The sequence below is a fragment of the Sardina pilchardus genome, chromosome 2, assembly GCF_963854185.1.
Source record: "Sardina pilchardus chromosome 2, fSarPil1.1, whole genome shotgun sequence".
In the NCBI taxonomy this organism is placed as follows: Eukaryota; Metazoa; Chordata; class Actinopteri; order Clupeiformes; family Clupeidae; genus Sardina; species Sardina pilchardus.
In genome coordinates, this window is record NC_084995.1 from 34,657,194 (window position 1) to 34,728,794 (window position 71,601).

At 41.5% G+C, this 71,601-nt stretch overlaps 3 protein-coding genes across 9 annotated transcripts; all 3 read left to right on the forward strand.

Moving 5' to 3' along the window:
• The first annotated feature begins 4,989 nt into the window (after positions 1-4,989).
• LOC134071536 (uncharacterized) lies at positions 4,990-23,518 on the forward strand. Of its 2 annotated transcripts, XM_062528297.1 has the most exons (11): positions 4,990-5,088; positions 5,171-5,260; positions 5,347-5,430; positions 5,510-5,593; positions 5,744-5,839; positions 5,931-6,020; positions 20,397-20,553; positions 20,884-20,993; positions 22,595-22,684; positions 22,777-22,863; positions 23,408-23,518. In XM_062528297.1, the coding sequence occupies exons 1-11, from the start codon at positions 5,034-5,036 to the stop codon at positions 23,425-23,427; spliced, it is 963 nt and encodes a 320-aa protein (XP_062384281.1). In that variant the 5' UTR covers positions 4,990-5,033; the 3' UTR covers positions 23,428-23,518. The 2 variants fall into 2 exon arrangements, with proteins under 2 accessions (XP_062384281.1, XP_062384290.1); XM_062528306.1 differs by lacking the exons at positions 20,397-20,553; positions 20,884-20,993.
• Positions 23,519-29,152: 5,634 nt separating this feature from the next.
• On the forward strand, positions 29,153-41,825 carry LOC134071550 (uncharacterized). 4 transcript variants are annotated; one of them, XM_062528317.1, is made up of 10 exons: positions 29,153-29,278; positions 29,360-29,449; positions 29,536-29,619; positions 29,706-29,789; positions 30,299-30,388; positions 30,530-30,625; positions 30,712-30,807; positions 40,924-41,013; positions 41,104-41,190; positions 41,723-41,825. In XM_062528317.1, exons 1-10 carry the CDS (start codon positions 29,224-29,226, stop codon positions 41,740-41,742), a joined length of 792 nt encoding a protein of 263 aa, XP_062384301.1. In that variant the 5' UTR covers positions 29,153-29,223; the 3' UTR covers positions 41,743-41,825. The 4 variants fall into 4 exon arrangements, with proteins under 4 accessions (XP_062384301.1, XP_062384317.1, XP_062384309.1 ...); XM_062528333.1 differs by lacking the exon at positions 30,299-30,388; XM_062528325.1 differs by lacking the exon at positions 29,706-29,789.
• Positions 41,826-47,134: 5,309 nt separating this feature from the next.
• On the forward strand, positions 47,135-51,963 carry LOC134071575 (uncharacterized). 3 transcript variants are annotated; one of them, XM_062528351.1, is made up of 9 exons: positions 47,136-47,291; positions 47,373-47,462; positions 48,930-49,013; positions 49,109-49,192; positions 49,314-49,403; positions 49,525-49,614; positions 51,393-51,485; positions 51,574-51,660; positions 51,853-51,963. In XM_062528351.1, the coding sequence occupies exons 1-9, from the start codon at positions 47,231-47,233 to the stop codon at positions 51,870-51,872; spliced, it is 699 nt and encodes a 232-aa protein (XP_062384335.1). In that variant the 5' UTR covers positions 47,136-47,230; the 3' UTR covers positions 51,873-51,963. The 3 variants fall into 3 exon arrangements, with proteins under 3 accessions (XP_062384352.1, XP_062384335.1, XP_062384344.1); XM_062528368.1 differs by lacking the exon at positions 51,393-51,485 and having other exon boundaries at positions 47,135-47,291; XM_062528360.1 differs by lacking the exon at positions 49,109-49,192.
• Positions 51,964-71,601: the final 19,638 nt, after the last annotated feature.

Genomic DNA, 71,601 nt, shown 5'->3' on the forward strand with positions numbered 1-71,601 from the left:
CAGCAAAAAGCCCAGGTAGAAAGGGGAGAAAAAAAAAACACAAAATGACTGTCATCAACATTACATCTGATATTTACATGTATTCTCACCAGCCTTTCTTAGTGAAAGGCCTAGGTTGATTACATGGGCAATGATAGTGGCACACATTTCAACACTGAATATGTTCTTGCAGCCCTTGGAATGCCACCACCACACATTCTTACACCTCTACCTTGCCCTCTCCTTGGGCCTACTCTTCTCCCTGGCCCTGCTCTTCTCTCTGCTCCTGCACCTCTCACTGCTCCTTTCACTGGCCTGCCCTTCTTCCTGGGCCCCTTGCTCGTACTCTTCCTCGTACAGACATGTTTGTCTTTTTCTGTTTTTGTTTCCAAAAACATCACTCCTCAAAGTCCTCCTTTTACTGTGTCAACGTCATACGAAAAAAAAAACCCTGCCACTGAGTCTAAGCCAAACTGGAAATGGCTGTGGTTGGCCCAATTTACCCAACATCATGTGTGTCATTTATTCAATTGTTTGTTTACAGTATTATCAGCTGAGATACTGCATATTGCTTTTGAACTGATATCATTGCAGAAGCAGAGGTTTTTATACTGTATCTAAGGTTTGGAATATTGTGTTTGCTATTGTGGGATGTTGTGTGTTAACATTCGTAAATAATAGAAAAACTATCCATCATTTTGTTAAGAGGTATAGCTTGTCTGTTAAGAAAATGTAAGCATTGTGGAAATGTATTCACTGACTGCATACTGTGTGAAAACTACATGAAATGTGTGAACGGTATGGCCACAAAAGACCGATGTTGTGCTACTGTAACTGTGTTTAGAGTTTTGAAAATGTGTCAAATGAATGGACAAACGCTTGTTAGCGATTGAAAAAAACTGTAATATTGCAGGGCGTGGAAACCACAGGGGTTTGTTACCTAGCTGGCTTATCCAACTAAGGATCGCCGCAGATTGTAGTTCCAGACACTGATAGAGATGTATAAGTACACACACACACACACACACACACTTTTCCTCCATTCCCACATCTTGTTGGGTATTTTTTTACCTCATTTAATGCTTATTTCAATGTTGACAAACTGTTGGGGACACTGTCAACTCACTCACATACACAAATCACATACAGGATGGCCTATAGGCACAGATCTGATTGCATGTTTTAGAATAAAGTTTACTCTAACCAAAGGTATGTGAAGCCATCTAATGAGATCACATTCAATTACCTCTGCCAGCCAACGCTTTACTGAGTATCTTCAAACACGACATCCCAGTCAGTAGATGACTGTGGTTACCCCACAAATGAATACAGCTTTTCCGTTTCTTACGACTCTGCCAAAGAGCTGCGATGTAAAAACAAACAGGTCCATCGCATTAAGCTGACATCTGTTTGCAGTTTTGCCTGCTTTCCTGAGCGCGACTCAAACACTCGAGGCTGTTGTGTTGAGTTATCACACTGCCCTCACAGTGGGGATCTTAATCATTCAACAAAGACAGGATGCATTCATGTTAATGTGTCTTTCTCAACATAATGAAACCTGTATCTTTTTTACTGTTTGACTGAGAATGTTGAAAAATTGCATCTTTTTTTCATTCTCATTGCTGTTAGTCATTGGGCTGTGTTAACATGCCTTTTTTTTGTCCCGTACTTGAAATGAACAAGAACATCTGCAGCTCTTAGGCTAATGGACAGAAGAGGATGCGTTGAACGGATAACATTCCCCACATGCTCTCTCTCTCTCTCTCCCTCTCTCTGTCTCTGTCTCTCTCTCTCTGTCTCTCTCTCTGTGAATGAATCAGAGGCTTCTCCTGCCATGTTCTCCATAAAGAGCCACAGCGATGGGCCCCCTTTTTTATTTGGTTCGAACAGGAGGTTTGTGTTAACGCCATCGCCAACTGTACACAAGAGAGTCCCCCAGTCCTTTTACAGCGCGCCTGGAGTTCATTAGGGCGTTCGGCGGGAGGAGACCCCTGCAGCAGGTCCGCGCTCTCGAGGGCACACAGCCGGGCACATCCTCCTCGGGCACAGATGGTGGACGATGCCACCTGTATGGCCGCCTCACTGGGGTTTGTTAGTCATTTTGCATACAACACCGTTTTCAAGAGGTGGGATGCTCTTTTGTAAATGAAATAAAAACAAAACAAAATGTGACAGAATCTGCAAATCACGTAAATCTATATTTTTCAGTTAAGATGGATATAGGTTATCTGGAACTATAGAGATATATATAGAGATATTTTTTGTGTGTATATCCAGAGGAAAAGTGCTCATTTTACTAAATTTACACAATTTAGTAAAATGAGCGATCAATGTAGTAAAACGAGCACAGACTTTTCTAAATTGTGTGCACAATCTAAACAAACTAGACCACAGTTTAGTAAAAAAAAAAAGCACACAAATGACTCAAATAAGTGCACATTCTCTCGACGTAAAAAAAAGTAAATTTTGCGATGACACCTCCCGTGCTCCGTAAGGTGAAGTGGAAAACAGAAAACTGTTAGACCAATCAAAATGTGTCATTCTTTTCAAAATCATGCACTCCGCAGCCTCGGGACTGAGAGGACCATTCAGCTTGTTATTAGAGCACAGTGAAAAAGCCAAGGTCTATGATTTAAGGGGGGTGCCTTGGTGTATGAACAGTTTGCACATCTGGAAAGGCATGATGAATATCGAATTATTCAGTGTATTATTCAGTTATTATTCAATTATTCAGTAACAGCGGCTCTACTGCTGTGAACATTCAAGAGGAGCAACCTGTCTGCTGAGCTGCTTAAGATCTTCTACCACTGTTCCATGGAGAGAGTCATAACATACTGCATGACAGCATGGTATGCCAACTGCACAGGGAAGGACAGGAAACCCCAAAAAATCATTGGACTTCCCCTGCCCCCACTGGTTGACATCTTTAAGATGTGCTGCCTCTGCCGAGCGCACAATATTCTGCAGGATGAGACACACCTCTCAAACCATCTCTTCTCCCTGCTATCATCTGTTAGGCGGTATCGGGCCTTTAGAGCACGCACCTGCTAGTGTAGCCGTCACCATACTAAGCTCCATCTTTTAAAGGGACACTTCACCGATGAGCATTAAGCTTTGTAAAAAACAGTCATGTTTTTGAATGGTTGTGCATCATTCCCTCAGTTTGCCTTGAAATGGGAGAAATACGGATTTCAATGAAACCCAATAGGACTTCCTGCTTTCAATGATGTAAAATGATGATTTTTACATCATTGAAAGCAGGAAGTCCAACATTGAAATCCGTATTTCTCCCATCTCAAGGCAAACTGAGGGAATGATGCACGACCATTCAAAAACATGACTGGTTTTCTAAAGATACAAAGCTTAATGTTAATCGGTGAAGTGTCCCTTTAAGCTTGAACATTAGTCTGGGGAGTCTGCTCTTTATTTCTTCTGCACAAGAGTCGTGAGCAATGGCATAGTTCAAATGACAAATGAAGCTATGTATGCTTTTGGATAGTCCTTCATCCAATCAGACCAACGATCCGGGTGCGCATTTTGGATAAGCTTGTGATTGGACCCAGAAGATGTGGACAGGAAGCAGGAGAGATAGATGTGCGGGTTTCCAGCCTGAGCTGCTGGGCAAAATCCAAATCGAACTGTTGCTAATAAGCTAATGAGCAACCTAGTCAAGCTAATATGAACTGTTTTGCTGGTAAACTAGATGTACCGTATAGCGGTACACAATATGACCACCGCTCAGTTCTGCACATTCTCTCCACAAAAATAAATGACGCTTGTTCTTGGTGCAGTTCATAACATTTCATCTGAAGATAGGGGCGATTAAAGCAATGTAATATTGCATTTTCATTTTTTACTATGGGGGTGCAAATCACAAATGACTGGTTATAAGCTAAGTTGATGCTGGCTCTTGAGACCAACATACCATAAACATTTTGTCATCCTCGATGTCACGGTTAATGTAGTTATTTAGGAAAAACTGCAATTTACGTAGAAGTCTACTGGGGCTACATGCCCACCTTCATGTGCCCCAGTCTTACGGTGTCCCAGGAACCGTTGACCAAAAATTCAGGAAGTAGATGACAGGGGAAAAAAAAGAAGGAAAAAAACCCCATTCCCAATCACTATATGACCACTATGCTAGTGGCGGTCATAATTACACTCACTTTCTGAAAATGGTTTCAATGGAGTCGTCTTTGTTTGGAATGTGAAAGACTTTGTGTGGACTCACTCCTGGCAGAGCTGAAGTCATATGGAGCCTAATGTAAAATGGACACACTTTCTTCTGAATTTCTGTCCATAGATTTTGTATAACATAATCATTTGTACATACATATTTTTGTTAAAATATATTTTTTTAGACAAAATGATGGTATAAATTCAGTTATGAAATCAACCAGCGAATTGCTTTTTAGTGTTGTTGCTACAGTGTGCAAGATGTGTACACAGCTTTAAAACTCGTTTAGGAAATGAATGACTTTCACCTAACATTTCAACATAATGTTGATGTCAAGAAATACTGGCCAGCTCGAATTCAGGTAGCTAGATAGACCTCTGAAGTTCGCCTACAAAAAGGATCCAAAGCTGCTTTGACCATATAAAGAGATCCGGGGGTTAATTGAAGCTAACTGCCTATGGCAAGTTGTAACTTAGCTCTGGGGTAGCAAAGATCAATGTGTACCGTCTTCACCTACCGAAGATCACAGTATCCACTCGAAGGCAGAGGAAAAAACTTTGCTGTGCAAAATGTCTGCATTTCCAATTTTTTTGTCCCCATGAGAGTTTAACAGGTGCGATAATTGAAATCCCCATGTTATTGTCCCATTGAAAAAAACTACCGGTACCGGATCTCCTTATTTGGGCAAAGATGGTAGCTTTTTTGTAGGCTAACTTCAGAGGTCTATTATTGTTAGGCCAGACCCCATTAATCACTAAACGATTCACACCTGGAACTCATGTGATTCTTATTATCACTGAATTGAGAATGAGTTTGTCATGCCTTTATAAGCCTCCAATGCCTCCTGGAATTTACCCTTCCTTTTGTTTTTGGTGATATGGCAGTAATGGCAAAGGTTGTTGTTTTGGTTCTCGTTGCTACTTTCAGTAATGGTGAGTGTCTTTTGGCAGTTGAGTTATGCTTTTAAAATCCTGATTTAAATGTTTAATGATTTTCTTCTGTTCTTTTGAGTAGTCATTTGTTTTCCAAAGAGGGAAGCTGCCCATGAGGTTGAGGTTTCAACAACACCGTCTCCCAACAATCAGACCCAAACTGAAGCTGTGGGTGAGTATTTAATGTAATGCTGTAATGTTCTCATGTCCTTGCATATTGGTTGTGTTGAATCTAAAATGTCTAAACTTAATGCCAAGGTGGTGCAAGTGAAGATGTTGAAGCAGGCACTCCAGCACCAATTCCCCACAATCAGACTGCTACTGCACAGCCTGATGTGACGGGTAAGGTTCTTTTTTTGTTGCTTTGAGACTCTGCAAGTCTGATTTATTGGGTTAAAATTGAGACTGGTCTTCCTCAAAGATGGGCCAAGTGAAGATGATGTGGTAACTGCGTCCTCAAGGCCCCAAAACCAGACAACACCTGCTGCCCAAACTGAAAATGCTGGTAAGGACCATTAGGGCATTTGTGGCCTTATTTGTGGTTCCGTACATGACCAAGAGACCCCCCCCCCCCCCCCTCCCCATACACACCTACACACTCTCATTCACTCACTCTCACATACACCTTCACTCACACCTGTGTTATGTGGAACAGAAACTGATGGGCCAAGTGAAGATGGATGGGCAGAAATGACGGTTACCACAAGTCCCCAAAACCAGACAACAGCTGCTGCCCAAACTGAAAATGCTGGTAAGGACCATCAGGGCATTTGTGGTTATCTACATGACCCAATAGACCCCACCACACCTACATATACTAACACATGTATTATGTGGAATAGAAACTGATGGGCCAAGTGAAGATGACGTGGTAACTGCAACCCCATGTCCCCAAAACAAGACCACGTCATGTGCCACAGGTGGAGTAACTGGTAAGGGAGATTTTTTTTTGTTTTTTTGTTAAGACCCACAAACATTGTCCAGTCCAGTATATTAAATTGGGTTTCAATCATGAGAAATGGGTCATTGTTGGGAAGTCCACTTGCATCTCTAGCATTTATGGAAAATGCATCTAGGCATGGCAAATACTCCAACTGAGCTTTATGTGGCTCAACTACACATCTATTTGTTCACAAAGTATTTACTTAACCTTGCACAACTATTACTATTCATGTTAAAATGTTAACTATGGTAACAATGATAGCCAGGTTGATTGGTTAACTTAGCTACTGATTTCATGCAGTAATGGTAAAAATGTTAACTATGCTAACTATGCTCACAGTGCTAACCAGGTTGATTAGTTAACTTAGCTAATGATTTCTAGCAGTTATGTTAAAAATGCTAACTATGCTAGCAATGCTAACTATGGTAACAATGCTAACTTAAACTAACAATGCTAACCAGGTTGATTAGCTAACTTAACTGATGATTTCTAGCAATAATGTTAAAAATGCTAATTATGTTAACAATGTCAAATTTGCTAACAATGCTAACCAGGTTGATTAGCTAACTTAGTTGATGATTTTTTGTAGTTATGTTAAAAATGCTAACCATGCTAACTAGCTAACTTGTTAGTGAGGACTTTTATTTTGAAACATGTGTTGCTTGGGTATCCATGGTGGCCACTATCAGGAAACAAGAAGTTACTGCAGTATAATCATGTTGGTTGCTATGGAAACGGTCATAAACACTTAATTTTAATAGTTGCTATGTTGGTTGCTAGGTACATGGAGGTTTTATGTAGTTGACTGGAGGCATAGTGGATGATAACTGACAGTTGGAATGGTTGAACAGTTCAATAGTTGAGTAGTTTCAGTGGTTAAATGATTTAATAGTGCATTATTGCAGTGAGGACCTTTATTTTGAAACAGTTGTGGACAGAGGAAGTAGTGAAACAGGATCTGTAGTCTTAATGAGATTGTATGCTTAAAGCCTGAGACAGAAGGTGCCTCTCATATAGCGTTTACGCGTCCTCTCTCGCTCCTCACTGATCTACATAAAGAATGATGGAGCGGCAACAATGGGATAGTCTAGCCCTTCTTATAGCTTTCTTTATGTAGATCATTGAGGATCGAGGATCGAGGAGCGAGGGAGGACATATAAACGCTGCTTGAGAGGGACCCACAGTAAATACTTTAAAAGTTGTATGTAGATAGTCTAATGTTGATAGACAGAATGTTTAATGGATGTTGATGGGCAGATTGTTTAATAGATATTAATTGACAGTTTAATGGGTGGATGAGTGAATGGTCTGAAGAAGATGAATGGATAGAAGGTTGGATGGAATGTGCCTTATATTCTTAAGAGATACACTGATACAGCTCTCTTTAAATTGAGAGTAGTTGATACATCAATTTAACTGGCTAGTCTTAAGAGAGCCAGAGTACTCTTAAAGCCTGAGACAGAGTAAATAATTTGAAAGTTGAATGTAGATAGTCTAATTAATGTTGATAGACAGAGTTTAATGGATGTTGATAGACAGATTGTTTAATAGATGTTGATAGACAGTTTAATGGGTAGATGAGTGAATGGTCTGAAGAAGATGAATGGATAGAATGCTGGATGGAATGTGCCTTATATTCTTGTAGAATGGAGAGACACAGCTCTCTACTGAGAGTAGTGGATACAGATACAGGTGTAATCAATTTAACTGGCTAGTCTTAAGAGAGCCAGCCTGAGACAGAGAAGATTGTTTAAAAGTTGAATGTAGAGCGTCTAATTGATGTTGATGGGCAGACTGTTTAGAATGGGTGGATGAGTGAATGGTTTGAAGAAGATGAATGGATATAAAGTTGGATGGAATTAGGAGGACTTATTTTGATACTGTTGTGCGCAGAGGATACAGGGGAACAGAATATGTAGTCTTCAGAGAGATTGTAAAGCCTGAGAGAAACTGACAGTTGATGCCCAGGTGGCTGACCAGCTGGAGTAAGATTCTAATTGCTGCCGTGATGTCATAATGAGCAATGTTAAGTCTATGGGGGAAATTGTAATAGTTTTTAACTAATAGTTTAAAAAGTATAAAAGTTACAAAGTTGAAAAGTCATAGCACATGTGTCCTAAGTAAGACCTACGTAGCATAGTTTGAATGAAGTTTCTACGTTAAACGGTTCAAGCAGAATTGCGAGCGTTAGAAGAAGTAGAATAACTAGAAATGCAATTCCAAGGAATTACCAGTGCATGAAAATGCAAAAATAGATAGATAATGTAGATATGGTTACTAAGGTGTAGCTAGGGTAAACATGGTGGTTGCATAGTTTACAGAGTTGATAGTGTGAAGGTAGACTGTTTAAAGATGAAACATTCCAGTTCTAACTTAACTAATGATTTCTATTCATGTTAAAATGTTGATTAGCTAACTTAACTGATGATTTCTAGCAGTAATGTTAAAAATGCTAACTATGCTAACAATGCTAAATTTGCTAACAATGTTAACCAGGTTGATTAGCTAACTTAGTTGATGATTTTTTGCAGTTATGTTAAAAATGCTAACTAGCTAACTTGCTAGTGAGGACTTTTATTTTGAAACATTTGTTGCTAGGGTATCCATGGTGCCCACTATCAGGAAACAAGAAGTTACTGCAGTATAATCATGTTGGTTGCTATGGAAACGGTCATAAACACTTAATTTTAATAGTTGCTATGTTGGTTGCTAGGTACATGGAGGTTTCATGTAGTTGACTGGAGGCATAGTGGATGATAACTGACCGTTGGAATGGTTGAACAGTTCAATAGTTGAGTCGTTTCAGTGGTTAAATGATTTAATAGTGCATTATTGCAGTGAGGACTTTTATTTTGAAATAGTTGTGGACAGAGGAAACAGTTAACAGGATATGTAGTCTTCTGAGAGACTGTATGCTAAAGCCAGAGAAACTGACAGTTGGTGCCCAGGTGGCCGGCCACCTGGCCTAAGATTCTAATTGCTGCCGTGATGTCATAATGAGCAATGTTAAGTCTATGGGGGAAATTGTAATAGTTTTTAACTAATAGTTTAAAAAGTATAAAAGTTACAAAGTTGATATATACAAAGCCCACATCGCGTAAGTAAGATCTACGTAACACAGTTTGAATGAAGTTTCTACGTTAAACGGTTCAAGCTGAATTGCGTGCGTTAGAAGAATAATAAGAAGATGAAGTTGAAGACTAGAAATGCAATTCCAAGGAATTACCAGTGCATGAAAATGCAAAAATAGATAGATAATGTGGATATGGTTACTAAGGTGTAGCTAGGGTAAACATAGTGGTTGCATAGTTTACAGAGAGTTGATAGTGTGAAGGTAGACAGTTTAAAGCTGAAACATTCCAGTTCTAACTTAACTAATGATTTCTATTCCTGTTAAAATGATAACTATGGTAACAATGATAACCAGGTTGGTTGCTAACTGAGCTACTGATTTCATGCAGTTATGGTAAAAATGTTAACTATGCTAACTATGCTCACAGTGCTAACCAGGTTGTTTAGCTAACTTAACTGATGATTTTTAGCAATAATGTTAATAATGCTAACTATGCTAACAATGTTAAAATTGTTAACAATGCTAACCAGGTTGATTAGCTAACTTAGGTGATGATTTTTTACAGTTTTGCTAAAAATGCTAACAATGCTAACTATGCTAAAAATGCTAACCAGGTTGATTAGCTAACTTAACTAATCATTTCTAGCAGTTATGCTAAAAATGCTAACAATGTTAACTATGCTAACCATGGTAACTAGCTAACTTGCTAGTGAGGACTTTTATTTTGAAACATTTGTTGCTAGGGTATCCATGGTGGCCACTATCAGGAAACAAGAAGTTACTGCAGTATAATCATGTTGTTTGCTATGGAAACGGTCATAAACGCTTAATTTCAATGGTTGCTATGTTGGTTGCTAGGTACATGGAGGTTTCATGTAGTTGACTGGAGTCATAGTTGATGATAAATGACAGTTGGAATGGTTGAACAGTTAAATAGTTGAGTAGTTTCAATGGTTAAATGATTTAATAGTGTATTATTGCAGTGAGGACTTTTATTTTGAAACAGTTGTGGACAGAGGAAACAGGATATGTAGTCTTCAGAGATTGTATGCTTAAAGCCTGAGAGAGAGAGAGCTGCTGCAGCTGGCCTGGCCACCTGGCATAAGATTCTAATTGCCCTATTATGATGTCATAATCGCAATGTTAAGTCTATGGGGAAATTTAATAGTTTTTAATTTCTAGTTTAAAAAGTATAAAAGTTACAAAGTTGAAAAATACATAGCACGGGTGTCCTAAGCAAGACCTACGTGTCAAAGTTTGAATGAAGTTTCTACGTCAAACGGTTGGAGCTGCATTAAAAGCGTTAGAAGAAGAACTAGAAATGCAATTCCAAGGAATTACCAGTGCAAGAAAATGCAAAAATAGATAGATAATGTAGATATGGTTACTAAGGTGTAGCTAGGGTAAACATGGTGGTTGCATAGTTTACAGAGAGTTGATAGTGTGAAGGTAGACAGTTAAAAGATGAAACATTCCAGTTCTAACTTAACTAATGATTTCTATTCATGTTAAAATGTTGATTAGCTAACTTAGCTAATGATTTCTAGCAGTTACGCTAAAAATGCTAGTTATGCTAGCAATGCTAACTTTACTAACAATGCTAACCAGGTTGATTAGCTAACTTAACCGATGATTTCTAGCAGTAATGTTAAAAATGCTAACAATGCTAAATTTGCTAACCATGCTAACCACGTTGATTAGCTAACTTAGTTGATGATTTTTTGCAGTTATGTTAAAAATGCTAACAATGCTAACTATGCTAACCATGCTAACTAGCTAACTTGCTAGTGAGGACTTTTATTTTGAAACATTTGTTGCTAGGGTATCCATGGTGGCCACTATCAGGAAACAAGAAGTTACTGCAGTATAATCATGTTGGTTGCTATGGAAACGGTCATAAACACTTAATTTTAATGGTTGCTATGTTGGTTGCTAGGTACATGGAGGTTTCATGTAGTTGATTGGAGGCATAGTGGATGATAACTGACAGTTGGAATGGTTGAACAGTTAAATAGTTGAGTAGTTTCAATGGTTAAATGATTTAATAGTGTATTATTGCAGTGAGGACTTTTATTTTGAAACAGTTGTGGACAGAGGAAACAGTTTAACAGGATATGTGTAGTCTTCAGAGAGATTGTATGCTTAAAGTCTGAGAGAAACTGACAGTTGGTGCCCAGGTGGCCGGCCACCTGGCCTAAGATTCTAATTGCTGCCGTGATGTCATAATGAGCAATGTTAAGTCTATGGGGGAAATTGTAATAGTTTTTAACTAATAGTTTAAAAAGTATAAAAGTTACAAAGTTGAAAAATACAAAGCACATATGGCATAAGCAAGACCTACGCAACAAAGTTTGAATGAAGTTTCTACGTTAAACGGTTGAAGCTGAATTGCGAGCGTTAGAAGAAGAAGTTTAATAACTAGAAATGCAATTCCAAGGAATTACCAGTGCATGAAAATGCTAAAAAAGATAGATAATGTAGATATGGTTACTAAGGTGTAGCTAGGGTAAACATGGTGGTTGCATAGTTTACAGAGAGTTGATAGTGTGAAGGTAGACAGTTTAAAGATGAAACATTCCAGTTCTAACTTAACTAATGATTTCTATTCATGTTAAAATGTTGATTAGCTAACTTAGCTAATGATTTCTAGCAGTTAAGCTAAAAATGCTAATTATGCTAGCAATGCTAACTTTACTAACAATGCTAACCAGGTTGATTAGCTAACTTATCGATGATTTCTAGCAGTAATGTTAAAAATGCTAACTATGCTAACAATGCTAAATTTGCTGACAATGCTAACCAGGTTGATTAGCTAACTTAGTTGATGATTTTTTGCAGTTATGCTAAAAATGCTAACTATGTTAACAATGTTAACTATGCTAACTAGCTAACTTGCTAGTGAGGACTTTTATTTTGAAACATTTGTTGCTAGGGTATCCATGGTGGCCACTATCAGGAAACAAGAAGTTACTGCAGTATAATCATGTTGGTTGCTATGGAAACGGTTATAAACACTTAATTTTAATGGTTGCTATGTTGGTTGCTAGGTACATGGAGGTTTCATGTAGTTGACTGGAGGCATAGTTGATGATAACTGACAGTTGGAATGGTTGAACATTTCAATAGTTGAGTAGTTTCAATGGTTAAATGATTTAATAGTGTATAATTGCAGTGAGGACCTTTATTTTGAAACAGTTGTAGACAGAGGAAGTAGTGAAACAGGATCTGTAGTCTTAATGAGATTGTATGCTTAAAGCCTGAGACAGAAGGTGCCTCTCATAGCGTTTACGCGTCCTCTCTCGCTCCTCACTGATCTACATAAAGAATGATGGAGCGGCAACAATGGGATAGTCTAGCCCTTCTTCTATCTTTCTTTATGTAGATCATTGAGGATCGAGGAGCGAGGGAGGACATATAAACGCTGCTTGAGAGGGACCCACAGTAAATACTTTAAAAGTTGTATGTAGATAGTCTAATTAATGTTGATAGACAGAATGTTTAATGGATGTTGATAGGCAGATTGTTTAATAGATATTGATTGACAGTTTAATGGGTGGATGAGTGAATGGTCTGAAGAAGATGAGTGGATAGAAGGTTGGATGGAATGTGCCTTATATTCTTGTTAAGAGAGACACTGATACAGCTCTCTGAGAGTAGTTGACACAGGTGTAATCAATTTAACTGGCTAGTCTTAAGAGTGCCAGAGTACTCTTAAAGCCTGAGACAGAGTAAATAATTTAAAAGTTGAATGTAGATAGTCTAATTAATGTTTAATTTAAAGTTTAATGGATGTTGATAGACAGATTGTTTAATAGATGTTGATAGACAGTTTAATGGGTGGATGAGTGAATGGTCTGAAGAAGATGAATGGATAGAATGTTGGATGGAATGTGCCTTATATTCTTGTAGAATGGAGAGACACAGCTCTCTACTGAGAGTAGTGGATACAGATACAGGTGTAATCAATTTAACTGGCTAGTCTTAAGAGAGCCAGCCTGAGACAGAGTAGATTGTTTAAAAGTTCAATGTAGAGCGTCTAATTGATGTTGTTGATAGGCAGACTGTTTAGAATGGGTGGATGAGTGAATGGTTTGAAGAAGATGAATGGATATAAAGTTGGATGGAATTAGGAGGACTTATTTTGATACTGTTGTGCGCAGAGGATACAGGGGAACAGAATATGTAGTCTTCAGAGAGGAGCCTGAGAGAAACTGACAGTTGGTGCCCAGGTGGCTGACCAGCTGGGGTAACATTCTAATTGCTGCCGTGATGTCATAATGAGCAATGTTAAGTCTATGGGGGAAATGGTGATAGTTTTTAACTAATAGTTTAAAAAGTATAAAAGTTACAAAGTTGAAAAATATAAAGCACATATGGCATAAGCAAGACCTACGCAACAAAGTTTGAATGAAGTTTCTACGTTAAACGGTTGAAGCTGAATTGCGAGCGTTAGAAGAAGAAGTTTAATAACTAGAGATGTAATTCCAAGGAAATTACGAGTGCATGAAAATGCAAAAATGGTGAGGACTTTTATTTTGAAACAGTTGTGGGTAGAGGAAACAGTTGAACAGGATATGTACTCTTTAAGAGAGCCAGAAAGCCTGAGACAGAGAGTTGCTGCCAGGTGGCTTTGAACACCTGGCTTAAGATTCTAATTGCTTAACGACTTCATTGTGATGTCATAATCCAATGTTAAGTCTATGGGAGAAAAAATGTTTTTAAAAATTCATATAAAATAAACGATAAAGTTTTCAAAGATGAAATTTACATAGCTGAAGTCACCTAAGTAAGACCTACGCAGCGCAGTTTGAATGAAGTCTCTACGTCGAACGGTTGAAGCTGAATTGAACGCACAAAAAGTGTGGAAGAAGAACTAGAGAATGTAATTCCAAGGAAATTACAAGTGCATGAAAATGCAAAAATGTACAGATAAATCATGTAGATATGGTTACTAAGGTGTTGCTAGGGTAGACATGGTGGTTTCATAGTTTTTGAAAGTTGATAGTGCTAAGATAAACAGTTTAAAATTGAATTTGCTAACCTGATTGCCAGATAAGCTAACTATGCTAACAATGCTAACTATGCTAACGAGGTTGATTAGCTAACTTAGTTGATGATTTCGAGCAGTTAATGCTAAAAATGCTAACTATGCTAACAATGTTAACTATATTAACAATGCTAACCAGGTTGATTAGCTAACTTAACAGATGATTTCTAGCAGTTATGCTAAAAATGCTAACTATGCTAACAATGCTAACTATGTTTACAATGCTAACCAGGTTGATTAGCTAACTTAGTTAATCATTTCTAACAGTTATGCTAAAAATGCTAATTATGCTAACAATGCTAACTATGCTAACCATGCTAACTAGCTAACTTGCTAGTGAGGACTTTTATTTTGAAACATTTGTTGCTAGGGTAACCATGATGGCCACTATCAGAAATAAAGAAGTTACTGTAGTAAAATCATGTTGGTTGCTATGGAAACGGTCATAAACGCTTAATTTGAATGGTTGCTATGTTGGTTGCTAGGTATGTGGAGGTTTCATGTAGTTGACTGGAGGCATAGGTGATGATAACTGACAGTTGGAATGGTTGAACAGTTCAATAGTTGAGTAGTTTCAATGGTTAAATGATTTAATAGTGTATTATTGCAGTGAGGACTTTTATTTTGAAACAGTTGTGGACAGAGGAAACAGTTAACAGGATATGTAGTCTTCTGAGAGACTGTATGCTTAAAGCCAGAGAAACTGACAGTTGGTGCCCAGGTGGCCGGCCACCTGGCCTAAGATTCTAATTGCTGCCGTGATGTCATAATGAGCAATGTTAAGTCTATGGGGGAAATTGTAATAGTTTTTAACTAATAGTTTAAAAAGTATAAAAGTTACAAAGTTGAAAAATACAAAGCAGGCATGGCATAAGCAAGACCTACGCAACAACGTTTGAATGAAGTTTCTACGTTAAACGGTTGAAGCTGAATTGCGTGCGTTAGAAGAAGAATAATAATAACTAGAAATGCAATTCCAAGGAATTACCAGTGCATGAAAATGCAAAAATAGATAGATAATGTAGATATGGTTACTAAGGTGTAGCTAGGGTAAACATGGTGGTTGCATAGTTTACAGAGAGTTGAAAGTGTGAAGGTAGACAGTTAAAAGATGAAATATTCCAGTTCTAACTTAGCTAATGATTTCTAGCAGTTACGTTAAAAATGCTAATTATGCTAGCAATGCTAACTGTATTAACAATGCTAACCAGGTTGATTAGCTAACTTAACCAATGATTTCTAGCAGTAATGCTAAAAATGCTAACTATGCTAACAATGCTAAATTTGCTAACAATGCTAACCAGGTTGATTAGCTAACTTAGTTGATGATTTTTTGCAGTTATGCTAAAAATGCTAACTATGCTAACAATGCTAACCATGCTAACTAGCTAACTTGCTAGTGAGGACTTTTATTTTGAAACATTTGTTGCTAGGGTATCCATGGTGGCCACTATCAGGAAACAAGAAGTTACTGCAGTAAAATTATGTTGGTTGCTATGGAAACAGTCATAAACACTTCATTTTAATGGTTGCTATGTTGGTTGCTAGGTACATGGAGGTTTCATGTAGTTGACTGGAGGCATAGTGGATGATAACTGACAGTTGGAATGGTTGAACAGTTCAATAGTTGAGTAGTTTCAATGGTTAAATGATTTAATAGTGTATTATTGCAGTGAGGACCTTTATTTTGAAACAGTTGTGGACAGAGGAAGTAGTGAAACAGGATCTGTAGTCTTAATGAGATTGTATGCTTAAAGCCTGAGACAGAAGGTGCCTCTCATAGCGTTTACGCGTCCTCTCTCGCTCCTCACTGATCTACATAAAGAATGATGGAGCGGCAACAATGGGATAGTCTAGCCCTTCTTCTATCTTTCTTTATGTAGATCATTGAGGATCGAGGAGCGAGGGAGGACATATAAACGCTGCTTGAGAGGGACCCACAGTAAATACTTTAAAAGTTGTATGTAGATAGTCTAATTAATGTTGATAGACAGAATGTTTAATGGATGTTGATAGGCAGATTGTTTAATAGATATTGATTGACAGTTTAATGGGTGGATGAGTGAATGGTCTGAAGAAGATGAATGGATAGAAGGTTGGATGGAATGTGCCTTATATTCTTGTTAAGAGAGACACTGATACAGCTCTCTGAGAGTAATTGACACAGGTGTAATCAATTTAACTGGCTAGTCTTAAGAGAGCCAGAGTAGGCTACTCTTAAAGCCTGAGACAGAGTAAATAATTTAAAAGTTGAATGTAGATAGTCTAATTAATGTTGATAGACAGAGAGTTTAATGGATGTTGATAGACAGATTGTTTAATAGATGTTGATAGACAGTTTAATGGGTGGATGAGTGAATGGTCTGAAGAAGATGAATGGATAGAATGTTAGATGGAATGTGCCTTATATTCTTGTAGAATGGAGAGACACAGCTCTCTACTGAGAGTAGTGGATACAGATACAGGTGTAATCAATTTAACTGGCTAGTCTTAAGAGAGCCAGCCTGAGACAGAGTAGATTGTTTAAAAGTTCAATGTAGAGCGTCTAATTGATGTTGTTGATAGGCAGACTGTTTAGAATGGGTGGATGAGTGAATGGTTTGAAGAAGATGAATGGATATAAAGTTGGATGGAATTAGGAGGACTTATTTTGATACTGTTGTGCGCAGAGGATACAGGGGAACAGAATATGTAGTCTTCAGAGAGGAGCCTGAGAGAAACTGACAGTTGGTGCCCAGGTGGCTGACCAGCTGGGGTAACATTCTAATTGCTGCCGTGATGTCATAATGAGCAATGTTAAGTCTATGGGGAAAATGGTGATAGTTTTTAACTAATAGTTTAAAAAGTATAAATGTTACAAAGTTGAAAAATAGAAAGCACACATCGCGTAAGTAAGACCTACGTAACACAGTTTGAATGAAGTTTCTACGTTAAACGGTTCAAGCTGAATTGCGTGCGTTAGAAGAAGAATAATAAAAAGTTGAAGTTGAAGTTGAAGCCTAGGAAGAACAGTACAGTGCATTTTCATGCACTGTAATAAGAAGAAGAAGAAGACCGAGGAAGAACAGTACAGTGCATTTTCATGCACTGTAATAATAATAAGAAGAATAGGAAGAACAGTACAGTGCATTTTCATGCACTGTAATAAGAAGATGAAGTTGAAGACTAGAAATGCAATTCCAAGGAATTACCAGTGCATGAAATTCAAAAATAGATAGATAATGTAGATATGGTTGCTAAGGTGTAGCTAGGGTAAACATGGTGGTTGCATAGTTTACAGTGAGTTGATAGTGTGAAGGTAGACAGTTTAAAGCTGAAACATTCCCAGTTCTAACTTAACTAATGATTACTATTCATGTTAAAATGTTAACTATGGTAACAATGATAACCAGGTTGATTGGTTAACTTAGCTATTGATTTCATGCAGTAATGGTAAAAATGTTAACTATGCTAACTATGATCACAGTGCTAACCAGGTTGATTAGCTAACATAGCTAATGATTTCTAACAGTTATGCTAAAAATGCTAACTATGCTAGCAATGCTAACTATGGTAACAATGCTAACTTAAACTAACAATGCTAACCAGGTTGATTAGCCAACTTAACTGATGATTTCTAGCAATAATGCTAACTATGCTAACAATGCTAAAATTGTTAACAATGCTAACCAGGTTGATTAGCTAACTTAGTTGATTTTTTTTGCAGGTATGCTAAAAATGCTAACTATGCTAACAATGCTAACTATGTTAACCATGCTAACTTGCTAGTGAGGACTTTTATTTTGAAACATTTGTTTCTAGGGTATCCATGGTGGCCACTATACTACAGTAACTTCTTGTTTCCTGATAATCATGTTGGTTGCTATGGAAACGGTCATAAACGCTTAATTGTAGTGGTTGCTATGTTGGTTGCTAGGTACATGGAGTTTTCGTGTAGTTGACTGGAGGCATAGTTGATAACTGACAGTTGGAATGGTTGAACAGTGAAATAGTTGAGTAGTTACAATGGTTAAATGGTTTAATAGTGTATTATTGCAGTGAGGACCTTTATTTTGAAACAGTTGTGGACAGAGGAAGTAGTGAAACAGGATCTGTAGTCTTAATGAGATTGTATGCTTAAAGCCTGAGACAGAAGGTGCCTCGCATATAGCGTTTACGCGTCCTCTCTCGCTCCTCGATCCTCACTGATCTACATAAAGAATGATGGAGCGGCAACAATGGGATAGTCTAGCCCTTCTTCTATCTTTCTTTATGTAGATCATTGAGGATCGAGGAGCGAGGGAGGACATAAAAACGCTGCTTGAGAGGCACCCACAGTAAATACTTTAAAAGTTGTATGTAGATAGTCTAATTAATGTTGATAGACAGAATGTTTAATGGATGTTGATAGGCAGATTGTTTAATAGATATTGATTGACAGTTTAATGGGTGGATGAGTGAATGGTCTGAAGAAGATGAATGGATAGAAGGTTGGATGGAATGTGGCTTATATTCTTGTTAAGAGAGACACTGATACAGCTCTCTGAGAGTAGTTGATACAGGTGTAATCAATTTAACTGGCTAGTCTTAAGAGAGCCAGTGTATGATTAAAGCCTGAGACAGAGTAAATTATTTAAAAGTTGAATGTAGATAGTCTAATTAATGTTGATAGACAGAGAGTTTAATGGATGTTGATAGGCAGATTGTTTAATAGATGTTGATAGACAGTTTAATGGGTGGATGAGTGAATGGTCTGAAGAAGATGAATGGATAGAAAGTTGGATGGAATGTGCCTTATATTCTTGTAGTCGAGAGACACAGCTCTCTACTGAGAGTAGTGGATACAGATACAGGTGTAATCAATTTAACTGGCTAGTCTTAAGAGAGCCAGAGACAGAGCTTGCTTACTTTGCTTAAAGCCTGAGACAGAGTAGATTGTTTAAAAGTTGAATGTAGATCGTCTAATTGATGTTGATAGGCAGACTGTTTAGAATGGGTGGATGAGTGAATGGTTTGAAGAAGATGAATGGATAGAAAGTTGGATGGAATTAGGAAGACTTATGTTGATACAGTTGATACAGGGGAACAGAAAATGTAGTCTCAAGAGAGCCAGTGTGAGAGAGAGAGCTGCTGCACCTGGACTGGCCACCTGGCGTAACATTCTAATTGCTGCCGTGATGTCATAATGAGCAATGTTAAGTCTATGGGGAAACGTTTAATAGTTTTTAATTTATAGTTTAAAAAGTATAAAAGTTACAAAGTTAAAAAATACATTGCGCTGATGTCCTAAGCAAGACCTTCGTAACACAGTTTGAATGAAGTTTCTATGTTAAATGGTTCAAGCTGAATTGCGTGCGTTAGAAGAAGAATAATAAGAAGTAGTAGAAGAAGAAGAAGAAGAAGAAGCCTAGGGATAACAGTACAGTGCATTTTCATGCACTGTAACTAGGAAGAACAGTACAGTGCATTTTCATGCACTGTAATAAGATTTTGGAAGAACAGTATAGTGCATTTTCATGCACTATAATTATAGCCGCAAGCGGCGAGGGCAGGCCCTTGCACCTGCGGTCCGCGACCTGTGACATTTTTGAATCTAACTAAGCCACACCCTAGGCCAGAGCTAGCGGTAGCAATAGCACACATGCCCACCAAATTTGGTTCATTGTTGTGAATGTGTGTGTCAACCATAATAGACAACGTGCTAAGTGGCGCTATAGGGTCCCTAAGCCACACCCTAGGCCAGAGCTCTGTCCCTGACTAGCGGTAGCAATAACATACATACCCACCAAATTAGGTTAATTTTCTTGAGTATGTGTCAGCCACAAAAGACAATGCAGTAGGTGGCGCTATAGAGTACTTAAGCTCTGTCTCTGACTAGCGGCAGCAATAACACACAAGCCTACCTAATTTGGTTCAATTTTGTGAATGTATATGTCAACCACAACAGGTAACGCACTAGGTGGCGCTATAGAGTCCCTAAGCCACACCCTAGGCCAGAGGTCTGTCTCTGAGTAGCGATAGCAATAACACACAAGCATACCTAATTTGGTTCAATTTTTTGAACGTATGTCAACCACAACAGACAACGTGCTAGGTGGCGCTATAGAGTCCCTAAGCTACACCTTAGGCCAGAGCTCTGTCTCTGACTAGTGGTGGCAATAACACAAAAGTCCACCAAATGTGGTTATTGTCATATGGTTTTCATAATATTACTGCACGTGTGTGTGTGTGTGTGTGTGTGTGTGTGTGTGTGTGTGTGTGTGTAGAATGTTTTCCGCACTTAAAGGTGGATGTGGACTTCCCTGGCAGCGATGTGAAGCAGATCATATCCACTGATGAGCTCCACTGCCAACGGGCCTGCAGCCAGCATCCCTCCTGCCAGTTCTTTAGCTTTCTCAGGCCTGACTGGACCAGGGACAGCAGGTGCCTTATAAGCCATCACACCACGACCACTGTAGTACACAAACATCCACCACAAATATACAGTAATCTCCTGTGTATTAGCCACATTGTGTATAAGCCGCAGGTCAGCGTCTTATTCAAGATAAAAGAAAACAAAGCATATTAATGCTATATTAACTGCCCCCATGTATTAACCTCATACTGTAGCTGAAGAAATTTTGCAAAATCAGTGTATGAGCCGCGGCTAATAGTCGGGAAATTACGGGTACATGCTAGAGAAATTCATATTGCTTTGTTTTCAAAGTCTGTAAGATTTGTAACGATATCTGATTTTTGTCCCTATCTGCCCAGGCGTTTCTACTGTTACCTCAAGCACACAGATTCTGGGAAACCATCTCGAGTGACCAAGCTGAAGGGGGTGACATCAGGCTACTCCCTTAAAAACTGCAAGGAGACAACTGGTGGGCTCAGTCTGCTTCCTCTTCACTTCAGTAACATTTATAAAAAAATACTTATCAGATGTTTTCTTTTTCTCTTTGCTCAATTACCAATGATGCATCATTTGTTCATATGTTCTCTAATAATAATAATAATAATAGTAATAAAAATAACTAGAAATGCAATTCCAAGGAATTACCAGTGCATGAAAATGCAAAAATAGATATTGTAGATATGGTTACTAAGGTGTAGCTAGGGTAAACATGGTGGTTGCATTGTTTACAGAGAGTTGATAGTGTGAAGGTAGACAGTTTAAAGATGAAACATTCCAGTTCTAACTTAACTAATGATTTCTATGCATGTTAAAATGTTGATTAGCTAACTTGGCTAATGATTTCTAGCAGTTGTGTTAAAAATGCTAATTATGCTACCAATGTTAACTTTACTAACAATGCTAACCAGGTTGATTAGCTAACTTAGTTGATTTTATGCAGTTATGTTAAAAATGTTAGCTATGCTAACTATGCTAACTATGCTAACCATGCTAACTTGCTAGTGAGGACTTTTATTTTGAAACATTTGTTGCTAGGGTATCCATGGTGGCCACTATCAGGAAACAAGAAGTTACTGCAGTATAATCATGTTGGTTGCTATGGAAACGGTCATAAACACTTAATTTTAATAGTTGCTATGTTGGTTGCTAGGTACATGGAGGTTTCATGTAGTTGACTGGAGGCATAGTGGATGATAACTGACAGTTGGAATGGTTGAACAGTTCAATAGTTGAGTCGTTTCAGTGGTTAAATGATTTAATAGTGCATTATTGCAGTGAGGACCTTTATTTTGAAACAGTTGTGGACAGAGGAAGTAGTGAAACAGGATCTGTAGTCTTAATGAGATTGTATGCTTAAAGCCTGAGACAGAAGGTGCCTCTCATATATAGCGTTTACGCGTCCTCTCTCGCTCCTCACTGATCTACATAAAGAATGATGGAGCGGCAACAATGGGATAGTCTAGCCCTTCTATCTTTCTTTATGTAGATCATTGAGGATCGAGGAGCGAGGGAGGACATATAAACGCTGCTTGAGAGGGACCCACAGTAAATACTTTAAAAGTTGTATTTTCATGCACTGTAATAAGAAGCCTAGGAAGAACAGTACAGTGCATTTTCATGCACTGTAAAAAGCCTAGGAAGAACAGTACAGTGCATTTTCATGCACTGTAATTAACTGATTTTTGTATCATCTGTCACGGGTAGTAGGAATGGGCCTTTTCACACCTACCATTGATATGAGGGAGCAGGGGAAGCACAAGTGTTGCTATGTTAATGACGTCTGTTCAGTTTAAGCAGAGACTGTTGATAAAAGTGATTGTTCATTAGAGGGTAACTTCCTGTATTTTTAGGAGTCCAGAAGTAACTAGGCCCTAACTCCAGTTTTTCATTTTTCATCCTGTGTCTGAAAACGTTTCATTGGCATCACACACAATGACCTAGTACACATACTGTAGGTGCCATTTATTCAATTGACCAATCTCCTTTGATCCATCTTGGTAACTAGACATTCTTTGACTTGATGTTGGTACCTACTAGGGTCTGAAACTGATTCTGGCTCTGTTCGTGTAGAGTCGCCAGATGAACCAAGTGACGATGCTGAGGTTGCCGCCACAACCCAAAATGCCCAAAACCAGACCACTTTGGCCCACACTGGAACTGGTAAGGCTTGCTGTGAAGTGTAGCACATGTATTTCCATGTCTTGTTTATAACTGCTGTTGGCTTTTTTTTTTTTTTCTCGTGGAATCTCAAGATGGTCCAAGTGAGGATGCTGTGTTAACCACTGTACTGAATCTGCAAAATGGGACTACCCCTGCCCAAGATGTAACCGCCATTACTGGTAATTATTTTACTTTCATGTCTTCTGTTGTATACAATATTAAATGTAATTTTTATTGAGTCTGAAATTCTCTTGTTTCTACTGATTTTCAACCTTTACAATTGGGTCTACAAGAAATATGCAGAGCTTTCACTGCAAACAATGAAATCTAACCGTGTAATTATCTTAAGATGAAAAATCTATTTGATATTGTGTTAAGTATGAAAATGCTTATGTAGCGTGTTCTCTCAAAGAGAATTTCACTTAAATTAAGATTTTATTTTATTTTAAGGAGTCTTATCAAGATTAATGTACTTGCTGTACTGGCAGATAATATAAAAATCAGACAAACTAACTTTTCTTAAATTAAGCCAAAAGAAAGCACTTGGTAAGTGTCTTTGTACTGAAAACAATACCAACTAGTTTTTTTTAACTTGATGTATATAAGATTAAAAAACTTGGTTAGATTGTATTAGACAAGCATTTTTTTTCAGTGTTAGATTTGCCCTAGCTTGAAGCAATGGCTTATTGTATTGTAAGTAAATGGCTGCTTTTATCCCTGTAGACTCCCACAATGACTCCTGATGTGACTCTCAGAATGCTAATGCTTTATGGAATTCTCTGTCATGACTTTCTCCATCTTGAATTTCAATAAAGATCACATTTTCTTTTCAAACATTGTCTTTCCTTGTTTCATGACTCTGGTCCATTTTGGTGGTCAAGCTGACTAATACTACAGGAGTTAGTAAAGAAGTCTAACTACATTAATCCTATTCTGTAATGTGAACACTTTTGGTTTCTTCAGTATTGGCTTCAGATTCTTTCTAAAATTTTCAATTTGTGGATATTGACTGTTGTGGTACTGTTACTCTGTTCATGAAATTACATCACTTCAAATGATGTAAAGGATGTACTGTAACAAAGTGAACTGGCTCTTCAGTTTAGCTCAATGGCCAATGTTCATGCCGCTTACCCTTGATTATACGAATGATTTTCTTTTGTGAAAATGAATTCCATTACTGAAAAAAAAAAAAAAAACGGGTCATTGGTGCTTATTTCTGAACTAAATCAGAATGGGTGAAGGGGATTGAAATGCTATGTAATAGCTGTGTGGGAGGTGTAGCTACTGTGTGCAGTCATTGAAGACGAGTTATTTTTGTTCACAGAAAATGAGCCCCAGAGACCCGAACACCTTACAAGGCTTAAGTACTTCGATTTGTAATTCAAATTTGAAAGGCAGTTTTTGCTGAGTGTTGGAAAACTAGATGTACCGCATAGCGGTACACAATGACCGCCGCTCAGTTCTGCACATTCGCTCCACAAAAATAAATGACGCTTGTCAACTTTCCTGTATCTCTTTTTGCAATTTATATGCATAAATCTCCTACTCTTGCAGCTCATGTGTAAATGAGTGTGTGCATGTGAGTTTGCTTTTTTGCATAAGAGTGTGTGTGCGTGCATGTCTGTCTGTGTGTGGATACGTGTGTGTGTGTGCACCCCCTATGGATGAAATTCCACAAAACTTGGCATATTGAGCTCCCACAAGATGTTAGGTTAATCATACACATGAAATTTGGTGCCGTTCATAACATTTCATCTGAAGATAAGGGCGATTAAAGCAATACAATATTGCATTTTCATGTTTTACTATAATAATAATACATTTTATTTGTATTGCACTTTATATTATGGACAATCTCAAAGTGCTACAAAATTATAATGCAAATGGATAACAGATAAAAAAATAATGCAATTTAAAATAGATTATATACATACATACACACACACACACACACACACACTCACACATACGTGTATAAAATATACACACACACACACACACACACAACACACACACACACACACACACATCAACAAAATACATTTAACAGAAAGCTTTTTTAAAAAGATATGTTTTCAACGTTTTTTTAAAAGTGTTCAATGTCTGTGGGGCCCTCAGGTTGTCAGGGAGGGCATTCCATAGCCTGGGAGCAGCAGCAGAGAAAGCTCTGTCACCCATCCTGTGGAGCTTGGTTCTGGGGATTTGGAGGGTGTTAATGATTGTTGACCGCAGGGGGCGTGAGGAGGTCTGGGGGGTGAGGAGTTCCTGTAGGTAGAGGGGAGCATGTCCATATATGCACTGGTGGGTGAGGAGTGTGATCTTATACTCTATTCTGAAATTAACCGGGAGCCAGTGGAGACTTTTCAGAATGGGGGTGATATGTTCATGCTTGCGCACCCTCATCAGGATCCTGGCAGCACTGTTCTGGATGTATTGAAGTCTCTGGATGCTCTTGCCAGAGATCCCAATGAGGAGTGCATTGCAATAGTCCAGCCTGGAGGAAACAAAGGCGTGGATGAGCTTCTCTGCATCGCCCAGGGTGAGAGTTGGACGGAGTTTGGCAATGTTCTTGAGGTGGTAAAATGAAGTCTTGCAGAGATGTTTGATGTGGGTGTCAAAAGTGAGTTGTGGGTCCATTTTAACACCCAAGTTGGTGACAGATGTTGACAGGGAGATGTTTTGTCCAGAGAAGGTGATATTTTTGATGGTGGAAGAGCGGAGCTGATGTGATGAGCCAACTAGAATTGCTTCTGTTTTAGAGCTGTTCAATTGAAGGAAGTTGAGCTTCATCCAAGCCTCAATCTCCTCCAGACATGTGGTCAGTGTGGATGTTGGCAGGGGAGCAGATGAAGTGGGGGTTGTCCTGAGGTAGAGCTGTGTGTCATCAGCATAACAGTGGAAAGTTATTCCGTGTCTGCTAATGATATTGCCGAGGGGGAGCATGTAGATGGTGAAGAGGGCGGGGCCCAGCACAGAACCCTGAGGGACACCACAGGTGACGTTGTGGGTATGTGATTTTGCCCTGCCCAGGGCGACGTGCTCGGTTCTGCCGGTCAGGTAAGAGTGGAACCAGTTGTAGGCATTGTCTGAGAGTCCAATGGTGTACTGCAGGCGATGGAGGAGGATGTTGTGGTCTACTGTATCAAAAGCAGCTGTTAGGTCCAGAAGGATGAGCAGAGATGGGGAACCAGTATCTGCTGTCATTAGGAGGTCGTTGGTGACCCTAACCAGGGCTGTTTCTGTGCTATGGCCAGGACGGAAACCAGACTGAAACTTTTCAAACAGGTTGTTGTGTTTGAGGTGATCAAAAAGTTGTGCTGCAACTGTTTTTTCCAGAACCTTTGACAGGAATGGAAGATTGGAGATGGGCCTGTAGTTGGAGAGAACTTCTGGATCCAGTGTGGGTTTTTTCAGCAAAGGTCTGATGACAGCCGTTTTTAATGCAGAAGGGATATGGCCAGCCATGAGAGATTGTTTTATGATGCTGGTGATGAGTGGAGAGACGGCAGAGATGTTAGCTTTCAGCAGGGCTGAAGGGAAAGGGTCCAGAGCACAGGTGGATGGCTTCATTTTTTTGATGATGTGCTCCACCTCCTCCTGTGTGGCATCAGAGAAAGAGCAGAGGGGCTGGACAATCTCAAACGGTGGGTCAGCAGTTGGGAGGGGCAGGACAGCATTGGCAGAGAGGTGGGAGCGGATGTTATTAACTTTTTGTTTGAAAAAAGTAATGTGCATGTTGCACCTCTCCTCAGTGGTCTCAGAGTGGGAGGATGAGGGTGGCTTGAGAAGGTGATTTATTGTTGAAAACAGTTGTTTAGAGTCACCTGGGCTGTTGTTGATAATGTTGGAGTAAAACTTGGACCGTGCATCTCTCAGAGCATGAGCATACTCCCTCCTGTGTTCTCTGTATGCCTGTTTGTGAACAGTCAGTCCAGAGGCCTTGAGCCGCCGCTCAAGAACACGCCCAGCCGTCTTCATCTTTCGCAGCTCACAGTTGTACCAGGGTGCTGAGCGCAAAAATGAGACTGACCTGGATGTAAGGGGGGCGTGGAGGTCCAGGAGACTGCTCAGGGACTGGTTGTAGAAATCCACTGAGTCAGCAACAGAGGGGAAGACAGTAGAGCCAGAAGAGAGAAGTTGGAGGTCCAGGGCCAGGGCATCCGCATTGATGTTTTTCAATTTTCTGAAATGGATCTGTCGCTTTGGTTTGGTGCAGGGGGAGGGGAAAGACAGCTCCATTGACACAACCTTGTGATCAGACACACCAAGATCATAAACCTGTAGGTTGCTGATGGGGGCGGAGTTAGAGATGACCAAATCAAGTGTGTGTCCCCTAGAATGTGTCGGGATGTCAACATGTTGTTGTAGGTGGAGAGTGTCTAGTAGCTGAAGAAAATCAGCTGCATGGTGACATGAGGGGTTATCAACATGAATATTTAAATCTCCCAGGATTATGGTATTTGCAGAGGTAGTACAGAGTGTTGTGAGGAGATCAGATATTTCTGGGATGAAGGCAGAGTTTGGTTTTGGTGGCCGGTAGATAAGGAGAACAGTCATAGGAAAAGGGGGCTTACATTTAAAAGCAAGACACTCACATGAAGATGTTGTAGGTAGTGAGATGGGGGTCAGCTCCAGGCCCTGTTGGTAGATGACAGCAAGGCCACCACCGCGGCCAGTGCTGCGAGCTGCCTCCAAGTAACTGTAGCCGGGGGGACAAGCTTCATTTAGGGCAGAGTAAACACATGAAATCAAGTCCTCTCTCCCTGATGTGTTCTTCAATCAGTGTGGATTTGTTGTTGATGGATTGAGCATTGAAAAGTTCGAATTTCACCAATGACTGTGGGATGAATCTCTGTACAGGTCGGTACTATGGCGGTACAAATCACAAATGACTGGTTATCAGCTAAGTTGATGCTGGCTCTTGAGAACAACATACTATAAACATTTATCATCCTCGGTTATTTAGGAAAAACTGCAATTTTTGGGTTTCGGGGGGCCAGCACGGGGGTGGAGTGCCCCCCGGGGACCAAACAGATTTTTTTCCGTAGAAGTCTACTGGGCCTACATGCCCACCAAGTTTCATGAGCCCCGGTCTTACGGTGTCCCAGGAACCGTTGACCAGAAATTCAGGAAGTAAAAGAAGGGGGGAAAAAACAATCACAATCACGATATGACCACCACGCTAGTGGCGGTAATAATTACACTCGCTTTCTGAAAATGGTTTCAATGGAGTCGTCTTTGTTTGGAATGTGAAAGGCTTTCTGTGGACTCACTCTAGGCCACAGGTGTCAAACTCAAGGCCCGCGGGCCAGATGCGGCCCGCCACGTCATTTCATATGGCCCGCGAGAGCTTTAAGGGTCTGATACAGTATGTGGCCCGCTAGAGCTTAAAAGGTCCGATACAGTTTTTGCGTATAGGCAATACACTGCAATACAATGCAAAACTCAGAAATATATATATATATATATAAAAGAATCCATGGCATGATCTCTTCCTGACTGACCAGTGACCCTCATTGAAAAGTCAAACTGTATGGAACTGACAGTGGTGTTTTGTTTTTACTAAACAATAATAAAAAAGAACATGTCATGCTGATACCTTTTGCTCTTCTCGATTTTAGAAGTTTTACCGATAAGATTTTGTGGCTGGTGCTACAAATCTTAGAAGTTACATCTGGCCCTTTGAGGGCAACCATTGGGCTGATGTGGCCCTCGGTGAAAATGAGTTTGACACCCCTGCTCTAGGCAGAAATGAAGTCATATGGAGCCTAATGTAAAATGGGCACACTTTCTTCTGAATTTCTGTCCATAGGTTTTGTTTAACATATTCATTTGTACATACACATTTTTTTAGACAAAATTATGGTATAAATTCAGTTATGAAACAGCAAATTGCTTTTTAGTGTGGTTGCTGTGCAAGATGTGTACACAGCTTTAAAACTCGTTTAGAAAATGAATGACTTTCACCTAACATTTCAACATAATGTTGATGTCAAGAAATACTGGCCAGCTCGAATTCAGGTAGCCTCTGAAGTTCGCCTACAAATAGAATCCAAAGCTGCCATCTTTGCCCAAATAAGGAGTTCCGGGTGTTAATTGAAGCTAACTGCCTATGGCAAGTTGTAAGTTAGCTCTGGGGTAGCAAAGATCAATGTGTACCGTCTTCACCTACCGAAGATCACAGTATCCACTCAAAAGCAGAGGAAAAAACTTTGTAGTGCAAAACATCTGTATTTCCAATTTTTTCGTCCCCGTGAGAGTTTAACAGGTGCGATAATTGAAAATCCCCATGTTATTTTCCCATAGAAAAAAATCTCAAGATACCTGATCTCCTTATATGGGCAAAGATGGCAGCTTTTTTGTAGAGGAACTTCAGAGGTCTATTATTGTTAGGCCAGACCCCATTTATCACTAAACGATTCACACCTGGAACTCATGTGATTCTTGTTATCACTGAATTGAGAATGAGTTTGTCATGCCTTCATAAGCCTCCAATGCCTCCTGGAATTTACCCTTCCTTTTGTTTTTGGTGATTCAACATGGCAGTAATGGCAAAGGTTGTTGTTTTGGTCCTCGTTGCTAGTTTCAGTAATGGTGAGTGTCTTTTGACAGTTGAATTATGCTTTTAAAATCCTGATTTAAATATTTAATGATTTCTTCTGTTCTTTTGAGTAGTCATTTGTTTTCCAAAGAGGGAAGCTGCCCATGAGGTTGATGTTTCAACAACACCGTCTCCCAACAATCAGACTCAAACTGAAGCTGTGGGTGAGTATTTAATGTAATGCTGTAATGTTCTCATGTCCTTGCATATTGGTTGTGTTGAATCTAAAATGTCTAAACTTAATGCCAAGGTGGTGCAAGTGAAGATGTTGAAGCAGGCACTCCAGCACCAATTCCCCACAATCAGACTGCTACTGCACAGCCTGATGTGACGGGTAAGGTTATTTTTTTGTTGTTGCTTTATGAGACTCTGCAAGTCTGATTTATTGGGTTAAAATTGAGACTGGTCTTCCTCATAAAGATGGGCCAAGTGAAGATGACGTGGTAACTGCGACCTCAAGTCCCCATAACCAGACAACACCTGCTGCCCAAACTGAAAATGCTGGTAAGGACCTTCAGGGCATTTGTGGCCTTATTTGTGGTTCTGTACATAACCAAGAGACACCCCCCCCCCCCTCCCCCCCCTCCCCCCCATGTACACCCACATGCACTAATACACTAGCCTGGCACGCCCTCCCAGTGACGCAACGCCTTCAGGCTTTTGCTGCTGGTCTGGTCAACTGCTCATTGAGAAGGATTTCTGAGTTCCCGAAATCTGCGGAACTGCCCCCTTTGGTCGAGAACCAATCAACTTTGTGCAGCTCCAACGGCTCTGGGTAGAGGCGTGTTCAAGGCAGAGGAAAGAGTGTTATTGGTTTAAACTCGGCAAACCGCTTTCTGACATCTACCAGTAGCAAATCGAGGCACTTAAAGGAGGCGGGTCAACCAGCGCTTGCAAGAAACCATGTTAGCACAGGCTGTTGGTCAGACTAAAGTCTCGCAGAGCCTTTGAAAGTCGATGGTAATCAGGCTACTAATACACACCTTCACTCACACCTATGTTATGTGGAACAGAAACCGATGGGCCAAGTGAAGATGATGTGCTAACTGCAACCTCAAGTCCCCAAAACCAGACAACACCTGCTGCCCAAACTGAAAATGCTGGTAAAGATCATCAGGGTATTTGTGGCCTTATTTGTGGTTACGTACATGACCAAGAGACCCCCCCCCCCCCCCTCCCCATGCACACCTATACTCTCATTCACTCACTCTCACATACACCCACACCTATGTTATGTGGAACAGAAACTGGTGGGCCAAGTGAAGATGGATGGGCAGAAATGACCGCTACCACAAGTCCCCAAAACCAGACAACACCTGCTGCCCAAACTGAAAATGCTGGTAAGGACCATCAGGGCATTTGTGGTTATGATCCAATAGACCCCCACCACACCTACACATACTAACACATGTATTATGTGGAATAGAAACCGATGGGCCAAGTGAAGATGATGTGGTATCCGTAACTGCAACCCCATGTCCCCAAAACCAGACCACGTCATTTGCCACAGGTGGAGTAACTGGTAAGGGATTTAAAAAATAAATAAAATTGTAAGACCCTCAAACATTGCAGTTCACAAACATTGTCCAGTATATTAAATTGGGTTTCAATCATGAGATGGGTCATTATGCATCAGCTCTCAGTTGTTGAGGGAAGTCCACTTGCATCTCTAGCATTTATGGAAAATGCATCTAGGCATGGCAAATACTCCAACTGAGCTTTATGTGGCTCAACTACATCTATTTGTTCACAAAGTATTTACTAAACCAGAGGGGTATTTCACAAAAGCAGAATTAAGACATCCAAGATAATCGATAAAGCCAGGTTTGACATAGCGTTCTCTAGTCATCCTTGCCAAACTCGTTTCACTAACGCCAATCCAGGATGAACAGGAGCGTCTATGTCAAGCCAGGTGTAAGTTATTCGGGATGTGTGCGCGTTCTCGTTTCTCCCCCAAATAACTCACGGTTGGAATAAAAAAGACGCCAAAAATAGCGTCTTGCACACAAAGTTAACAACCGCTTTTGATATAGACAACAACGAGGTAAAGTTTTACTTTTCTGGATGGGGAATCATGATTATTTCTGTTACATAGCGGGAGTAGGTGTGGCAGACCAACTGAATGCAAATGTACGTATGCATCCACGTGTGAGAGCTTCCATGTCTCGGCACGCAACGTCATTAAGAAAGCGCTTGCCTCCGCAAAGATGCACAAAGTATGACTATATATATCTTTATTCTGTCTTTAAACCAAATTAGTTGAAAACACCTTCGAAATATGTCCCTCCACTTCCAATCAACTACTATAGGCTATTCATCCAACGTCAGTCAAAAAAAGATGCAAACAACGATTTTGTAATTAATTACAAGGCCACCATAATTTAAATGGTATTGGGCAGACATTCTGTTGTGTTTTGCGAGTAAATGCAAGTAGCAAATAGTATATAAATGGAATACAGCTCTTTCAAAAATCGCATGCAGGTCTGATTTGAATGACAGCTAGCTGAACCAATCAGATAATGTAATTGGGGGCCAAGCAGCGAAGCTGCGAGGCAACCCCTAGTGATTTTACGTATTCTTATTATTATTATTGGGGGCCAAGCAGCGAAGCTGCGAGGCAACCCATAGTGATTGTACGTATTCTTATTATTATTACACATTGCCCATTTCCCAGCCAACCATACACTCCAGAGTTCTGAAATTTGGCACACTCATTCAACTTCAAATTTGCCCGAATCTATTAAATTTACAGACAACAAACCCCAAAACTCCAGCGCCACCAACAGGTCAGGCTGAATTTTTCTAAAACTTACCCAGGTCTCAAATTTTGTCCATTTCTTACCAAACTTGTCACACATGACCTTCACACAAGGCCACTCAAGACTTATCACTTTGTTAATAAATATTCAAAAGCGTTTGCCTGTCACAGCCAATCAAAGCTGGCGACGCACCAAAAAACAGCATGTGAACCTATACTCTATGTAACCAAAAAACCATACAGTAAAAAGTTGGGAAATTTTGTACACTTATTCTCCCTGAGCCAATGACCACTTACCCCAATTTTCAGACCCCAGAGCCCAAAACTCCAGCGCCACCAACAGGTCAAAATTCATAATTTTTTCAACAACATTAATGCAAATAACTCTAAAATGCTTAGACCTATCAAGCTGAAACTTGCTCAGTACATTAACGCAATAGGTATAGCCCCACCCACCAATTAACAAGACTTTTCCACAAACGCTGTAGCGCCACCAATAGACCCAAGGTCAAAACTTTCAAAAAGTTTCACAGGTCAGAGAATTCATCCGATTCTCACCAAAATTTGCACAGACCATCTTCAGACCATGACTTATAATTGCATTGCTTTATGAAACAATTGACGGAAGTGCTCGCCTGTATCAGCCAATCCAAATTGGCGGCGAAGCCGCCACACAGGAAGTGAACCTATATCTCAGCAAGGCTTTCACGTATCAAGACCAAACTTAGAACATGGGTTCAGAACCCAATTAAGGGAAGCCTCAACAACTTTGGTGCCCTTTGACAACTGTGGGGGCGCTATAGTAACAGGAAGTAGGCTCATATCTCAGCAATGCTTTCACGTATCCAAACCAAACTTGGTATATGGACTTGGGACCCCACCCTGAGGACGCACAATACATTTGGTGTACTCTGACCACTAGGGGCGCTATAATTAGCAAAACTTTCTCGTATCAACACCAAACTTGGTACAAGGGCTTGTGAGCACATCCTGAGGACCTACACTAAATTTGGTGACGTTTGACCACTAGGGGCATTATAATAAACAACACTTTCACCTATCAAAACCAAACTTGGTAAGTGGACTTAGGGACACATCCTAAGGACACACACACACCAAAAAAAAAATAGAAAATAATTTTGGCTATTTTCTTCACATCCACTCTCTCTCTGTCCCAAACTCCTCTATGGTGGTCGTGGGGGGGGGGTTCCATTTGCACACGCCCACTCTCCCATGTCATGTCTTTTGACCACTAGGGGGGCGCTATAATCACAGGAAGTCAGCTCATTTTTCATTAATACTTTCATCTCTCTCGCTCTCTTACCCAGACACAAGCACACACACCCTCCTCTATTGTGGTCGTGGGGGGGGGGGGGGGGGGTTTCCATTTGCACACGCCCACTCTCCCATGTCATGTCTTTTGACCACTAGGGGGCGCTATAATCACAGGAAGTCAGCTCATTTTTCATTAATGCTTTCATCTTTCTCGCTCTCTTACCCAGACACAAGCACACACACCCTCCTCTATTGTGGTCGTGGGGGGGGGGGGGGGTTTCCATTTGCACACGCCCACTCTCCCATGTCATGTCTTTTGACCACTAGGGGGGTGCTATAATCACAGGAAGTCAGCTCATTTTTCATTAATGCTTTCATGTCTCGCTTTCTCAAACCCAGACACAAGCACACACACCCTCCTCTATGGTGGTCGTGTGGGGGGGGGGGGGGTCCATTTGCACACGCCCACTCTCCCATGTCATGTCTTTTGACCACTAGGGGGACGCTATAATCACAGGAAGTCAGCTCATTTTTCAGTAATGCTTTCCTCTCTCTCTCTCTCTCTCTCTCTCTCTCTCTCTCTCTCTCTCTCTCTCTCTCTCTCTCTCTCTCTCTCTCTATAGCTGTAGGGAAGTGGCATTTTTGTAACATTGCTCTTTTTCACTCTCCAACAACTCAAATATGGTTTCTGTGGATACTTTTACACATAAACCTGATGTGGCCATCCTTCTCTTTATCATATATTTTATTTAGAGTCTTAACCTTAGTTATATACATTTGATGGGCATTTAAAGGTGTGAGAGGTTACCAAAATGCCACAAGTCCTATATCCACCATTTCTAGGGTGATTTAAAATGTTTTTACAGATTCTGGATCTCATTTGGTGCTATATCTTGACCATAATAATTCCCTCTTATTCACTCCGGTTTTACATTTTTGTCAAAATATTTGGCCAAAAAGAGCCCCTTGGATCATATATGCTACTATGGACTTGAAGGTTTTATATTGTGTGGTTCCTTGCAAGTTGTGCATTAGTGAGGCAAGTGTTTTTTTTCATCAATACCTGTTGTAGGGGGGGCCCATAACAACCTCAGTTAGTTTCAGAAAGATTGGTTAACTTTTTAGGGATTTATTTAGAATTTCTGTATTTAGCTGACGTTACCGAAATTCCACAAATTGTGATGAAGAAGTTTTGCTGTCTACAACAGTATTAAAATATAATATTTGCATTTTTCTTTGTGTAAAAGGGGAAATCAGTAGTCTGTGTAGTAACCCAGTGGTTTCTGAGCAAAAATCTAAATTTTCATCATGTTTATGGAGTATACTAATCTATTGTGGCATATTGGTAACGTCCCTATTTTTTGCTATTATTCTACTTGTATAACACCAAAAAAACCAAATGATCACCACAGTTATGAACAATAGTGTATGATACTTCATTTCATCTAGCAGAAATTCAGAGGATGTGTTTCTAAAGGATAAATATGAACTAATTCTACGTTTCTGTGGCATTTCTGTAACACTGCCTAGGGTTAGGTTTAGTCAAACTATGAGCAGTATCAAAAAAATATTTACATCATCATATCACTTAATTACACATCTACTTGACAAATACTACTTTTGACATTTATGACAATATAAGTAAAAAATATAGACATTTTCACATATAAATGAATGAAAATGAATGGGAAATATAAAATGTTTGTGATTTCAGCCTACATAAAATTAAGGGGGAAGGTAACACTATAGCTTTGGACAGTAAAGTAACACTTACAATATTGTTGGACATTTTTTTAAAAAATATATCGGAAGAGAGTGCTACAAAGTAAAAGTGTATTTTGTGGCATTTCTGTAACATTGCCTAGGGTTAGGTTTAGCCAAACTATGAACAATATCAAAAAAGCATTTACATCATTATATCACTGAATCACATATCTACTTGACAAATACTACTATTGACATTAATGACAATATAAGTAAAAAATATAGACATTTCCACATATAAATGAATGAGAATGAATGGGAAATATAAAATGTTTGTGATTTCAGCCTGCATAAAATTAAGGGGGAAGGTAACACTATAGCTTTGGACAGTAAAGTAACACTTACAATATTGTTGGAAATGTTTTTTTTTTAAATATATCGGAAGAGAGCACTACAAGTAAAAGTGTAATTTGTGGCATTTCTGTAACATTGCCTAGGGTTAGGTTTAGACTAGCTGTGAACAATATCAAAAATGTACATCATTGAATCACATATCTACAATTGACAAATACTGACAGATGACTTTTCACATGTCTAGCAGTCTGTGTTCAAAATGTACTGACTGTGAGTTCAGCCGGTCAGTTTGTAATGCCCGTGTGCCACATATGAGGTCAGATATTTTGTATTTAGAAGGGTGGAATATGGCTTTGCATACATTAAATGACATCTACACATCAAGAGCTTTCAGGAAATATATGATTTAAGGCACCTAGGTGTAATTATTCAAGAGATACATCCTAAAATGTACTGACTGTGAGTTCAGCTGGTCAGTTTGTAACGCCCGTGTGTCACATACAGTATGAGGTCAGATATTTTGCATTTAGTAATATGGCTTTGCATACGTTAAATGACATCTACACATCAAGAGCTTTCAGGAAATATATGATACAAGGCACCTAGGTGTAAGTATCCAAGAGATACATCCTAAAATGTACTAACTGTGAGTTCAGCTGGTCAATTTGTAATGCCCATGTGCCACGTGAGGTCAGATATTTTGCATTTAGAAAGGGGGAATATGGCTTTGCATACATTAAATGACATCTACTCATCAAGATCTTCCAGAAAATATATAATTGAAGGCACCTAGGTGTAAGTATCCAAGAGATACATCCTAAAATGTACTGACTTTGAGTTCAGCTGGTCAGTTTGTAACGCCCGGGTGCCACATATGAGGTCAGATATTTTGCATTTAGAAGGGTGGAATATGACTTTGCATGTTTTTTTGCCTGTTGACCAAAAATTCAGAATCGATGACGAAAAAAAAAAAAAAAACGTTGACAGCAACTATAAGACCGCTTCGCTAGCTATGCTAGCGGCAGTCATAAATACATACAAAATAACAAGTCGAAGAAAATCTTTCATGGGATCGTATGAGAGATGAGTGTCTTGCAATGTTTCATTATTCATCCCCACGTTCCAGCAAACAAACAGTGCAACAAAAGTGCAACAAGTTAGTCTAAAGTTAACATGTAGGGAATCAAATCCACACAAACTAATTAATTTGAAGATTTAAAGTTGAAGAGGGTGAGTTCTTAATTAACGATAGGCCTATATATGATTTGTGACATTGATTGCAACAACATACCTAGTCTTTGACCAGATTGGCGATTTTCTCGACAATAAAGGTTTCTCCCGCGGGTGTCTCCTCCTTCTATCGCAAACTTAGACGCTTCTTAGCGCCATCTAGGCTACCGTCAAGGAGTTTGAAAAGGAACGAACGAGTCTCAGGTCTCAGCCCAAGATCAGATTTTGTTTTGCGTGAGAAAATGGATGTATGGCGTGTGTGCGTGTGTAAACAGGCAAAATCAGCCCAAGATCAGATGTTGTTTTGCGTGAGAAAATGGATGTATGGCGTGTGTGCATGTGTAAACGATTCCCGGGACACCGTAACACCGGGGCAAATGAAACTTGGTGGGCAAGTAGCCCCAGCAGACTAACATTTTGTCAGCACCGAGGATGACAAAATGTTTATGGTATGTTGGTCTCAAGAGCTTGCATCAACTTTGCTTATAACCAGTCATTTGTGATTTGCACCCCCATGGTAAAAATTGAAAATGCAATGTAATATTGCTAGAATCGCCCCTATCTTCAGATGAGATGTTATGAACTGCACCAAATTCCATGTGTATGATCAACCTGACACCCTCTGGGAGTATGCCACGTTTTGTGGAATTTCATCCACGGGGGGCTATAAAATAAATGGATTTATGTGTACATTCAGGACTGTATACCCATCGGCCTGTAGATGGTGGTATTAACCCTCTGGAGTCTAAATCCCCCCCTGGGGATTTGAAAAACTGTTCCAAACATCTCAATCTCTGCTAGTTGTTGTCCTAGAAACATATAAGTGACACCGTTAGAAACCTTTAATTAACTAGTTTCCAAATATATATGTTTTAAAAATAGAATGGTTCCTCTGGGTGCAACAAACATACAAACATGCAGGAACACACACACATAGATACACATACACACACACAGACACATACCTACACACACAGGCACCAGCATATACACACATGTACATAAAAAAATTACACAAACACATGCACAAACACGCCCACACGCATGCACACATGCACCCTTACACACACACACACACACACACACACACACACACACACACACACACACACACACACAAATGCACAATACACACACACACACACACACACACACACACACACACACTGTGTGTTCTCTTTCTTTCTCTCTCTCTCTCTCTGTGTCTGTGTGTGTTTTGTGTTATCTGTGTGTATTTTGTGTGTGTTCTCTCTTTCTCTCTGTGTGTGTGTGTGTGTGTGTGTGTGTGTGTGTGTGTGTGTGCGTGCCTGTGTATGTGTGTGTGTGTGTGTGTGTGCGAGCACACACATTCGCATGTGTGTATGTGTGTGTGAGTGTGTGCCTGCGTGTGTGTGTGTGTGTGTGTGTGTGTGTGTGTGTGTGTGATCTGATATTGGAGTGACAGTGATGGCAGAGAGCACAGTGAACATATACACATAGAGACACATAAAACACACACAAGCAGACACACACACACACACACACACACACACTCATAGACAGAGAAGCACTCATACACAAAAGCAAGCATGGAAACAAAAGTGTGATTGATATTTGCGGAGAGAATGTGCAGGACTGAGCGGCGGTCATGTTGTGTATCGCTTTGCGGTACATCTAGTTTATCTAATGACACAGAAAGCAAAACGAATTGCTTCCACATATCCTTGTCATGCACTAGGCTATTATGCAACTTTTTTTTCACTCGCGAAGGCTACAGCTACCCTCACGTATTTCTTAAAGCGACAGGCACTCAATTACGCACACCGCTAATGCGCACTCAATTAGACCTACACACCACTTAAAGATATGACTAAGTGTAATAGTCTTGAAATCAGTACACAAATGACTAAACATTTTTGCTACTAGTAATTATACAGATTGTAAAATACTAAACGTTGTCAAATATGTACAATTATATGAATTCCAAAATATATGGTAGGCCTATAGAAACATGACTATAATTTTCTCTCACTCTTTGTGTGTGTGTGTGTGTGTGTGTGTGTGTGTGTGTGTGTGGAGGGTCAAGCAAAATCTTGGATGGCCACTGGTGTGAATAATCACACAATATTCAATATTAGGCAACTGATGATTAAATCACCAAATACACTAAAATGATAAAAAAGCATCGAAAAAGTATCGGTATCAAAACAATAATTTTGGTGTCGCGACAACAGTAGGCTGAGTGCAGGACACATTTTTGGTCACTCCCGACAGAATCTCACTCCAAGATTTTTTGAAAAGTTGGCAGCTCTGCTAATGGAATTCGTGACTGCAGTGCAAAGTTTGGTCGTTTTTGGACAAAAAATGACAAAGATATCGTTAAATTAAGCAAAATACAATTCTACCACTCTCTAGCCACTCTAACTCTAGCCACTCCCCATCTCACTCTCACTCCAGCATAGAAAAAAAAAGCCCATTTCGCTGACAAACTCACGTGTTGCCATTCATGGAAATTACAATGTCTCACTGAAACAACGGACCGTTTCAACATCGTTGATCTTGGAGAAAACGTGCTGAGTCCGACACACATGCACCCATGTTGGTAAGCAGTCTGTTAGAGTAACGTAACGTTGCATAGGCTACTCTACATCAACAACCGCGGTTGCCTACCGCCCTAGCGGTTCTGTTGCCTGATTGATGTAATTGGGCAACAAGTGTCTTGGAAAACATTGTTTGTACGGGCACTGCACTAGTATTTCCTGAAAGCACTTAATGTGTAGATGTCATTTAATGTATGCAAAGTCATATTCCACCCTTCTAAATGCAAAATATCTGACCTCATACGTGGCACATGGGCGTTACAAACTGACCAGCTGAACTCACAGTCAGTACATTTTAGGATGTATCTCTGGGATACTTACAATGGGAATATAATGGTATATAATGTGCTGCAGTCAGGTATTTGTGTGTCTGTGGTGTTAAATGTTAAGAAGTGTCTGTGAGAGCTGGGGAGTGAATGTGTACAATTTCAGTATAGTGTGAGTTCATGATTCAGATGGCCTGAGGTTAGAAGCTTCTCCTGAGTCTCTCAGTTCTGGCCTTGTGAATGTTGCTCATTCATAAACTTGCTCATTTTCTCTTCTTAAACCTATGGATGACTCATTACTTAATTGTGTGTACATTTACAAATTAAAATAATTCTAGAAAATAATTGTAGATAGTTGAGAGAGAGAGAGAATATAGACGCAATATGATAATTCCATCTCCTGTAGATGTATAAACAAAATGTTTAATTTTTTTTGCATGATGACACTAAGAGGGTGGTAAGTAACTCAGATTATATTCAATTGTATGCAAAAAGCTTTTTATTTCATATGTTACAAATATTCCACTCAAAAAAGGAATGTTACTAAAATGCCAATTTGGTTGCAGAAATGCCACTTGGACGTTACCAAAATGCCACACAACGTTACAGAAATGCCACTAAGGTTACGAAAATTCCACAAAATAGGTTACCGAAATGCCTTTACAGCTATCTCTCTCTCTCTCTCTCTCTCTCTCTCTCTCTCTCTCTCTCGCGCCCAGACAAAAGCACACAAATACTCCTCTATGGTGGTCACAGGGGGAGGGGCGGAGGGGGGGGTCGTCTTTCCAAATTTCCAAAGCTTGGCCCCCACATTGCTGCTTGCAGCTATATTTACCATTAGAATTAACTTATCTTGGCTGTTAGCCTGGTCGGGAGCAGGCTAGCTTCAGAGAATAAATTCCCATGGCAACTTATGTAGCATCTCTTTTGTGAAACCGAGTCAAGGGTAAGTTCATCCAGGATAACCAAAAAATCCCAGCTTAATCCCTTATCTAGGTTTTGTGAAATACCCCTCTGGCACAACTAAATTAATGAACTGATCTTTGAATCACCTGTTACAGGTAGTAGGAATGGACCTTTTTTTCACACCATTTTGATATGAGGGAGCAGGGGAAGCACAAGTGTCGCTATGTTAATGACGTCTGTTCAGTTTAAGCCGAGACTGTTGTTAAAAGTGATTGTTCATTAGAGGGTAGCTTCCTGTATCTGAGGAGTCCAGAAGTAACTAGGCCCTAACTCGAGTTGAATTATTATCATGTGTCTGAACGTGTTTCATTGGCATCACAAACGATTACCTACTGTAGTACACTACTACTACTACTACTACTACTACTGTAGGTGCCGTTTCGTTCAATTGACCAATCCCCTTTGATTCATCTTGGTAACTAGACATTCTTGTGTAGCAGAATCACAACTTTATTGATGTTGGTACCTACTAGGGTCTGAAACTGATTCTGACTTTGTTCGTGTAGAGTCACCAGATGAACCAAGTGACGATGCTGAGGTTGCCACCACAACCCAAAATGCCCAAAACCAGACCACTTTGGCCCACACTGGAACTGGTAAGGCTTGCTGTGTGAAGTGTAGCACATATTTCCATGTCTTGTTTATAACTGCTGTTGCCTTTTTTTTTTCTTTTGTGGAATCTCAAGATGGTCCAAGTGAGGATGCTGTGTTAACCACTGTACTGAATCAGCAAAATGGGACTACCCCTGCCCAAGATGTAACCGCCATTACTGGTAATTTTACTTTCATGTCTTCTGTTGTATACAATATTAAATGTAATTTTTTTATTGAGTCTGGAATTTCAATCTTGACGGTTGTTTCTACTGATTTTCAACCATTACAATTGGGGCTGCAAGAAATATGCAGAGCTTTCACTGCAAACAATTGATCTAACCGTGTAATTCTCTTAAGATGATCTATTTGATATTGTTAAGTATGAAAATACTTACCTAGCGCTCTCTCAAAAGATAATTTCACTTAAGTTAAGAAGATTTTGCCTTATTTTAAGGATGAATGTACTTGCTGCACTGGCAGATAATATAAAAATAAGACAAAGACAAACTTAGTCAAATGATCTCAAAAGAAAGCACTGGGTAAGTGTCTTTGTACTGAAAATGATGCCAACTATTTTTTTTACTTGATGTATAAGATTAAAACACTTGGTTAGATTGTATTGGACAAGCAGGTTTTGCAGTGTTAGATTTCCCCTAGCTTGAAGCAATGGCTTATTGTATTGTAAGTAAAAAGCTGCTTTTATCCCTGTAGACCCCCACAATGACTCCTGATGTGACTCTCGGAATGCTTAATGGAATTCTGTCATGACTTTCTCCATCTTGAATTTCAATAAAGATCACATTTTCTTGTCAAACATTGTCTTTCCTTGTTTCATGACTCTGGTCCATTTTGGTGGTCAAGCTGACTAGACCTCTTTACTAACTCCTGTAGTATTAACTACATATTCCTATTCTGTAATGTGAACTCATTTGGTTTGTTCAGAGTTAGATTTGGGGCGTATTCACACCAGGAAGGTCCGTTAGTTCACTTGCTTTGGTCCGGACCTTTTTTTTTTTTTTAAGTGCGGTTCGCTTTCACACTGATTAATTGCAACCGGACCAGAATTTATAAACAAACACATGTGCTAAGGTCGTTCAACCATTGGCTGATAAACGTGTAGGCGGGGTGAAGAATAGAAAGTCAAAGTTGTCCCACGTAAATACTATGGAGACTTTGCGTACTGTACTCGTTATTATCCTAGCAATTAGCCTGATTGCCATCGACTTGAAAGGCTCTGCGAGACTTTAGTCTGACCAAGAGCCTGTGCTAACACGGTTTCTCCAAGCGTTGGTTGACCCGCCTCCTTTAAGTGCCTCGATTTGCTACTGGTCGATGTCAGAAAGCGGTTTGCCGAGTTTAAACCAATAACACTCTTTCCTCTGCCTTGAACACGCCTCTACCCAGAGCCGTTGGAGCTACTCAAAGTTGATTGGTTCTCGACCAAAGGGGGCAGTTCCGCAGATTTCGGGAATTCAGAAATCCTTCCCGATTAGCAGTTGACCAGACCAGCAACAGCAACGCCGAAGGTGTTGAGTCACTGGGAGGGCGTGCCAGGCTACCTAGCAATGTAGTTTATACAGTTACAGCTTTGCAGAAGTGCTCGAGCGTCAAGACTGTTTGATGCAACATGAGTTTAACAATATCATGCTCGTAATTTTGCAACGACGAAGACGCAGTAAAACAGCTGAGAAGGAGAGCTCTCGTGTGTCCCAACATGCTAACAGCAGGCCTACGGAAGACGGAACAGGTAGGAGACGCAAAATCAAATTATTGTTGCCAAAAAAGCGTTAGCCTACTGCTTACAGCTGTTGTGCGTCACGGAGCTATCCTACATTTCCCACAATGCGTGAAAACTACGGGAGCTTGTCAAATCCAAAAAAGCTAGATTTCTGCAACTGGGTCGGATCGAGGTCGGGCGCTTTCACACCATAAACGAACCGCACCAGGGTTCGGTAGGAACCGCTCCAAGACCACCACCTCAACTGGGTCTCGGTCCGCTTGTTTGATCCGCGCCAGAGTTCGAGTGATTGTATTCACACCAGTCAAAAAGGTCCGAACCAAGCAAGAAACGAACTTGAGTTCATTTTAATCGAACTAAACAAGGCAGGTGTGAATAAGCCTTTAGATTCTGTCTGGGGGCGCTGTGCTGCAGCAGGCTACAGCGCTTGTACATTATACAGGTCCGAGTGCCCACGGGGACCCAGGTTAGAATCTGGCCTGTGGTCATGTCCCGGTCCCACCCTGTCTCTCTCTCCCACTTGTTTCTTGTCTACCACTTCACTGTACTAATAAAGGCAAAAAGCCCCCAAAAATATACTTAAAAAAAAAAGATTTAGATTCTTTCTCAAATTGAATTTGTGGATATTGACACTAGCACACTATTTAAGACTTAGACCAGTGGTTCTCAAACTGTGGTACAGGTACCAATGGTGGTACGCAGACTCTGTTGTGGTACTGTTACTCTGTTTTCATGAAATTACATCACTTCAAATGATGCAAAGGATATAACAAAGTAAAATGGCCAATTAATATTGGTTCATGCTGCTTACCCTTGATTAGCCTATACGAATCATTTTCTTTTATGAAAAAGAATTCCATTACTTAAAAAAAAAAAAATCATTGGTGCTTATTTCTGAGAACTAAATCAGAATAGGTGAAGGAGATTGAAATGTACGAAATGACGCGCGTGGCCACACAGCAGGCCCAGATAGGGTGATGCAGTTACGGTACTGTACGGTACCTACAATTACTACACTCGGGTCCAGTAGACCCAAACACCACCTATGTAATAGCTGTGTGGGAGGTGTACCAGAGCCCCTTTAGGGAGAGCCGGTCCACTTCCTATTAACTCCATTGTACAGGATTGTTCATGCAATCTGTTGAAATTCCGCTAGGGGCGTTGCCGAGCAAGTGATAAATGAATTGTGGTCTATGGAGCTAAGCGGCTAGAACTCGTTTTTTTCACAGTTGACAACTTCATTTCTTAATGTACATTGTCGTAGTAGCTACCTGAGTATAGGTTTTCCACTGGAAATGAAATAAAAAGTCACTCATGTCCTTTCTGCTTTTCATAGGATGGGCCGTTTTCCCTGTAACATGCTAGCATTTAGCTCATGGATGCTCGCGACAATCGCGACCGATTACGACCGTCGTGAAGCTGAACCTTCTTTTAGGTCTATGGCCGTAAAGTGGTTCGCTTGTGTCACGTGACATGAAAACTTTGAAAGGGTTTTTAGGAATAACAACACATATTGAAAATTGTATTGGTCAGCTGATTGTTAAGTCAAGTTATCCTGCATCGCATGCATTAATGCAATTTTAGGAGAAAAAATTATATAACGAGAAATGTGGTACTGGGGGGTTCAGCTCCATTGCTACCCATTCATTCATCACTTGCTCGCGATCGCCCTCTAGTTGCAGTACCTTGCGGAAGTATTTCGCTAGTGGTCCTTCTCCCCTTATTAGACATTCTCTGGGTGTACTGTGTGCAGTCATTGAAGACGAGTTATTTTTATGTTCACAGAAAATGAGCCCCACAGACCCGAACACCTTACAAGGGTTAAGTACTTCGATTTGTAATTCATCAAATTTGAAGGGCAAACTAGATGTACCGCATAGCGGTACACAATATGACCGCCGCTCAGTTCTGCACATTCTCTCCACAAAAATAAATGACGCTTGTCAACTTTCCTGTATCTCTATTTCTGCAATTTATTTGCATAAATCTCCTACTCTTGCAGCTCGTGTAAATGAGTGTGTGCATGTGAGTTTGCTTTTTTGCATAAGAGTGTGTGTGCGTGCATGTCTGTGCGTGGATACGTGTGTGTATGTGTGCATGCATACGTGTGTGTGTGTGTGTGCGTGTGTAGAATCTGTGTACCGGTATGTGTGTGTGAGTACACGTGTGTGTGTGTGTGTGAGTGTGACAGTGTCATTCTTAACCAGCAATTCTTCACTCAATAGCACCATCTGCAGGCCGATGGGTGTCCAGTGACTAAATGTACACATAAATTATTTTATTTTTTAGCCCCCCATGGATGAAATTCCACAAAACATGGCATACTGAGCTCCCAAGATGTTAGGTTAATCATGCACATGAAATTTGGTACAGTTCACAACATTTCATCTGAAGATAAGGGCGATTAAAGCAGTACAATATTGCATTTTCATGTTTTACTATGGGGGTGCAAATCACAAATGACTGGTTATCAACTAAGTTGATGCTGGCTCTTGAGACCAACATACCATAAACGTTTTGTCATCCTCGGTTATTTAGGAAAAACTGCAATTTTTGGGTTTCGGGGGGCCAGCACGGGGGTGGAGTGGCCCCCGGGGACCAAACAGATTTTTCCCTGTAGAAGTCTACTGGGGCTACATGCCCACCAAGTTTCATGTGCCCCGGTCTTACGGTGTCCCAGAAACCATTGACCAAAAATTCAGGAAGTAAAAGAAGGGGGGAAAAAAACATTCACAATCACGATATGACCACCATGCTAGTGGCGGTAATAATTACACTCGCTTTCTGAAAATGGTTTCAATGGAGTCGTCTTTGTTTGGAATGTGAAAGACTTTGTGTGGACTCACTCTTGGCAGAACTGAAGTCATATGGAGCCTAATGTAAAATGGGCACACTTTCTTCTGAATTTCTGTCTATAGGTTTTGCATAACATATTCATTTGTACATACAATTTTTTTTTTTTAAATATTTTTTTTTTAGACAAAATGATGGTATAAATTCAGTTCTGAAATCAACCAGCGAATTGCTTTTTAGTGTGGTTGCTAGAGTGTGCAAGATGTGTACACAGCTTTAAAACTAGTTTAGAAAATGAATGACTTTCACCTAACATTTCAACATAATGTTGATGTTGAGAAATACTGGCCAGCTCGAATTCAGGTAGCTCAATAGACCTCTGAAGTTCGCCTACAAATAGGATTCAAAGCTGCCATCTTTGCCCATATAAGGAGTTCCGGGTGTTAATTGAAGCTAACTGCCTATGGCAAGTTGTAAGTTAGCTCTGGGGTAGCAAAGATCAGTGGCTATGTCTCATTCCGCCCACTTCTACCCTTCGACCACTTAGTTTTAAGTATATAGTGTAGATAACACAAAAAGTCAGTGCACTGAAGGTACCCGGATGACCCCCTAAAAACGGTCAAAAAGTTCAGTGTGGAACGATGGACCCTACTCCCACTAAACGGACGCCATCTTGACTAAAAAGCGGAAGGGGAGGGACCAAGGACGTAGTGGAGGTTTTTTCAAATTTGAAAACAATGGCGGACAATTCAACCGAGCCTGTATCGTCGCAGGTCCGGTTGTCTCTGCTTTCATAAATGTAAGCAATGGTGGTAAAACGAGACATTGTACTGTTGTCTAATGCATCACTTACATGTCCCTCACTGACTGAAGCCGACATAATTATTTGGCGAGTTAATTAGCCTAAAAGTTACAGGTTAATGCTACCTAGCTACCTAGCACGTTCAGCCAGCCAGCCACTGGGATGAGCATGTTATACATGTTAACTCTGGTATTAATGTAAGTAACAGCAGAAATACAAAACGTTTACTGTTGTCTAATGCATTAATTACATGTCATCACTGACTAAAGCCAACAATCATTAGGAGAGTTAACGTAACCTTACATGCTAATGCTACCTAGCTACCTAGCACGTCACGTTTGTAACGTTCATTCCGCCTGTCATTTCCTGTAAGTGTGTTAACAAAAGTGTTGATTTTGGGACAGTACTAATCATCGAAAGTGGGCACTACGGCAGTAAGTGGTCAGTGCACATTCTCAGGGCACTGACGAAAGTAGGCGGAATGAGACATAGCCAGTGTGTACCGTCTTCACCTAGGCTACCGAAGATCACAGTATCCACTCAAAGGCAGAGGAAAAAACTTTGTTGTGCAAAACGTCTGTATTTCCAATTTTTTCGTCCCCGTGAGAGTTTAACAGGTGCAATAATTGAAAATCCCTATGTAATTTTCCCATAGAAAGAAATCTCAAGATACCGGATCGGATCTCCTTATAAGGGCAATATGGCAGCTTTTTTGTAGAGGAACTTCAGAGGTCTACTAGGCCAGACCCCATTAGTCACTAAACGATTCATACCTGGAACTCGTGTGATTCTTATAATCACTGAATTGAGAACGAGTTTGTCATGCCTTTATAAGCCTCCAATACCTCCTGGAATTTACCCTTCCTTTTGTTTTTGGTGATTCAACATGGCAGTAATGGCAAAGGTTGTTGTTTTGGTTCTCATTGCTAGTTTCAGTAGGCCTAATGGTGAGTGTCTTTTGGCAGTTGAATTATGCTTTTAAAATCCTGATTTAAATATTTAATGATTTCTTCTGTTCTTTTGAGCAGTCATTTGTTTTCCAAAGAGGGAAGCTGCCCATGAGGTTGATGTTTCAACAACACCGTCTCCCAACAATCAGACCCAAACTGAAGCTGTGGGTGAGTATTTAATGTAATGCTGGGTAGCCTACTTTGGGGTTAACTGTAACCATTTTTGAGGCCGTTTAAAACGTGCATCAAATCACACAATTTGGTCGTTTTGGGTGTCGTAGCGTGTAATAAAGGTCGTCAACAATCAAATTGACTACTTTTAAAATTAATTTGAAGAGTTTAAGAGGAGAGTTTTTGGTTTTCTTCTAGCTTGGGTAGCCTAAGCAGCAGGAGGATAGAATTTAGCAATTGCTGCCAACATAGGCTAGCCTACTGTCAAAAACATCCTTGTGTGCGGATGACGGTCTGATTCAAGCAGGAGGGTAGAATTTGGCGAATTTGGCGGCAGCTGCTGCCAAAATACTGTGGGGGAAAAACATCCTTGCGGTTTTGACACCACATAATAAACTCAACAAGGTAGCCCAGGTGCTGGCGAGCCGTACCTCTGCGGACCTGGTTTCTCCACACTATACTTTTGCCCCGGCCGCAATCGCTGCCAATCCTTCTTCTCCTCCTCTTCAGATGAAGAAATAAAAAAGAACGAGTCGATTTGACAATTACAACTTTTCTTACAATCCCTCCAACAGGCCACCGCCAACAAGACAGGCTCAGCAGCCTCATACTGTAGCCTACTGTGTTGCTACGGGACCTGACGTCAGCGGATAGGCTACTATGAGCGCGATTGGCAAGACAACTAGAAATTCTTCTTTTAAACTCTTAAAACGAATGAAAAAAGTAGTCAGTTTGATCGTCGACAACCTTTATTACAACCCACGACCAGGGTGGGAATTATACCAAGGCCATGAGGCCATGGCCGCCGTTGCCCTACACTTTGGCCTTGATGCCCTGTGAAAAAAAACCCATCATAAGGCCACAGTGGCCTTTATGCCCCTGACTTAGGGTTGCCAACCATTCAGTATAATACGGAATCGTCCCGTATTTGACACGTAAAAGTCTTGTTCCGTATTGAACTGATACGGAACACTCTTTGCTCTTTGAGTGAAATTAGGTCCGGTGCTTCACCTGATAGCAGGTGATCACGCAATCGCAAACCGACGGAAAAAGAAAGCAAACGCAACCAAAGTCTGCCATGATTGGACCTCAACTTAAAGAAGTTTGAGGCTGTGTTAGTGTTTCTCAAAGCCTACAGCGGCTAGCAGGTCTATGTATTTGTGTCGAGATAACCCTGAAATGTAAAACCATCGAATTTTACTCAGTGGCCTTTGTGCCCTATCATGTGGCCTTGGTGCCCCTAAAAAAAAAAAAGAAGGTGAAGGCCAAATGGCCTTGCCCCTAAAATGACGAAATTCCCACCCTGCCCACGACACCCAAAACGACCACATTGTGTGATTTGGTGCGTTTTCAACAGCCTCAGAAAATGGTTACAGTTAACCCCAAAGTACCTAATGCTGTAATGTTCTCATGTTCTTGCATATTGGTTGTGTTGAATCTAAAATGTCTGAACTTAATGTCAAGGTGGTGCAAGTGAAGATGTTGAAGCAGGCACTCCAGCACCAATTCCCCACAATCAGACTGCTACTGCACAGCCTGATGTGACGGGTAGGGTTCTTTTTTTGTTGCTTTGAGACTCTGCAAGTCTGATTTATTGGGTTAAAATTGAGACTGGTCTCCCCCCCCCCCCCCCCCCCCCAAAGATGGGCCAAGTGAAGATCATGTGGTAACTGCGACCTCAAGTCCCCAAAACCAGACAACACCTGCTGCCCAAACTGAAAATGCTGGTAAGGACCATCAGGGCAATTGTGGTTATTTACATAACCAAGACACCCCCCCCCCCCCCCCCATACACACACTCGCACAATACATACATACACTCACTCACACCTATGTTATGTGGAACAGAAACCGATGGGCCAAGTGAAGATCATGTGGTAACTGCGACCTCAAGTCCCCAAAACCAGACAACACCTGCTGCCCAAACTGAAAATGCTGGTAAGGACCATTAGGGTGTTTGTGGTTATTTACATAACCAAGACCCCCCCCCCCCCCATACACACTAATGCACACATACACTAATACATACATACACTCACACTTATGTTATGTGGAACAGAAACCGATGGGCCAAGTGAAGATCATGTGGTAACTGCGACCTCAAGTCCCCAAAACCAGACAACACCTGCTGCCCAAACTGAAAATGCTGGTAAGTACCATCAGGGCATTTGTGGTTATGACTCAATAGACCCCACCACACCTACACATACTAACACATGTATTATGTGGAATAGAAACTGATGGGCCAAGTGAAGATGATGTATCCGTAACGGCAACCCCATGTCCCCAAAACCAGACCACGTCATGTGCCACAGGTGGAGTTAAGCTGGACATACACTGTGCGATTTTTTTCAATCGCGGTATTCTGCTGCGGCTCAAACAGTGCTTCAGCAGTGCGATAGACTCACGAGGGGCGACCAGGATTTCAAACAAGTTTGATATTCTCCCGATCGATCGGGAGGTGGTCGTGAGGTGGTAATCGCTTCTCGTTACACCACGTATACTACACGATGCGAGACGCACGACTGAGCCAAAATTCGGCCCGATCCCCAAAATAGTCGCACGACTCAAATCGTGGCAAAAGGGGCCAAAAATCGCACAGTGTATGCCCAGCTTAACTGGTAAGGGATTTTTTTTTTTTTTTAAAGACCCTCAAACATAGTAGTTCACAAACATTGTCCAGTATATTAAATTGGGTTTCAATCATGAGAAATGGGTCATTATACATCAGCTCTCAATTGTTGAGGGAAGTCCACTTGCATCTCTAGCATTTATGGAAAATGCATCTAGGCATGGCAAATACTCCAACTGGGCTTTATGTGGCTCAATTCCTACATCTATTTGTTCAAAGTATTTACTAAACCTGGCACAACTAAATTAACCCTTATGTTGTCCTTGGGGTCAATTTGACCCCAAGCAGTGTTTAACATCATAAAATATATGGTTCACTTTTTTTGTTTTGCTTCAAGTTTCATGACTTTTCCTTATTTGAAGGGTACAACAGAGTAAACATGAAATTTGCACAAAAATATGTTTCCAATGTCCTGTAAAAAAAATAGTTACGTTGGTGGTATTGGGGTCAATTTGACCCCATTTTTATGAAACATGATGGAAATGAATATTTGACAAATTATGGATATTATTATTGTAATAGTATGAGAACATGTAGCTATTACCATTATTTCATATACAAGTACATATTACATATAAGTTATTTTGGCAGGTCTGAAAACGTCCAAAAAGTCAGCCTTTGGGCTGTTGACACTGGATTGGCCATATTGCCAGTCAGGGTTCCAGGGTTCATAAAGGGGTGTGGGGGGGTGGGATTGTTTTGTAGGGCTTTTGATAGTGGTTATTACACTCTTGTTAAGTACCTACCACAAAAAAAAATTGGGTAAAAAAAATAATTTTAATCATTTTTGAGAGTTTTTTGTAGCTGGGGTCAAATTGACCCCAAGGACAACGAACGTCGTAAGATTTTAGGACAACATGAGGGTTAATGAACTGTTTTTCAAATTCCCTGTTACAGGTCATAGGACTGGGCCTACCATTTTGATATGAGGGAGCAGGGGAAGCACAAGTGTTACTATGTTAATCACGTCTGTTCAGTTTAAGCCGAGACTGTTGATAAAGTGATTGTTCATTAGAGGGTATCTTCCTGTATCTGAGGAGTCCAGAAGTAACTAGGCCCTAACTCCAAAGTTTTAAATTATTTATCCTGTGTCTGAACGTGTTTCATTGGCATCACAAACGATTACCTACTGTAGTACATTACTATTACTACTACAGGTGCCATTTCGTTCAATTGACCAATCCCCTTTGATTCATCTTGGTAGCTAGACATTCTTTGGCTTTAGTGTAGCAGAATCACAACTTATTGATGGTACCTACTAGGGTCTGAAACAGATTCTGGCTTTGTTCGTGTAGAGTCACCAGATGAACCAAGTGACGATGCGGAGGTTGCCGCCACAACCCAAAATGCCCAAAACCAGGCCACTTTGGCCCACACTGTAGGAACTGGTAAGGCTTACTGTGTGAAGTGTAGGATGTGTATTTCCATGTCTTGTTTATAACTGCTGATGCCTTTTTTCTCTTGTGGAATCTCAAGATGGTCCAAGTGAGGATGCTGTGTTAACCACTGTACTGAATCTGCAAAATGGGACTACCCCTGCCCAAGATGTAACCACCATTATTGGTAATTTTACTTTCATGTCTTCTGTTGTATACAATATTAAATGTAACTTCATTGAGTCTGGAACTTCAATCTTGATAGTTGTTTCTACTTATTTTCAACCATTACTATTGTGGCTGCACTAAATATGCAGAGCTTTTGATTTACCCTAGCTTGAAGCAATGGCTTGTAAGTAAACTGCTTTTATCCCTGTAGACTCCCACGATGACGCCTGACGTGACTCAGAATGCTAATGCTTAATGGATTTCCTTGTCATCTTGACTTTCTCCATCTTGAATTCAATAAATACCATATTTTCTTATCAAACATTGTCTTTCCTTGTTTCCTGACTCTGGTCCATTTTGGTGGTCAAGCTGACTAGACCTCTTTACTAACTCCTGTAGTATTAACTACGTTAATCCTATTCAGTAATGTGAACATGTTTGGTCTGTTCAGAGTTAGGTTTATTTTCTATTTAAAATGGAATTTGTGGATTTTGACACTAGCACACTAACACTTAGACCAGTGGTTCTCAAACTGTGGTACAGGTGCCAATGGTTGTACACACTGTGTTGTAGTACTCTGTTTATTTCATGAATCTCTTCAAAATGATAAGATGTATAACGAAAGTATAAAATGGCTTTAATTAGCTAAGTACCAATGATTCAGTATTTTATGGTTCATGCTGCTTACCCTTGATTATTCGTATGAGTTTCATTACTTAAAAAAAAAAAAAAAAAAACTTTTAGAGGGTCATTGGTGCATATTTCTTAGAACTAAAAACGGGTGAAGGGGATTGAAATGTAGCAATTGTTACTTTGTTTGGGTATCGGGTGCAGAAAGACTACATTCCCACACACCTACACTCAGATGCGTGCACACAGCAGGCCCATTAGGGTGATGCAGTTATGGTACTGTACTTGGCACCTGCAATTATTGCACTTGGGTCAAGTAGACCCAAATAAGCTATGTGTGGGAGGTGTACTGTGTACTATGGGGGTGCAAATCACGAATGACTGGTTATAAGCTAAGTTGATGCGGGCTCTTGAGACCAACAGAATTTTTGGGTTTCGAGGGGGCCAGCGCAGAGGTGGAGTGCCCCCCCTCTCCCCCACCCAAAAGGAAACGTTCAAAGCGTTGACAGTATTTGTCCATTTCCCGATTTTAGGTGCGTGCTTTGGTCAGCTAAAAAGGAGCCTGTATAGTACTTAGTAAATTAGTGGTTACCCCCTTTGGACATCGGAAATTAACGAAGTGTCCCCAGACCAGTTCTACATTTCAGTGGAGATTTGAGAAGCGGTCTGGTGTAAGCAAGGCTAGATACGGTCTTACTAGTTTGTTTTTCTGATGATCTGTCCAAGTTTAATTTCTATTTTGCAGTTATACCTCATTGAATGAGACAAGGCAAAATAACTTTCAGTGTGGTGATGAACTCATTGAGACTTGCTGGGTTGGGATTTTAACATTACTCACCCTGCGAAGGCACAACAGTTGCAGTGGTAGCCTATATCCTCTGGCTCTTGGACTCCCCCAGTTTTAAGTTAGTTCTCCTCCATACCTGAAGGGTAAACATATGAAGAATGGCCTGTACATCTTGCCAAGGCTCCGAGGACAAGTAATATAGTTAGAAACACACCAAAAAGGGAGCCATAAAATGTATCTCTGTGCTGATGCTATATGCTTTTGGTTAGCTTCTCTGAGTTAACTAGTAGAAGGCCTTTCAGGACTACTGCTCTGGCCAATAGTGGCCTAAGGAGCTAATGCAATGCCTGCTAGCCCTCTCTCCCCCATCCCTTCCTCACTCTGCCTTAAGTGGGCCACATTCCTGCATTTCACTGCCATAAACAACTATTAAAGCTAATGGGTAAAGAAAAAATCATTACGGCGGGACCATCTGTGAGCTGGGAGCGGCTAGCTCAAAGAGCCACAGACCAGAGGCAAACCCAGACAAGCGCTTCCCCCCATTGGCTGATTTTTCAGTGAGGTACCGTGCGTGAGGCCCCACCCGGCCGCGCCCGCGCACACTGGACGTCAGCTGAACAGCGCAGCGCGGAGAGGATGCAAGCGTGGAGGGACGGAGCAGGGAGGAGGAGCAGGAAGAAGGAAAAAATAACAAATTAGAAGAAACAGATGGAAACATTTAGCTCTTAAGTGGTAGTAGCTGTGATGTTTTTTAACCCCCCTCCCCCACCCACCCACCTACCTACCCCCTGCTCAGCCCAAGCACCCCCCCCCCCACACACCACCCCATTGCCCCACCCCCCAGTCTCCTCATTTGATTCCCTTTCATTTGAGCCAACAGCAGATTTAAGGATGTCACTGTGAAAATTGAGGTGGGTAAACTGGAGGGGAAAAAAGATTGGTGTGGGGGGGGGGATGGCGGGGGCTAAAAAGCCCCTTTGGTTGTAAATCACATAATTACAGGCCCCGCAAGAGGAACACAGGCTTTTTAAATGAAACCTGCTTCCCACCAGGACTTCCACTTCAATAACTCCTCACTCAGGAGGCCCGAGGGCACTCAGGCACCAGAACACAGAGCGCCCGGGCCCTCTGCCATGGCGGGCCAACGAGCTGTCCGTGTCAATTATGTGCGCCGTCCAAAAAAGATCTGACAACACAGCAAAACAAACAGACGAGGAGGAGAGTGGAGGAGAGGAGCAATGGACAGGGCACGCTCGGCTAAAAAAATAAATTAAAAAAAATAGGCTACCACACAACCCAGGAAGGCAGGAAAAAATTCTGAAATGGACACTTATGGAGGATGTGGTAGATAAATGGCCTGTTGTGCTGGTGGGCAAGCTCTGGGTAGTAGTGAAAGAGGAGAGAGAGAGAGAGAGAGAGAGAGAGAGAGAGAGACCGCCTGACAGACAGGGCAAATAGAGGGAGGGAAAGAGATAAAGGTAGGGCTTGGATGGGGGAGGAAGTTGTTTCTGTGTCTACAGGCCGAGTCAAACTAAATGAGTGGGAGCTGAAAGGTCAGGCTTGAAGAGTCGGGTCAAACTGATTGAGTGGACTGAATGCAACAGAATCAGATGATTTCTTTACGTGGAATAGACCATGTTGGTCTTTGGTGTCTTGCCAGAAAAGACAGTTGACTCGAGAGTGGATCTGCAGAGCCATTTTGTCAAGAGTAGCATGATAATTTGGTGTAGTTTTGTCCTGTAGCATTTCAGTATGGATATATATGATTTGCAAATTGAATTTAAAGTAAACAACCAGTAGCTATTCAACACATATTTAACAGACTTTCAAACTTTCAATTGAACATTTTCTCAGCTAAAACTAACTTGCAACTATCTACCAGTTATATGAATTAAATGTCAGCGAACTGTAAACCAGCCCAAAACTCCAATAAATCTGCTTGGTTACCACAACTTCAACTGACAACAAATAGATAACTGCTGACAGAGCAGAGGAAGCAAAGCCATTCCGCTGGACAAAATTGCCAAAGCTAAAATTAATAGCCAAAATCTGTCCTTGAAAATAATAATAATTAAAAAAAAAAGAATAAGAAAAAAAAAATCCTCTAAGTTTTTCTTTTCTCTCCTCTCCCTTGTGCAGCACCCCTCTCCCACACTCTTTCTCTCATGGGCACGGAGGCATGAAAGTGCACCAGTAAATGGGGATAATTGGAGGGAGGGCCCTGCCCTGTCTGCCTAATCAACTCACACAACAATCACTGGATTGTTCCGGGAAGCTGGTGACACAGAACCTTGTCCTGCAACATTTGAGCTGTAATTAGCAAGCACTTACTGTCATGCATGTCAGATGCGGTTATATGCTGAATTGAATAGGGACAGCACCAGGCGCGCATGCACACACACACACACACACACACACACACACACACACACACACACACACACACACACATAAACACTCACACACACACACACACACACACACACACACACACACACACACACACACACACACACACACACATACGTACATAAACACACACAGAGACATGCAACAGATATACATGTAGACAAAGTGTCTTCAATCTGCTTATCATCTGTAAACACTGATCAAGCTGATCAAGGATGGTGCCTGTGAAAGGGTCATTGACTCATTGCAGTGACCGTCGCTCTCCCCACTGAGCCTCAGTCAGTTGGTCGGCTTCTTTTGGCACACATTCCACCAGGATTCCTTCGTTTCACTTCAAACCCAACACAAACACACCATCTCGTGTTGATTTATTTACCTCTCCCCAGCTCTGCCTCTTTGTGGATTAATTACCACTGTGCTGTTTATGTGTCTTGTTCAATCACAAGTCCTGCGCAAACACATCAGTATATCTGATGCTCTGCTAAGGCAGACAAAAAAGCTCTGTTTTTCTCTCTGTCTACTGTCCCACTCTGTGCCGTTCTAATTTTCTTATGCAAGGACTCAGTTTCACAAAAACAACTGCTATACACACACACACACACACGCACACACACACACACAGACACAGACACAGACACAGACACACATTTCTTTATTTGAATCCACCAATCAAATTCCTTGTACAGAAAGGATTCAAATATTCTCCAAGAAAATACAACTTTGACATTCGAGGGTACATAAAGCATCGCCTTCGCCACACAGCAAGACTGCCGATCACACACACACACACACACACACACACACTTCACTGTAAGAAAATGAGTGACCTTTGCACTGTGTTATGGCTGAGATGGTCTGAAATAATAAAACTTCTGCACCTGTGGTTTAATCCTATGGTCTATGAAGGGAGTTTATTTATGGCACAGTGATACACATAATAATAAAGTCCCTCACAGAAATGTGGATAAAAGAGCATAGAAAAATGAAGGCCGGATCAAGATGAGATGACATATGCAGTACCTCTCTCCACATCTCACAGCTGAGGAGAGCGCCCTCTACTGGGCCTCCCCACCGACTTGCAGGCTGCCAACGTTCCCTCGGAATTAATGGCTGCAGTTTCATGCAAGCAGAGAGGCAACACATCTGTTTGTCTTGAAAATGTTTCTGCTGTTTCAGGTGCAGAAAAAGGCAGGTGATTGGCATCAATGTTCTTGCTGGGTAGATTTGCTACGAGTTGTGCTGCTGCCACTGTAGGTGCCGGGGAAGGCAATCGGAGAGCCCGGTCCACACTGAGCTAGCCTAAGTGCACTGAGGGAGGAGAGGGCAGCTGCCTGCTTATTGAATCAGACCGATGACTCCAAAGCTCCAGACAGACAAACAACAATCCAACTCTCTTTCAGAATCAATGATCGGGCTGCAGAGGTAGATCTCTCTCTCTCTATCTGTCTCTATGTCTGTCTGTCTCTCTCGCTCTCTCTCTGTCTCTCTCTCACACTCTTTGTCCCCATGCACTGACCACTGACAATGGGCTTTAATGGTTTTACATCACCCTCCCGTTTTCTCTCTTTCTCTGTCTAATTAAATCAAGTGTATGTGCTTAAAAATAATCAATATCTGCATTCCGCAGATGAGGTGGTTAAACATTTAACATCCAATATATTTGAATTATTAACCACGTAGGTTGTCTTTGTTGAGAAGGAGGAATTCCTCCTTTGTCCTCACTGCAGTATTCCGGTGTGACGAATGTAAGGTCTCATTTTTCTGCAACATCTGACAACCCTCAATGTCACCAAAGACTGAAGCACATGTTTTTTTGTAACAAAAAAGAGGTGGGGTGATTAAAATGCCAAACTACATAGAGAAATGATACACAACAAAATATGAAAACAACTCTAGATTATAAACAGACAAGACAGAAAGGAAACATGAGAGACATCAACATGAAGCACAACGGATTAGAAAAAGAGGCATATAAGACAATAAAAGAATCAGCAGAGAAGGAACTAGCAAGAACACAAAAGAGAGAGTGAAAGAGAGAAAGACAGGGACAAAGACACAGAGAGAGAGAGAGCCAGAGAGAGAGAGAGAGAGAGAAAGACAGGGACAAAGACACAGAGAGAGAGAGAGACAGAGAGAGAGAGAGAGAGAGAGAGAGAGAGAGAGAGAGAGAGGGAAAAGAAAAGCCCTGTTGAATGGCGGGCCGGGGTCCATGTGATGGTCACAGACAGCCCCGGGCGGCCCCAGGGGGAAGAGGGTGCTATCTGACCTCGGGGACCTGGAGGTGCCACTTCCCCGGCTGATTAGATCTGCGAGTGAAAGAATGTCTGCGTGCTGACACCGGTCAGAGAGATCACAGCCAGGCCACTCCACTCACACTCCTAATGAGGCGCGTGGGCCGGACAGGGTCGGGGTGAACAGGGACGCTCCGACCGGCCCGACCGCTCCATCCGGAGCGAGAGACTCGCCCGCTAAAAGCCACAGCAGGCCTTCAGTTGCGCCGTTGTGTAACCAGTTCAAATCTCTGTGTGGACCCTGTTCATTGTTCCAAAGGACAAACATGGCGATTCAGAGAGTCTTCATCCACAATATGGTTTCTGTGTGGCTATTTCTAATGCTTTTCTAATGCTTCAAAAGTTAAAAAAAAAAAAAAAAACTTGTAGAAAAAGTTGTAGAAAAGTCATTCATGGGAGTAAGTAAAAGATATGAAGTGAGACTATTTTAATTGTAAGACAGCATTTGTCATCTACAATGTAATGTGTTTGACTAGTGCCTTGGCTTTAAATCAAGAGATATGTTTCTAGATTTCTGTATGCCCCTCCACCAAAGTGCAACGTCTTGGATTCACTAGAAGCTTTCCAGATCCATTGTTTGTTTTTACTGTATTCTTCAAAAGCGTCATCATCATTTTATACCTAAACCAACCATCTTATGTAGTATCACATCAATCCACAGAACAGGTTCTGGTATTACTGTCTTTATGAATGTGAAGTTATTACAGTGAAACCAAACTCATTTAGCTTTCAACATGCTAGTAGTCATTCCACATCTATTAGCAGCACTTATGGTGGAAAAGGGGTTGGGAATAGAGCAATATATTGGAGGTTGTTTGTTTCCATGAAAAGGCTTTTGGTTTGTGGTTGTGTTGTCATAGTATTTTTACGGCACACATATTGTATCTCAGTGCATTTAGAGCACTGAAACAGGGAAAAAGTTGGGTGATTTTGCAAGTGACACAACCATAAACCAATAACACGACCTTCATGATAAGAGCCTTGAATGGCATGTGTTTCTTGAATGGAATTAGCATGCAACCACTGGAAACTTCCTGATGATTTGTGTAATTATAGACTAGCACTAGGAACACTTACAGTAATATGTGACAACCCATCAAACACTTTGCCAATTAAATGCTCCTCTTGGCTGTGGGTTGAGACAAGGTTTTCATGGCGCGGTTATCTAATTAAATCCTTCGAGGGCACCAAGTTGACAAACATCAGGCCGCATCATAGAGCAAACAGATAGGCCCGCAGGCTATAAGGCTCCCTGATGGATTTCATCCACACAGGCCATTAAGAATCATAAGCTATATTATTCAATAGATATAGGAAGCAAGACTGCAATATTGGTGTATCTCACAATCATCTTTGCAAAGGCACTCTTAAGAGCACTTTTGAAAAGTTAACCCTAACTTCACCTACTCCCTGTCTTTCTTTCCTTCTCTCCCTCTACTCTCTTTAACTTTCCCTCTTTCTCTCTCTCTTTCCCTTCCTCTCTCTTTTTTATGTTCTGGGCATCCTGAAAAACCTGGAACCCTTGATGGGAAAAAGAGTCGGAGCAGCGGAAACAACATTGGCTCATTTCCTACATGGCTGCGGTCCCTCAAAACAGCCATATCCTTTACATGAGTGCGCGCAGCTACAAAGCGTGCTTTTCTTCCTCACCATACTCCTCCTCCTCCTCCTCCTCCTCCCAGCTGCCACCCACACCAAGTGCTTAAAAGCTCCATGACACTCATGCAGCCTGAAGCCAAAGTTACACACTTTAAAAAAAAAAAGAACAAACATTTCAAGATCTTATTTTAAAAGTGTTCTTGCTGTTTATTCACTTTTTGTCTCTGTAAATATTGAGGCATTTTGACGATTTTATGTTTGGTTAGACAGAGATGCTCTCTGGATGTGCCACGCCAGCCAAAGCAGAGAGACAGAGAGAGAGCAAAGCCATTCTGAACCACAGTAATGTGTCCACTCCTGCTTGCCTTTCAACCTGAGTGAAATGTACTGCTCAGACTCAGAGCGTCCCAAATGACCGAGCAAAATAAAAGTAAAAAATCCATTTTACTGCGGACGCTGTCAGACATGAGCGCATCAGTACACAGCGCTGGAGCTACAGCCTGTCTGGCCTGGACGTCTCCAGCGGTTTGCTCCTAACAATGGCCTCACACCACAGACTAGCCCGCTCCGTCCTGGGCCTCTTCCTCCTCCTCCTCCTTCTCCACCACCACCTTCCTCTGTCCTCCCCCGCCCCAACCCCACCCCACCCACTCCTCGTCTCCAGGCCTGCCCAGAGAGCCAACCAGCGCCGGGGGCCTTTCGGCCTCGTCTCTTCTCCCCCGTCTCCGAGACAAAGGGGGGCTTGAGAGAAGGACCCGGGAGTCGTCCTGGACGCGCCGGTGCCATGAAGGCTTGCGCGGCCGGCTTCAGGCACAGCCTGGCAAACCACAAAACGAGCCACCAGGTCTACAGCCCCCGGGGGCCCTGCCGCCCACTTCACATAGCTATCGTCTGGCATGAGGATGTGGTTATGGAGAGAGAGAGAGAGAGAGAGAGAGAAGGGGAAGAACGGATTCCTCTTTTTCATTTTTTCCCCCTCCTTTCAGGATGACATAAAGAAAGGTTTTATGCACGCTCAGAAGGTAGAGCGAGAGAGAGCCACTTTATGAGGAACTTCCCTTTTTAATATGGAAACATTCATTCAAAACGTGCCTTGTTCGAGCCCCACTACCGGACAAGGGGATGAATTTTAAGTGCATGCAGACGTCTTTCCAACACACCAAGGAGAGCCGCTCGTGTTTTTTTTACGCGTGCGCTGCTCAGTACTCAGTGTTGTCCCATTACAGATCTGAGCCACCGTTCCGTGATTATTCCCATGTGCTCCCACTGGCTGCCCAAACCCAATGCGAAATGGTTACTGTTGCAAAAAATATGTGATTAATTAACATTATTACCCCCGTCTCTCAACCCACATTAATGAAGCAGCTGTAATTAATTTAACCAAGGTATTAAGTCGGTGGCGATGATCTGTGCAAAAAGGCTTTCTTTCCATCCACACACAAGAGTCAAGAGGCTGTCTCAGACAGACCCTCGATCCCTAAATATATGGCATGGTTTTAGAGGTTAATTCTGCTCACCGGTACTGCTGCGTAAAAATGTGTTCTTCGAAAAACATTATGCACAAGATATTATCAATTTAGTGTTGCCAAATGTCATATTTTGAGGAAGCACTGCCATCCTGAAACCTGTGAGTGTGCGTGATTTCCTTTGGGGGATTTTTTAAAAATATATAATGAGACTGCTGTAGAAACTTACCAAAAGCTGAAGCTCCGTTCACAGGAATGCACCGAGCTTTGTCATGCTGAGCTGTTGCCTATCCCCTGGCTGTTGGCAGGTGTCTGAGCTTGTTATACTGGAGAGCCCAGGCAGCCCGGCACGCTGCTTATCAGGCCTCGCCATCCTGCCTCGTCTCCTGCTGAACACCTCTCGACCTCTGACCTCTCGGCCTCTCCCTCACTCGCTGGTGTTGCTGCACATGGCGATGAGTTGGGGGCTCTGACCCCCCCTCCCTCTCCCAGCTGGATGCATCTTTCATAGCGCATCGGCTCAGTAGCTGCTTTCACGCAGGGCTGTCTGGGTCGAGGTGTAACCTGTCTGGGTGCAACTGAATGGCCTGCTGTGCCTGTTTACCAGGAGAATGTTGACATTGTTTGGTGCTCTTGTCAGCATGCCTGGGCAAACATTGTTGTGGTAGAGAGAGAAAGAGAGAGAAAGAAAGAGAGATCTCTCTACATTTTTTTGGAAAAAGATTATCTGATGTCTGAGAACTATGCTGCGTATGAGGAAGTAAAGAACTCAGACTATGCTCAGTCATTTAAGAGAGGAGTTTGGTTGAGAGTGAGACCAATTATCTTGTTGTCTTTATTAACTAAGACTTATATTTATTAACTTAATAATAGTGAATTGGGATGTTTAAAGGGATATTCCGCCATTTTTGGAAATACGCTCATTTTCCACCTCCCCTCGAGCAAAACAATCGATATTTACCTTGTTCCCGTTCATCCAGCCATTCTGTGAGTCTGGCGATACAACTTTTAGCTTCAGCCTAGCATAGATCATTGAATCGGATTAGACCATTAGCTTCTCGCCTGCTAGCTTCATGTTTAAAAGATTTCTGGTAATTGTCCCATTTAAAACGTGTCTCCTCTCAAGTTAGAAAGTGCAATAAGACCAACTGAAAATGAAACCTGGCGTTTTTCTAGGCTGATTTGACATGGAACTACACTCTCATCTGGCGTAATAACCAAGGCAACTTGCATACTACTGGCACTACTACTGCTTGTTGTCAGAGAATGTCTAATAAGGGGAGAAGGACCACTAGCGAAATACTTCCGCATGGTACTGCAACTAGAGGGCGATCGCGAGCAAGTGATGAATGAATGAGTGGCAATGGAGCTGAACCCCCCAGTACCACATTTGTCGTTATATAATTTTTTCTCCTAAAATTGCATTAATGCATGCGATGCAGGATAACTTGACTTGACAATCAGCTGACCAATACAATTTTCAATATGTGTTGTTATTCCTAAAAACCCTTTCAAAGTTTTCATGTCACGTGACAAAAGCGAACCACTTTACGGCCATAGACCTAAAAGAAGGTTCAGCTTCACGACGGTCGTAATCGGTCACGATTGTCGCGAGCATCCATGAGCTAAATGCTAGCATGTTACAGGGAAAACGGCCCATCCTATGAAAAGCAGAAAGGACATGAGTGACTTTTTATTTCATTTCCAGTGGAAAACCTATACTCAGGTAGCTACTACGACAATGTACATTAAGAAATGAAGTTGTCAACTGTGAAAAAAACGAGTTCTAGCCGCCTAGCCCCATAGACCACAATTCATTTATCACTTGCTCGGCAACGCCCCTAGCGGAATTTCAACAGATTGCAGGAACAATCCGGTACAATGGAGTTAATAGGAAGTGGACCGGCTCTCCCTAAAGGGGCTCTGTTGTTGTCTATGGGGACTATTTTCAGATGCTGCGTACGATATCACTGCGCCTATGGTACGTTTACAAGTTGCCTCGATTATTACGCCAGATGAGAGTGTAGTTCCATGTCAAATCAGCCTACAGTAGAAAAGCGCCAGGTTTCATTTTCAGTTGGTCTTATTGCACTTTCTAACTTGAGAGGAGACACGTTTTAAATGGGAAAATTACCAGAAATCTTAGTCACTTTTAAACATGAAGCTAGCAGGCGAGAAGCTAATGGTCTAATCCGATTCAATGATCTATGCTAGGCTGAAGCTAAAAGTTGTATCGCCAGACTCACAGAATGGCTGGATGAACGGGAACAAGGTAAATATCGATTGTTTTGCTCGAGGGGAGGTGGAAAATGAGCGTATTTCCAAAAATGGCGGAATATCCCTTTAAGTGACTGATTGATGTACTGTAGATTGATTTTGCTCATGGGTTTCAGGGCTTTTCAAATGCTGTCAAAGGTGGCATGTTACCATTGAAATGCTGCACAGGTAGCCAAAGGAATAAGGGCTAAAGGAAGTTAAACAAAAAAAAAAATGTGAGGTAGAAAAAAATGCTTTTTAAAGAAGCTGTTGAGAAAGAAATAGAGAAAAAGAATAAAAACAAAACAGCATTTAAAACAAAACGTTCATACATTGTAGGATAATACTGCATATCAAACTTTAAAAAAATAACAGTGAACAGAATCCATTGAACAATGCATCAGGAGACTGTGCTCCGCTCTGGTCTTGTGGCAGGGCATGCACCCTACCAGCAGAGGCCCAGTCGATGAAGGACACACAGGCACACAAACCTCACAGCGCGCTCAGAAGACAAGCAGACGAGTAAATAATGTCTGTTTCTGCCATCACGTCTAAACTATGCCTTCAAGCGCTGCAGCCGCCGCGGTATGTTGGTTTACATTAGGCCAGAGCCAGCGAGGAGGGTCTGTGTCAGGAATGTCATCCTACAAGTTAATTATTATATTTCCCCAATCGGCAAAAATCCCAAGAATGTCCGGCGGCGAGCGCTCGTCCATCTGACCCAGTGGCACATCACCACACCTATGAAACCTCAGAGGCGGTGAGATCTCTTGCCCTTCTTTTTTCTCTTCTCTTCCTTCTTTATTTTAATGATGGAGTGAGTTTATTTATTCTCCAGAACCTTTTCCTCCGCTCCCCTTTAATTTGTTTCTTTTCCTTTTCCCCCTTGACATGATTCTGTGTTATGTGAACAAATCATGTGAACAGTGAAGGCCCTTTTGCCCTCTCAGTCTTCTGGTGGGGTGGGGAGTTGGGGGTGTGGGAGCAGGGTGGGGTGGGCCAGGCTGGAGGGGCTGACTGAGGGACTGTAACATTTATTTTCCTGCCTCTCTGTGGCTGTGGAGGCATATTGTTTTCATTGGTCTGGAGTGCCATTACCGTGAAAAGCCCTGGCAACTGGGTGCCTTTGTGAGAACAAGCGAAAAAAAGCGGGGGCAGCTCCCCATCCCACACACAGAGAGTGGTGGGGAGACCATGCCTGTTCCGCCATGTCACCCTACTTTCCCCGTGCTGCCCCCCTTCCTAAAATGCACACACACACACACACACGCACGCACGCACGCACGCACACACTCACACACACACACAGAGGAGGTGACGACAGATCCAAGCTCATAAATGCTCTTCTCTCTCCCAGCTCTCCATTATTGTTCTTTTGATATAATTTGGTCTGCCCTACCCCAGCCTACCCTTTTCATCTTTCTGTCAGACAGCTTAATGGGGTTGGTGTTTGTAAACTGTGTGTGAGGGCTGTAACATTCAGAACAACAGAGCATAAATCTGACTGCTAACTCAGCAGTGTAATCTGACAGACAAAGTGAATGAGCGTGTAGCTATTATATACAGTAATATCACAGCCATTCCCTATCGTTTTGCCTCTAATGTTGTCTTGTTCAGCTGGCGGCAGCAGCTCCCCATAAATTACTGTCAGCCATCAGTGTCTGGACAAAAAAAGGTATCACAGGGTGTGGCGGCATGACATACCTGTGACCAAGCCCCAAGGAGCTGAAGCTGAGTTACCTCCACCAAATACAACACGAAACAGAATGTTACAGGTAGAGCTAAACCTCTGAACGAAAACAGTCCAGCTTTGTCCTCACAGGACTCTTTAAAAGATATGGCTTCTACCCTTTGACCGTTAACTTGTCTGTCTGTCTTATTCCCCATCATGGTCCACAGTTGCTTGATTCATCATCACTGCCAAGAGCCTTTTTTATTTTGTCAGGAGACACCTGTTAATCTTGTCAGAGTGCTCCGTGAACTAAGGTTGAACTGGATGTTGGATAGACTGGAAATGTAAATATTGAGAAAATGCATTTTTACTGTTTCCTAAAACACAACATGACCACAGAGCCGCGGCGCCTCTCCCAAGCCTTCATCTGCAGCCATTTGGATAACCCTCTCAGGGGTCAAACGCGAAGTCCAGGGGTGTCTTTGATGGGTTAATAGCAACATGCTGCACACGTCCAGAGTTTTCATTTCCCTTGTCACTCTTGTTGAGCACCTCAGACCTGATGCTTGCAAACAAAACAAAACAAAAAAAAACTGTTTGAGAGAAAAGTGTCTTCAACAGCATTTTTATGTACAGGACGAAGAAATGATTCACTATGCAACTATCGGCACTCAACTACATCTTAAATAAAACAAAATGTTGCATTGCAACATCCAACTTTGCATTTGTCAAAAAATGATAAAAGAGAAAAATAAACATGTTATGCTTATTTTATGAAGTAAAGCACTCCCTTCTTCTCTACTCCATCTCCAGAGCTAGGACCTATGCATGACACCTTGGAGAGCGAGTCATTTCCTTGATATGGATCTGCATAAGACTGTTACATGATCCACATGGCCCTCCGGCTTCCTTTTCTAAACACTTGTGTGACAGCAGAGGTCAGACGCAAACCCCAGAACAGTCTCAATCAAGAACGCCACATCTCCCTGGATAGCAACGGGCAAGTTTAGAATCTGGCTAGAATTTCACCATATGGCTTTTGTCAATTCATAACCAGTTTTCGCTATTCATAGCAAAAGAAGTAGGGAGGGGCGGTAGGGGGAGGATTTGGCAGGGCAATGGAACAAGTCGTCGCAATACTTCAAATGCTCTAACATTTTGGTGTACTTTGTACCACAAATATGTCTGTGGATAATAATGATTTTAGTAGCTCACTCAGGGGCAACAGTCTGTACTTGAAAAGGGACAAGCTTGTGTCTGAGACCATCGTTTACTGAGGAAAAGGAGTAACTCTTTGGGAAAATCTCTGCCGTTATGGTACACATTAAGTGATAGCCACAAACTTGAGCTTTGTTGTAGCACAGAGGGACTTTGTGAATTATTCTTAGTCAAAATAATTTGGAATTGCAAACTCAGTACTGACACAAATCGGTAGCCTAACAAGAAGTTACTTTAAGCCTTAAGATATGGTCCTTTGCAGATCTGATTTCTGTATGGTCCTATATCTATTCATGTCTTATTCTTTTGTTCATTTATTCTCAAACTCTTTTTAGCAACAGAGTTTGCTGGGAAGAAGTATATGAAAAACACTAAACACTAAAATGAACTAACAGCTAAAGACCACTATTAAGTTAATGAGCAAAAATTGAAAACAATGAAGACAAGCCTCTTGAATCACCCTTTCATATGTAAAATTAGGAACACAAGAGCCTTGGGAATATAAAAATAGTGACCTCCCTACCGTTTATCCGGCTATGTAACAATCACGGTTGCTCTTTTGTGGGACCTCTTTCCTAGCGGACTTAAAGAGGCCTATATTTTCCTCTCATCATGCCTTTGTGATGTCTGGATGTGCTCCTAAAATGCAGGGCGCAGAAATTGCCATGTGTAAACTTGGCTCTGTCAGTGTTCAGATAGTGATGAGGTTAGTTGGTTGCAGGAAACCCTGACCGTTGTGACGTAAATGTGGTTTGAGCTCCCTCAGTTTAAAAGATAATCATAGACTGGATACAGCACATAATCAGTTTGACTAACGTGCTCTTGCATTGTTTAGCACATGGCAAATACACACGGAGAACACTCTCACTTTCTCTCTTTCTTTCTGTTACACACAAACACACACACACACACACACACACACACACACACACACGTACACACCCATGCACACACGCACGCATGCACACACACACACACACACACACACACACACACACACACACACACACACACACACACACACACGCACACACGCACACACATACACACATTCACAAAATCATAGTGACCACATAGACCCTCCTGTTCTATTCTCATCTAAATGAATGAGTCTACTCAAGATAAACCATGTGAATATATACTTGGTAAGGGAATACAGTATTACAGTGGAACAATTCATCAAACACATGACTCCCCTTCTGTCAGCTTCTGAAAGCTGAGACCAGACTTGTCTGAAGCTGCAAAGCTAATTTGACACCTTGGTAAATATAATTAGGCCCAGAAACAGGAAAAGCAGGCTTATTATTGTTTGTCTTTCAACCCGACTCCATATATTTCAATGGGCAAGACGCCAGCAGACTCCGTCAAGCTAACCATGGCTCTTTAAGGTAGAGTAGAGTCATCAGCTGGGCTCTGGCTTTAGTTATTCATTATAGAAGAAGCAGCATAACAGTATTTTACAACAAAAGGCAGGTTTAGCATTTAGCATTGCAGTAGCAATTGCAGTAGTAGGTGGAGCAAGCCAAGGTGATGGGAACTTGTACATTTGATCAATTCAAATAAAAAAGCATTTCTGTGTAAAATCCCTTCTTATACAGTACATTGTCAATTGTGTTTACTGACGATAATCACAATGAATATCAAATTTAGAATAATGGCACACATTTCTGCCAGACTGTTAATTGTCAGTCCCAACTATAATTGCACATACTGATTTACTGTAATCTCACCTGAAATCACTGTTTTTGTTCACAAGTTCTATACACACAACACAATATAAACATAATTGTGAGAAGATTAAGGAGAACTCTGCTGCTGAGAATTTCTGTTGGCTGAAAAAAATGCATTCATTTATTTTCTAAAGCTGGAAAAAGACTCTGCATAACAGGATTTTCATCACCACCAAACAGGAACACAAATTCTCAGAAAGAATAAAGAAGAAAAAAAGGCCAGTCTATGTGGCTGTTTTTCCCTGGGCTTCTGGGCTGCTCGGGGGAGGAGGAGAGTGGCCGCTGGCTGATTGACTTCATCTTGCATTAGGAGCGATCTAAAGCAACAGCTGGAGCGCTCAGATGGAAAGTCTCATCCCCTGGTCCCGGGGCTTTGCCGGGCCTTGGCCGGCCGGCGCGGGCCTCGGCCCACATCTGGTTCTGCTTTGCTGGCCTCCCAGCGCCGGCACCTCCCGGCTCCTCGGCCTCCTGCGAGCTTGACCTCTGCCACGGAGGGCTCTCCGACGAGCCAGGGCCTCTGCCCGCGCCCGAGCCGTGCCGCGTGCTGGGGTGCCTCTGGAGGATGTCAGAGTGGCAGCTCCACTGTGTCCAGTGTGTAGGAGGTAGAAGGAACATTTTTATTTATGGCATTGCATGTGTGTATGTATGTATGTGTGTGTGTGTGTGTGTGCGTGTGTGTGTGTGCGCGTGTGTGTGTGTGTGTGTGGGGGGGGCGGGGGGGGGGGGGGGGCAGAGGGTTGGGTCAGCATTGTGAGGAGGAGAAGGAGTAATGTTGCATCTCAGATCATTTTCTGCGGATCCAAACATATTTTTGTTTTGTCTCTGCACTCTTCAACAATTGTAACTGGATGTCCAAATATGAAGTACTGCAGCTAACACTAGTCAGATCTTTCTTTTTTATGTGCGTGATGATTGTCCAATAAACAACAAACAAATCGGATGTTTTCTAACCTACTGCCAAAAAAAAAAAAACATACTAAAGCGAGACCAGCATGCTTCAGTGAGGGGCCAAAAAAATTGCCCGGGCCTTTCGGAGAGGAACCCTAGACATCGGAATGATGTATCTGGGCCTCCCAACGCAGATAAGATCCACGGCTCCGTCTGTCACTGTTTGTCTTTGAAGGTCGGCTGGGCCGTTTGGATCAGGGATGATTAGACGAGGGCCTCCAAGGGGTGGAAAGCGAGTCTCAAGGATGAAGGGAGGAGGAGGAGGAGGAAGAGGAGGAGGAAGAGGTGCGTAGGCGCCTGAGCGTGGGGGTGGGACATGCTCCGAGGAAATGTTCTGATAAATATTGTGCTTGTGTTTGTGCAGCCCTGATAAAGATCGAAGAGCCCTGAACATCTGCCAGCACTGGAGGCCGCACCGGAGCCGTAAATCCAGGAACAAACCAACGAGCGCATGGCAAACTCCCAAGCATGGAGGAGAGAACCAAACCTAAGACTTCCTAGGAACCGAGGAATAATCTCTTAAAGAAAACGGCCTTTTCAAGGACCTGTTATCGGTTTGATCTCATTATGAAGAAACGCCAGAAGGTTATTCTGTCTACTCCCAATAATGTTTCCCCTTTTGATGCTTGATCTTAAAAGTTAAAAGATGCATGTTTTTGGAAATGTAGTGTTACGCCTCAATGATTTCCAGCTTCACACTTTTTTCTTTAGGGCAGCACAGATTATTCTTTTACAGTTGCCACTTTCTTTTGAATGAAGTCGGCTGCAGTACATTACGCCATTAAGACGCGAGCCAAACAGGCAGCCAATCTTTTACACACAAACACATGTCAAAGCCGAGGAAGCAAAAAAGCTATTAAACAGACCGACTCCTTCTCCCTCCCTCTCCTGCTCACTATCAAACACTGAAAGGAGGCCAATGAAAATACCGTTTTTGGAAGCCGACTCTCATTTGTTTTGCTCCACACTCTGTCATTGAATATCAATTTATTTTATTGGACTTTTGGATGCTATCTGCGGCAAAAATAAATTCATAACTCTAATGATGTTTGAGGATGTTTTGTTTACATTTGGCACACACATGTGTAAATAGTATGTAGCGTTTGATAGGGCATCACATAAACTAAAATAAGATATCCATGACGTGTTTGTAAACCATGATTATAAATGAGTTAGAAATGAAATGACACTGACCAAGAGTTACAAATGGACATTATACAACAGCTATATTTGGGAACTTGTCAAAATACATAATTAAACCAATAGAGCCGAAATATTTTTGTACATATTTGCCCAAAGCCATGAAGCAGAACATTTGCTCTCTCATTCTAGAGAGAACATTCGTATCTGGAGAAAGCAAGAGAGCAAGAAGACAGGAAGGACAGCGAGAGTGAGAAAGGAAATGATAAGAGATAACCAGAGCCTACAGGTAGCACAGTCCCTGTCAGTGAATACTCCTGTGTCCTGTGCCGAAGGCCACACATACTGCATGGCCACTTCACTCAGCGTACAGCCCATGAAAGCATCCTCACTCAGCAGCGAGATCTCCAGCCTCCACTCACAGGTGAGTGGACCACCAGGGGGAAAGCGGAAGATGTCTCCAACAGAATGACATGCTCGGGACAGAGGCTCACAGAAGAGCATAAAGACAGAATTGTCTTATGTCCTTGGCTTGGCAGTTCTGCCTTTGAGTTGTTTGCGACGTAAAGATAAGTTCAACATGAATAGGGTTGGATGCTTTGAAACATTAGAAACCACCACAGGTGGCCCATTTTTTTTTTTTTTTTTATCTATCCTCAAAATGACATAAGTGAAAGATTAATGGATGGGACAGACCATCCACATGGAAGTGTGTGTGTACATGTTGAATATTAGACCTGCCACGGTGGGCCTAACTGTCAGGCAAATAGTGGTCATCGACTGATTCTGCAGAATAACATCAACCTCATATCTGAGCTACGTTATTTCAGTGACCCCATCATTCACTGATAAAGAACAGCTCAAATGTGGACTAAAACACTTTGATTCAAAAGCTATCTTGTAATATTAGTGTGCCATGCTGAGGCTTGGCATGTGTCACACATTCTGTTATACTGGCAGGGACTCTGATCCATAACAGCTTACATTGTAGTGAATGGGTGCAATTGTTCAGCAGCACTCGTGCTGTTTGGGAAGTGACCCCGCGACCCCAGCGCTGCTTACATGCTGTCGTACCGGCTGTAGAGCAGGGGCACGTCGGAATACATTCTTGGTCAAAGTGAGCCCACTCCGTTAGAGAATGCCCAGCCTTTAGTTGGTGTTGAAAAGCAGGTCTTGTAAGGCAGGTCTTGTCACGCAGCTGAGCTTATTGGCTCTGCTAATAGCTGCACCGAGGCCAGGGGTCACGCTGAGCTCTCTCAAACTGTCTATTAACCTCCCCCAAGAAACAGTGCACCGTGGCATTCAATCTTCAAGTGGAATCTGAGAATGGCTGTCGGCTTCGGCACAATTACTGGCCATGTTGATTTTCTGGCGTTTTCTTCTTTTTTTGCCCCTGGTGTATCATCATTGGCCTCTTCTGCAGAATGGTTCCTAGAGAGAAAGACAAATAATTTGGGGTACTCGATGATGTTAATTCCCAGTGATGTTTTCCCAGGACTATTGCCTTACCTTCGAACTCTGGCAGATTCTATGAGATGAACTAATGTGTGACTGCCAAACCAGAGTATTGCATTCCACACTTCCGCAAGAGCTGTGTCAACTGCTGTGCACAGTAACAGTCTGGGCCATTGACTGAGAGAGAGAAAAAAATTTAAGATTTACAATCTTAATATTATGTAAATTCAACACAAATGGACTTACTTGGTATGATTCAAGCTGTTCTTTTCCTGTAAGGCCTGATCATAGTAATATCACTTTCAGCCTCGCAAACTATTAGTGTACTGGTGTGGGTATACCCGCCACAGGGTCTGCAG

What these genes read in the sequence shown, in the direction of transcription:
- LOC134071550 (XM_062528317.1), top strand. Translation starts at nt 29,224, where the DNA reads ATGGCAGTAATGGCAAAGGTTGTTGTTTTGGTCCTCGTTGCTAGTTTC. An exon ending in GACTCAAACTGAAGCTGTGG is followed by an intron (nt 29,450 to 29,535) that starts GTGAGTATTTAA and finishes CTTAATGCCAAG; the next exon opens with GTGGTGCAAGTGAAGATGTT. An exon ending in AGATGTAACCGCCATTACTG is followed by an intron (nt 41,191 to 41,722) that starts GTAATTTTACTT and finishes TTATCCCTGTAG; the next exon opens with ACCCCCACAATGACTCCTGA.
- LOC134071536 (XM_062528297.1), top strand. Translation starts at nt 5,034, where the DNA reads ATGGCAGTAATGGCAAAGGTTGTTGTTTTGGTTCTCGTTGCTACTTTC. An exon ending in CGTTGCTACTTTCAGTAATG is followed by an intron (nt 5,089 to 5,170) that starts GTGAGTGTCTTT and finishes TCTTTTGAGTAG; the next exon opens with TCATTTGTTTTCCAAAGAGG. An exon ending in TTTGGCCCACACTGGAACTG is followed by an intron (nt 22,685 to 22,776) that starts GTAAGGCTTGCT and finishes TGGAATCTCAAG; the next exon opens with ATGGTCCAAGTGAGGATGCT.
- LOC134071575 (XM_062528351.1), top strand. Translation starts at nt 47,231, where the DNA reads ATGGCAGTAATGGCAAAGGTTGTTGTTTTGGTTCTCATTGCTAGTTTC. An exon ending in GACCCAAACTGAAGCTGTGG is followed by an intron (nt 47,463 to 48,929) that starts GTGAGTATTTAA and finishes CTTAATGTCAAG; the next exon opens with GTGGTGCAAGTGAAGATGTT. An exon ending in TGCCCAAACTGAAAATGCTG is followed by an intron (nt 49,193 to 49,313) that starts GTAAGGACCATC and finishes TATGTGGAACAG; the next exon opens with AAACCGATGGGCCAAGTGAA.